The sequence below is a fragment of the Cupressus sempervirens genome, chromosome 5 (genome assembly GCF_028749045.1).
Source record: "Cupressus sempervirens isolate cs-2001-9-10 chromosome 5, ASM2874904v1, whole genome shotgun sequence".
Classification (NCBI taxonomy): domain Eukaryota; kingdom Viridiplantae; phylum Streptophyta; class Pinopsida; order Cupressales; family Cupressaceae; genus Cupressus; species Cupressus sempervirens.
In genome coordinates this window covers 900,448,521-900,520,609 of record NC_143122.1, presented here as the reverse complement: position 1 = coordinate 900,520,609, position 72,089 = coordinate 900,448,521, and the positions used below count along the sequence as shown (strand labels likewise).

The 72,089-nt window shown below is 33.6% G+C and overlaps 1 pseudogene; it reads right to left on the bottom strand.

Moving 5' to 3' along the window:
* Positions 1-30,569: 30,569 nt before the first annotated feature.
* LOC149558834 (alpha-dioxygenase PIOX-like) lies at positions 30,570-66,879 on the bottom strand (annotated as a pseudogene).
* Positions 66,880-72,089: the final 5,210 nt, after the last annotated feature.

Below are 72,089 nucleotides of genomic sequence, written 5' to 3'. Positions count from 1 at the left end.
GCTGCCTCCCGCATTTTCTCACCTAATTTGTTTCCTTCATATTCCCCTATTTCTTCTCTTCTAAGGACTTACAAGTCTACAGATTTTTGTTTTCTCATAAAGATTTGAAGGAGCTTAGGTCATGATCAGAGACAATCAATGAAAGACAAGGAAGTTTCTAATGGGAGTGCAAGATTTCTCAATAATTTATGCTCAATTTTATATCCCTAGTACTTATTATTTCTTGATATAAGGGGTATTAATAACACTAATAGATACATTTTGGTCAATATTCTTAGTCAAGATCAAAATTGAAACATTGTGTTTATCCAAGAAACAAAATGTCTATTGAAGATTTTTCTTTTTCTAGTAGGTTAATCTGACCTTTTGTGAAAGTATTTTCCATGGATGTGATGTTGCCTCTTGATGTCTTTTAACTCTTTGGAAACCTAACTTCTTTTTTAGTTCAAGTTGTTGATTGATGGAAGTATAAACAAGATAACAAAATAAATTGTACATGTTTTTTCAATTTCACTTTCCTCTCTTCAAATTTTATGGAAATTTTATCCACGACATTATTCTTGAATCTTCTTGCTGACCAATCCATCAATTTCTCATTTGATTCCATATTACCAACATTTACATGTTCAACAATATTTACAAGTTAGGTAATAATTGGGACTTCCTCATCAAAAATTTGAATATCAAAAGCATAAAAAAAATGTTTTCCACACATAATGTACCTTCTTTTGTTCATTCTCTCTCCTTAACTCTTCTTATCATTTATTTTTCACAAAAATCTTTTGTAACAAAATTGTATGCTCCAAAATGAGATCTGCCAAATCTAATTGTGGCTTCTCAATTATTTCATCTAGATTGAGTTTAATATATTATGAAATTTCCTTTATTGAATTTTCTCTTATACTTGGTGAAGAAGTGTTTCTACTCGACACTTCTTTGGGAGTTGGTGACGGAGTTTCACCACTTGGTTGTCCTGGTGCATCGATGCTTTAGACAACAATGGTCACACTTAGTTTAGCTCTACCTCTTTATTTTCCTTAGTCTGAGGTGCTAAAATAGTCTAACTATTGACACAAGTATTCTCTACCTTGGTTTCTAGGTCTATACCTATGAGCCTTGATTTCTCAGCCTTTGGAGTGTTAGGGGTGTCGGCATATACTAGTGACATGGTACCTTGTAGACTCAACACACCTAAACTTTATTTTCCTCAATGTGAAGTGTTGGAATAGTCTAACTATTGACACTTGTGTTCTTCAATTTGGTTCTTATCTTTGTACTTATCATCCTTGATTTCTTAGCCTTTGGGCTGTCATGGTGGTCAGCATATACTGGTGACATGGTGCCTTGCAGACTCAACATACTTGAACTTTCTCCATTGATGTAATCATCTTCGATGGTTATAGTTCTAGTTTTTTTCTCTGTATTTTCTCACTTGGTTGATAACCCAAAAATGTTTTTCCAAAGAAATTCACCCTACTACAACTTCCATTTTATTCTATAAAATGAAAATATTCTATACTTAGGAACAAATCTACTCTTATACTTTACCAAAAATGTTTCCCCTTGATCCTAAGACACAATAGGCATAACACTGACTAAAGTGTTATTCGTTATCTTTTTCTTTTCTTCTTCTATCTACTACTATCTTCTTTCCAGTCTCTCATATAAGTCTTTGGTTATCTTCATCTCAATTTCACTAGGGGATCACTTATGATTGGCATTCATATCTATCATGGCCTCCTCAATTTTGGTTTTGTCAGTATTATCTAATGTATCATATTTTATAAATCTAAAGTTGGATAATCTTGAAGATTTCCTTAGATAAGAACATACCTCTTCAATAGTATTCAATTTTCCTTTGAGTTGAACAATGGCTAATATTTGTCTCTTTGGTTTAGATCTATAGGGATTAGTGGTCTCTACCACTCTCTATTTTGCAATGTGCTTAGCATTAGTGATTTTCCTAGTTCTTGGATTAGTTGGTGGTGGAGGAGAGAGGGGTGTCACTATTGGCTTCTTTTTAGTTCCTTGAGCCTTTTTACTTGGTGGAGTGAAAAAAAAATAGGTCTTTACCCCTGTCACCTTCTTCTTCTTCCTCTTGCACATCACCACTTTCTTTTTCTTCATCCTTTGCAAGACCTTGTGTTATCTATAATAGTTTCATTCCCTTGGCTAAGGTGCCTAGTTTTGCTTCTAGGTCTTCAATCATTCTTTTCTTTTCATCTCCTTAGAAGCTATTTTGATATTTATAGTTATTGTAACCTTAGCTTCCTTGTATCATCCAAAAGATTCAGCCTTAGTGTCTATTTCTTCTTTCAATAGTGCAACAATGTTTACACTCACTAGATCACTAGATGCTTCTCTTAATTCATAGTCTCCTACTTCTCTGATGTTACACATATAACAACTCCTAATATCATGGGTCATAATAACTTTTGGTAGGATTGATGAGAGCACACCCATTGAATCTCCTTTTATTGCAATTTCTAGTATAGAATGAAACTTTGGTGGAGTACAAGTGTCACTCTTCACCAATTGAATTTTACTAAACTCTTGACTCATTCCTTTGGTAGATAAAGCTATCATTTTCTCTGTTAGAGTTTGTAGTCCTTTCTTTCTCATTTGAGTTACTTGGCATGGTTGAGATCTTTACTTGTTAAGCTTTGTTAGAAGTTGTAATCTTTCCTTGGTGTGTTTATAAACCAAGGTTAGATCTCCTTTCTTTATTGTTATAATACATTAGGATATAAGCCAAGGTATCCTAATATATTTCTTTTTTTGTCCTTTTTTCACTACATCTTATTTTGTCCTCTAGCAGAATATGTGAGGACAAATATATATTGTAATTTGTAATTTAGATTATTCCTCCTTAAGAGGAATCTCACACTTGGCTTCACACACTTATGAATGGTGGCATTCATAGACATGGGAGTTACATTCTAACTCCTCTCTCTCATCTCTATTTAAGAGATGACCCTCTTCTCTCATTTCTCAACGAGGTTTCTTCCTCTTCTCAATTATTGTATGAGCAATTGCTCTCTTACTCTCTCTCTTTCTCTCTTCCTTCTTAGGCTTTTCATGCCTCATTCATAACATCGCAAGGGGTTTTCTTTGCTTTCCCCTTTCCAAATATCTTGTCTCATGCTATTGGAACTTGAAGCTTTCTCTCTCCTATTTTATGGTAATATCTTTTCATGCATTAACTCACTTAGATTCTTTCCTGGTATTGCTGATTTCCATATTTCCTTTTTCCATTTCTAACATGGTATTAGAGCAATTTAATCTTTGTTTTGAGTGTTTTCATGAAGGTACGATTTGAAGGATACTCTTGAGAGAGATTTCACTAATTTTTTTAATCTTCTTAAGTTGGAAGAAATTGAAGTTTTTTTTTTGATTTGGCTGGTTTACCGCCAAACCCATTTAAGTTCTGTTTGCTCTAATTTGTGCAGGTTACTTCTTATTTTCTATTAGTGTTCATCTAACCCCCTTTGGAAGGCTTGCCGCCAAAGGGTTTTCCTTATTAAAAACTCTGTGCTCTTTTAATATCTATCTTGCCTGTTCTCCCTAGTAGAAGCATCATACTAGTTTCCTGCATAAGTTTGGCTCGCACTTGGAATTTTTTGGCCTTAAGTTTTTTTTGTCTCTAGAGCCGGCGGCTCCAAAATTGGAACAGGCAATGCCTCTGTGCTTGCTTCTTTAGGAATTCCAACATCAAAGGTCTGCAAATTGATACAATAGAGAGGTTCTCATTTGCTCCTCCTAGGGAGTAGGTGGTATTGCACCCTTGAATGGAGCCTACCCAGAAGCAAATTCTGGAGGTCCAAATGTTGTGTAGCTTATCCGATGGGCATAGTTGATAATCGCAGACACTTTCAAACCACTAAGACCCACAAGATCTACACTTGACTCTAATTTTTTGGCTCATTTTCCTATCTTGATATAAATGTTTGTTAAAAATTGTGATTAATTTTCCATTTTTTAAAAACAAGTTATCTTAAGGGCTGTGGCTCTGCAAGCAATGGACATTGTAATCAACGTGATGCGTAGGATCGAGTCCCCGCAAGATCTGCCCTCTACCTCTGCCATATGCAAAACATGGCGAACAATAGCGGAGGACCCCTCCTAGTTGCGTTTTTGGGTTCTTGACGACACATCGTCGTGCTCAGCCACGGGCCCCTCGGCAGGGTTGATCTAGTAATGGTACAGAGGCATTTTTTGAAAGTAGGGAAGTGAGTGAGACCTTGACGCCCACGGACTCTCCTTTTGCATCCTTCAAGATGCCCAAAAGTATCATGCATCTTAAAACACTAGAGAGCGGCATGGGGTGAGTGATGATGCGTAAGAAGACATTAGAGGAAAAGATTTTCTCTGTATATATGTTGCAATTTTATCATCGTAGCCTTTTAGAAGGCAGGTTTTTCTGTTTCGATCTCCATGCCAAGGGGAAAGTTAACCAGTTGTTTTACTGTTTGTACTCTCCTCTCCTCTCCTCTGCCCTTTTCTCGTCAACGGCTTCAGCACAGGCGTTAAAAGTGCAATTGGAGAGCGCATTATTTATCATTGTTAACGTGTGGCACTGGCATCACCATTGATTTTTGATGGTTTTTGCTATTTACAAGCCTACCGAATTCAGTGCCAGAACATGCTGCAGCAGCTACTTTATGCATCTTAGTGTGGCCCATCTTTGAATCTCCTCTAAAGTTGAAGGATTTCAACCAACACTAAAAGGAGTTGGAATGGCGCCCTGCAACTGCTACCTGGTATGGCAGTCTAGAAAGAAGGTTGTGGTGCATGTTACAAGGTAAAACAGATGCAAGATTATTTTTCCTTTTTTGAGCTCTTGACAGAGGCATCATTTGCTTTTATCATTGCCTTTTGTCAACCTAATTTTGGAATATTATCATTCATTATTAGACAGCTCTATATGTAATTGCAAACTCAGGTCCATTATTTTACTTCAAATCTCTCTTACTCCTTTACATGGTTTTAAGTAAGAAAAGGGAGAAGTTTAAGGAGGATTTTTTTTTTTGAGAAGTTTTCTTAGAATTAAATATTAAAACTAATCAAAGTTTTATTTTTATTTTTAACATAAAGGGTTAAGATTTTTTAAATATCTCCATTTATAATTCCTTTTTTGAGGATTCTTGTCTTTGATGGTGGGCCCATCCTTTATATCTTCTCACTTGTGTTCACCTTGCATGGAGATTTTAACTGATAACTTATGCTTGTTGCTCTTCCAAATACTTCTTTTTATCACAATTATTCAAGTTTATGAGTATCTTACACTATTACCTTCATTATTTAATGATTTGAGTTAATTGATCTATCTGCACATGGTTGCAGTTTTATGATTTTATAGCATTGTTATATGCCCATGTTGGCACTTTATGGTTTTATACCATTGATATACATGATTTATATGATATTTTGAGTTGCATAGGGAGCCAATTTTTTCAAGGATAACTATGTAGGTCCCCTTAGTATAACTGATACATAGTTTCCTTATCTGGCCCATGGAGTATACCTTCATCCTATATTGGTGTGCACTCATTTTATATGGAGTTTCCCTCCATTTGGTTCTATTGATTCCACTTTGAAAGATTAATATTTACATGGAGTTTCCCTCCATTTGATTCTATATGCTCTACTTTGAAAGGTTGATATTTATGGAGTTTCTCTCCATGTTGTTCCATTTTTGTTCCTCAATGCGAGGATGATATTTTATGGGGATTTCCCATTTCAATCTCTTTATCTCCTTAGTGTATGCTCCTAGTTTTGATTTAATCATGGTATGACTTCCTACACTTTGCTCATTTTTTAGTGTATAGGTGATGAGGCTACCATATCTTGGAGCACTCCTATATTGGACCCATGTTGATCTTTTCCTCATGGAAATGATGTTGCTTGTCCATGATGGATTTCTTATTTGAAGGCAATATGTTGTTACTCCTCATAAACCCTTTCTTTGGTCCACTTCAGCTATAATTCTCGACAAAACTATAACTTGAATTATTTAGTGCTTGAGGCACATGTTCTACTTTTTTATTATTGTCTCTCTTATATTTCTTTGATAAATATACAATGTGATAATGTTCTGCATACTTTATTGCCTAGATCGTGGGTCATGTAGGTGATGGGGTCATGACCCATTCACCTGTAGTGCGATGACTCATTAGTGGACTGTCTATATCCATGTGATTGATGCAATGTTGATGCAGGTTTCATTAGTTGGCCTTGTCTGTGGTCATTTGTGCATTAGTATGTTTCTTTCATGAGAGATTTATTGCATAAATATTGGTCATTTTGACCCATATTATGATCATTTTTGAATTTATGACTTATTTTAGATATCATGTTAACTCCATTGCATGTTGGTGAACATATTCATTTATTCTCATCTCTCTTAGTTCCTCCTTGATTAAATTATTATAACTTCATTTTTTTTTAACTAACTTCTCCATTCAATGTAATTCTACTTGTGGATAGTTGTCTTGTTTTTTGTTCTTTGTGTTTTTTTTCAGGTGATCCATCAAGAAACTTTCTCAATTTTGCACATATGAAGATGTGTCTATGCTTCCACTTGATCACATTCAAAGCACTCATATACTTGTTGAGATAATGGGTGTTGCACACATTGCATAGTATTGTTATTTTATTATTTTATTTTTATTATGTAATGTTGTACCTAGATGGACATGCAACATGTAAAGATTTCCATGGAATATTCTTGATGAGTTGTATTGTAACATTGTGATAATATTTCATGTAATTATTTAATATTGGGGAAAAGAATTAAATGCCCAATATTAAATGTGGCGTCAGTGAGTTAGGTAGCACATGGTTTTAGCACATGGTTTATGTAATACCACTTAGTGGTTTTGTGGGACTTGCTACTATATAAGTATCCACAAGGGTAGTTGTTGTAGAGAGGAAGAGTGACAACAAGAAAAAAGGCAAGAGTCAAGCGGGACAAGGCTTGACAGGTCAGCCAAGGGAGCATTTGTGAAGGTTGAAAGCATGGCATGGGATGTGTGGATTCATGCTTGTTCACATAGTTTGCTCGGTTGTGGCTATGGCCATGAAGGCTTCCATGGTTGTATGGCAATGGTATTTTTGCTGAATAATACATGATGATGGATGCTTTTGGAGGCTAGGTTTTTCCCTCAATGAGGGTTTCTCAGGGTATATCTTGTGTCACATTTGTGGGTATGTTGTGTATTCTCTTGCATGTGGATTTTAATTCCATGTTTATTTTAGATCTATTATGGGTTATGTGGAAACGGTTATATTCTTTATTGCCAAGTTGCTTCCTTACAAGTGATATCAGAGCTATGGTTTTATTATTGTAACCCTAGATTGAATTCATGGGAATGCATGAGAGGATAAAAGAAAAGGGCAAGATATATGAATGATTTATTGCAGATCTAAGGGTTTTGGATTTGCTATTATGATGGGATGTTAAAAGATTTGGGCATGTGAAATTGTTGGAGAAAATAATTTTTTTGGATGTTACATTTAAATGAGGGTTTTGGGGGGTAGCTTGCATAAATGACCTCCTGGGTAAAAAAAAGACCTTACCATTGGATCCGGGTCGACATTTCCATAAAATTTGATATATAATATGCCCTAGTTTGGCCATGTTTAGAGAAAATGAAAGAGTTTTTTAGTTTCAGCCCATGATGGCCGTCAAATTTAATCCTGTCGGAATTTTCGTCACTGAAAAAATAAAAAATGAAAAATCGTTCTGAAAATGGTAAAAAGACTGTCTTAGTAAAACGACCATAACTTTCTCTCAGAATATCGAATTTCAGAGTTCTTATAGGCGTTGGAAAGCTAATTCAGAGCACTATAACATGGTGTAGGTTTGGTTCTATGGTTTTGAAATTTTGTCAGGTTTTAAGAGCCCTAAATTAAAATGTTATTTATTTTGAGCACGAATTAGGGCATAAATTGGGCATACTGAGTCGAATTTTGGACTTCGAGTAGTCAACGAAAAGCTCTTGGAGAGCTCTACACATTGGTTTAGATTTGGTGCAGGTTTGGCATGATTTATTTTTTGATATATTGATCTGAATAGTTTATTGATATATTTTGACTATGGTAACATTGTGAGTTTATGGCATTGGAGATTTAAGATTTGATGTCATTGTATACTCAGTTCATATTGGTCTCATGATGATATGGTTATCAGTGTTTGGTTTGGATATGCATGATGACTTGTTGGGTCTACAAGTTGTGCAGTGTTGTAAGCGATCTATACTTACAGGTTGCATTTATAGCTTGCTTATGGGTTGTCTTTGCCCATTGATCTTTCATTATTGATGCATATTTAAATTGGTGGCTTGGATTTTGGTTGTCTATGCCCTAAGTCACATGATTTTATCTTCATGTAGAAGGGATGAGATGTTGTTACCAGGTACAGTCATGGTCGAGGATTGTGGTTGACTATTTTATGCTGACAGGTTGGACACTTTGAGAGCCAGATGCTCGGTTCATGGATGTGATCATGGTGTTATAGATTTTGGCATGACATGATTGGATATACAGGTACATCTTTGATGTTTATTAGCTTAGATTTTTTGATTTGGTTATGGTGGTATATCTTCTTGGTTGAGGATCATGGTTATTTAATTTCTTTTGAGGAGCTCATGATGTGCACTTTGAGTTCTTTGATGGTTTGATGCCTTTGTTGATTCTCATGGTTAGAAGATGGTTTTTCATCATATGTCATGGATAGCTTGGATACACAATTTAGTGGGAGCTTGTGATATTGATGGGGTGACAGTGCAGGATTCGTTCCTGGTATGGTTTATATCTTCTTGGTTTGGAGAGGATGGATTTTATGATGCCATAGGTGACTTGGTACCACGGTTGAGTGGGAGTTGTTGGCATTGATATATTTATTGAGTGTTTGCAGATGATGGAGGTTTGTCTTAGATCCTGTTGCTGCAGAAGCGTCTTTGGCATTTGCATGGTGCACTTGTTATCTTCATGGTGTTTGAAGATGGTTAGATCTTGAGGACTCATGGAGTTTTTGGTTATCTTCATGGTGTGTGGAGATGGTTCTTCCTGGTATGTGGAGATGGTTTTCTTCATGGTGTGTGGAGAAGGTTGCATCTTGAGGACTTACAGGGTTCTTGGAAAAGGTGTGGTTTATGCTTTTATTTGGCATGTTATCCTTGGTATGAGGATAATTTCATTATTATGTCATGGTATACTCTTGATACACGTTTAGAGTTGTGACATGTTATAGTATGTTCATGTGGAGCATGTTATCTCTTTGGTTGAGATGGTTAGATAATGTTGTCATGTTTATGCTCCTGAGGCCATGGTTGGAACTTTGACATTGATCTTGGTTTAGTTTCTTGGTATTGAGTACACTGATCATAAGATGGATACTTCATGATATTGCTATGTTGCATTTGGAGTTGGCATGGATTGATTGGTTACAGGTGCTCATGGATACTTAGAGACGGTGGTGACGCTGATTTCTCTTGGATTAGAGAAGTATTTGTTGGGACGGTTAATGGTTTCAGCAGGAAGTTCGAGGGGCAGTCACTTGATATGGACTTGAGAGGAGATTGTTCTTAGATGAGTCTTGGTTGGAGACTTGGGTATCTTGATGAGTATTCTCATTCCCCACTCTTGGTCTACTCAGCGGTTTGCTACTTGAGAGGTATAGCCCATTGTTTCTCTCAGTTGCATTATATTTATGCTTGTCTTTCATGGATATGGATCTTGAGTTATGGTACATGAGTTAGTTCTGGGGGGTTCATTTGAGAGATGGTTAAGCATTGGTTATCTCCATGTGCATACGTTGTTATGCTGGTTTAGTTTGGGAGATGGTTTTATATTGGGCATATTCCTTGGTTTAGGAATGGTTTTATTGAGTTTGATCTTCTTGTGAGAGGATTACATCCATGATTAGTTATATGGTATGGTTTGGGTGTTGTTGAGGCTTCTTGTTGGGGTTTTATGGAGGAGATCATACTTGCACAGTTTACATCTAGAGGTGTGTGTAGAAGGACTTGATACAGGTTATGATTTGCATGGTTTCTCTGGTCTTGGTTATCTTCTTGGATGTTTAGTTTTGCCTACATTGGATTTGAGATTGGTTGGAGATTGTGATCATTGTTTATGCTCATGTATGTCATGTGAGAGATGACATGGTTATTCCTTTATCTCTTTCTTTTGTTGGTTGTGGTGAATTTGGGAGACTATTGGAGACTTGTTATGAGAGTTGTTCTTGCAGGATATTAGTTTATGTATTGTGGATGTCCTTGATGCTACATGGATTCACTTCTTTGAGATGTTGTGAGTGGATTGGTTATAGATTTGAAATTATCTTTTGCAGTGGGAGCTTCTTGGTATATATGTGGCAGGTATTGCTCTTGAGGCTTGTGATTGTAGGTTATAGATCGGATATGTCGGTGATATGAGATTCACTTGTTATACCTTTGAGGTATGGATAGTTGGATGAGTTTGGCACTTGATGTGGGTGCTATTTCAGCTATGGATATTTTGACAACTACGGATACATGTGATTACCTTTGGATTAGGTTATTTGTGCTTGGAATTTTAGTTGGTATAGGATTTTATGATCTTCTAATGCAACAGGTTGGGTGGTTTTCTCTTTGGATGGCTTCTATGTATGTCTAGTGGCAGTGGCATAATAGGAGGTGAGATCATTCATCTTCAAGATGCTGGATACTTTGATTTTGTTGCGGGTACCAGGATAGAGCACTTGGTGTATTTTGATCCATGATGGTGGATGTGTTGGGAGGGATTGTTCCCTTGTTCATTTATGTGGCTACGGATTGACCCTATGCAATGTATACAACAAGTGGGAGATTGTTGAGATAATGAGTGTTGCACACATTGCATAATATTGTTATTTTATTATTTTATTTTTATTATGTAATGTTGTACCTAGATGGACATGCAACATGTAAAGATTTCCATGGAATATTCTTGATGAGTTGTATTGTAACATTGTGATAATATTTCATGTAATTATTTAATATTGGAGAAAAGAATTAAATGCCCAATATTAAATGTGGGGTCAGTGAGTTAGGTAACACATGGTTTATGTAATACCACTTAGTGGTTTTGTGGGACTTGCTACTATATAAGCAGCCACAAGGGTAGTTGTTGTAGAGAGGAAGAGTGACAAGAAGAAAAAAGGCAAGAGTCGAGCGGGACAAGGCTTGACAGGTTAGCCAAGGGAGCATTTGTGAAGGTTGAAAGCATGGCATGGGATGTGTGGATTCATGCTTGTTCACATAGTTTGCTCGGTTGTGGCTATGGCCATGAAGGCTTCCATGGTTGTATGGCAATGGTATTTTTGCTGAATAATACATGATGATGGATGCTTTTGGAGGCTAGGTTTTTCCCTCAATGAGGGTTTCTCAGGGTATATCTTGTGTCACATTTGTGGGTATGTTGTCTATTCTCTTGCATGTGGATTTTAATTTTGTGTTTATTTTAGATCTATTATGGGTTATGTGGAAACGGTTATATTCTTTGTTGCCAAGTTATTTCCTTACAATACTTCTTTTGGATATGCATATGTACCATATGGCTTGAAGACAATCAAATTACTTCATATTGAAGATTAAGTTGCAAATTTTTGTAAAAATATGGGTTTAATACCCTTTAATGTAATTACCCCAAGTAACGATTAAAGGGGGTTGTTAGAAGTTGTAATCTTTCCTTGGTGTGTTTATAAACCAAGGTTAGATCTCCTTTCTTTATTGTTATAATACATTAGGATATAAGCCAAGGTATCCTAACATATTTCTTTTTTTGTCCCTTTTTCACTACATCTTATTTTTTCCTCTAGTGGAATATGTGAGGACAAATATATATTGTAATTTGTAATTTAGATTATTCCTCCTTAAGAGGAATCTCACACTTGGCCTCACACACTTATGAATGGTGGCATTCATAGACATGTGAGTTACATTCTAACTCCTCTCTCTCATCTCTATTTAAGAGATGACCCTCTTCTCTCATTTCTCAACGAGGTTTCTTCCTCTTCTCAATTATTGTATGAGCAATTGCTCTCTTGTTCTCTCTCTCTTTCTCTCTTCCTTCTTAGGCTTTTCATGCCTCATTCATAACATCACAAGGGGTCTTCTTTGCTTTCCCCTTTCCAAATATCTTGTTTCATGCTATTGGATCTTGAAGCTTTCTCTCTCCTATTTTATGGTAATATCTTTTCATGCATTAACTCACTTAGATTCTTTCCTGGTATTGCTTATTTCCATATTTCCTTTTTCCATTTCTAACAAGCTTCTCATCCAAATCATTCTTGGAATTTGTTGCAAGTCACTTAAATCAACAAATCACTTTGTCCAGTTGAAATATGTATACAAGGTATGTGATTATGTCTTTAAAATTTTATATATACCTTCTTTTGATCAATTTAGGATATTCATTAATGTTGTGTAGTCAAGTAGGTGGAAGCCAGCCATCTCAGTCAATTTTGGTGCCTTTGAACTAGGTCTTTTATTTACAATTCTATCTCTTCCATATCACTCGATCTCTACCATTTCACTTGGTTTCTACCATTTAACTTGTGAAGTGCTTTGTCCATGTTGCAATGCTCAGTCAATATAGGCATTTTACTAATATTTAGCAACCCTTGATAAATATGTTCTTATGCATCTTTATATAAGAAAATATGAACTTGAGCACATTTCATGTAAGGAACTAATGTATGATATATCAATTGAATATATAGTTCCATACATACCTTTCTTTCTTAGTTTGAGAGGACATGATCACCTTCTCCATTGGATTGGGTGACTTGAGCTCCATGTGCTCCACTATTTCCATCTTCTACTTTCTTTTTCATTTTTGATTCATTTCCTACTTCATTTTCCCAATGTCTAATTTTCCTTTACCTTTCTCTCTTGCTTGATTTGTTGACTATACTTGAGTCTTGCAGTTCTTGTTTATATTTCCAAAATTGTGACATTTGGAACATGCATTGTTAGGTGCATGATTCTATCTTTGATTTGTCCATAATTTAGATAGTTATAGAAATATACTTCAAATGTAGGTGGAGTAGATGCATTCCTCATTCATGACCTACACTCATCTATTTGATGTCCTCGTTTCTTGTTGTAAAAGTAGGAATCAATAAATTTAGGTTTAGAATTTTGCATAACATATTTTCCTCGACAAATGTTTTCAATGTGACCAATTCTTTCACAATGATAGCATGTTCATTTTTTGTTTGACTTTGCATTCCTTAGCTCTCCATTCCTAGATAATTCTCCTTCCTCAATGTATGAATGTTTCGATCCATCAATGCTACTAGATACCTTCATGAGTTCTTCAAAGTATTTAATTTCTTCTTTTGGTTTGTTGAATCTCTCCACGGGTTCTTTCTCATTTTTCAGTTCATTCTTCAATATGTCCTTCTATGATTTGATATTTGAAATTTTCACATCTTTATGATTCAATTCCTAATTTGCAATTATCAATTGATTCATCATGTCTAGTTGAATGTTTGTGAGCTTCTACACATCTAATATCATTTCTTCAAGTCTAGTAGTCATTACCCTTTTGTCTTCTTCAACCATAGTCATGTCTTCTTTAAATTTCTTCTTTTTTCCATTGACTTCACATAATATTACAAATTGATTTCATGATTTCTTTTCATTTCGCTTTTTTATTCATTCAAGAATTTATTCTTTTTAAGTAGATCTATAGATGCTTTATCATTTTGATTGATTTATTGAAATAGTCTTTTAGTCTCAACTTCTTCATAGGAATTTTTTTTGTCCTAGATAGCCAATTCGTTACTTCTTTTTAGAGATTTCTTCATATCTTGGCTTACTTTCTCTAGTTTTTGCAATATGAGTTGGATGTTAGTCACCTGATTACTAATGACCTTGTCCATTTTAAAATCCTACATCTCCAAGATCTAATCTCCAAGAAATTAATCTTATTTTAAAGAACCAATGCTCTGATACCAATTATTGATTGATTGAAGTATAAACATGATAACAAGATACTAAGGGGGGTGGAGGGGAAGTGAATCTGTAACGCCCCACCAAGGGATCCAAAAGAATTAACCTAAAGTTTCACTAAGTTTGCTAAACCTTTTTTTTTTTTTAAGTAAGAAAGTATGACATACACATCAAACAAATAGTAGCGGAAGCAATAACATGTAATCATCGACAAACATACATTGCAAGTTACATTTCTTAAAGATCCCAAGACGTTGAGTCACGTTTAAATTTAATTAATTCTAAGTCTAACAACTAACGCATACATATAAAAGAATAATCAGAAACTCCAATGTCCATAATATACATTTGTTCTGAATGCTCCTTGGCAAATTAATTTGGAATGCTCATTCATCCACTGTACATGTCACAGGGTATGAAAGGCTTAAAAGAATATACATATGTAAAGATCAAGATACAACATCCTCAAATCCATGATACAAAGTACAGTAAAATATATGAAAATTATTCACCATACATGATACATCCATACATCCATAATGATAAAGCATCTATCATAAAATCTAACCATCCATCATACTAATCCAAGAACATAGTGTAGGTAAATGCCAATCACAAAAACTCCAGCCACGGTGACCACGGAACGGATCTCAATGGTAAGAGTAAAAGCACTACCACTCGACCGCGTGGAACCTAAATGGTCCACTCCCACCGCGCTGAGGAGATAGTCTCAAGTCCCAAAATAGGATAACAAAACCTATAATCATAAATACTCTCTAAGTCCAAGAAATCCTATAAGTATGCTAACTCAAGGGTTCCTAAAAAGATCAACATCTATATCCCAGAGGTACCACAAGACACGTAGGAAACCTAATATGCAAGCGGGAAAGTGTCATCGCAAAAGTCATGTAGAAGTTACCCAAGCAATCCCTTAGGAATCTCGGGTCCCTACTGATCCTGTGGCCACTAATATCCTCTCGTACTGACGAGGCATACTATGGAATGCAAGGTCGTAACCAAGCGTCCTCTCTACCCCATCCTAGTCTGTACTAGCACTCATGGCATGGGAGAGAACACACAATTATCTTGTTAGGTTCATTTTCTCTCATTTAGTGTAAATGTTTTCACTTATTAAAAATGACTTACAATGGGTTTCTCAAGGCAGCCTCTTAGGGCTCCGACCCCCATTGCAAGCCACTTCCCGACTCTACACATAAATAACCTACCCTAACTCATGAACTCATAAATCAAAGAATCATAATAAAACCATCTCAGTCCTATGTGAGCAACTGAAAATATCATAAAAAGATAATCCACAAAATATATCAGTTCTTCATGAGCAACAGATAACATCAAATAGTAATCAAGTAAACACGGCAGTTCTCTATCAGCAACTGAAGGCATCAATGATAAGTCACAAAATCCAATGGTTCTCTAATGAGCAACCAGAAAGTAATACAAGTATAACTGATCGAGACTCAGAAATGGTTATCAAATATAACTGATCGAGACTCAAAAATGGTTAAGTTAGGTATTCTCAAATACATACATCTACGCTTCACACAAGGAACTGGAAAGCAATCACAAACAGTAAACACAATCATGTCATAGAGCACTTCATCACATTACCATGGTCAGGTTTAAGAAAGATCGAGACCAAATCATCAAGACATCACATTCACAAACCCCGAGCCTCTGGTAACAACCTGAACTGGTCAACGCTAAACCAACCCCAAAACATTCAAAGTATAAAGACAACATCAAAGTCTCAGAGATTGGATCTGAAAGTATATTATTTAAGTTAAGGTAAGGTTTGTGATTTAGTTTAATGTCGAATTCAAGTAACAAAGTTTTCACAACTACCCTTTTTCGAATAACCCAGTTCTATAATAATTTACATTAAAACAATATCCAAATTTATAATTTAGTCAAATAACATTCATTATTAATTAACTTAATTAAACTAATTTTAATTAAATTAATCAATATTTATTAGATCTAATTATTTATTTTAATCCCACTACTAAATGTTAATTTATTAATATTTAAACAAAATTAAAATCTACAACTATTTTTATACAATTAATATTTATTTATTAAATATTTAAAAAGTTTAATATATTATAAAAATTAAATATATTATAATTTTTATTATTTAAAATTTTTAATTAAATAAAATTCATTTTTTTAATAATTAAAAAAAATTATATAAAAAAAAAAAATTAAAAAAAATGAAATCTTCAAAACGTTTATAGCCCGTCGGCTTTGGCCGCAGACCTGCGGTCGCAGGGCCTGCGGCGGCAGGTACTCTGTACCTGCCATCGCAGTACCTGCGACGTAGGTACTGTCGGCCTGCGCCGACAGTGGGGGCGGGTACGGGGTAATTCCCTCCCCCCCACTAACATTAATATATATACTTTTTTTTTTTTTAAATATATTTTTTTATATATATGATTTTTATTTAATTCTAATAACAATAAAATAAATTTTATTTTAACAAAAATAATTTTGTTAAATTCTTTTTTATTTTTTTTTATTTTTTATAAAGCAATTTCTTCAAAAGGGTAAATATGAAAAATATAAATATATATATATATATATATATATATATATTTATATATATATATATTTATTTATTTATTTATTTATCTAGAACTTTTCAATTTCATTAAAAAAAAACCCTTATCAAATTAGATCTCAATTTCTAAATCAAGAAAACAATGGTTCTAATTAATTCATCCAGTCTCCATGAATACAGAAATTATTGACGAATAATTAATAGCTTCACAATATTGAAAGCTTAAAACTTTTATCACAAAGAATTCAGATCTACAAACCCCAGACACGAAGAAGGCAGGAAGGGGTAATTTGCATATCTAATGGATAAAAAACCACAAGATCCTACCTGATCCTGATGCTATTATGCAATCTTCAGGAACTGTATGCGAAATCGCTCCTCTCAATACCTTCCCCTTCAAGACTTTCTTCGTATCAGCCTTCTGAAATTTGCTTCCAAAAATTGTCTTCCTCCTAATTCCCATCCAAATTCCTCTCTCTCAAAAATGAACCCCCAAAGTTGTGATAAGCAAATTCTCCTCAATTCGGGGCACTAATTGTGCGTTTACCCCAGAAGACTCTTTGCACAACTGAGTTAACTTAAATTAACTTTTATTATCTTTTCTAATTCTTTTGCATTCAACTTTCATGCACATTAAGTTGAATGATTAAATAACTTTATTTAAAATTTCACTTGACTTCAATTCTTAATTAATTTATTACTTTAAATCTTATGTGCACTTTTAAGAAATTAAAATAACATTATTAATTTTTATAATTTAATCTTTTAATTTAATTCTTATATTTAACTCATGTTTAGATCATGCGATCTAGAATTCTTAATAAAATTAATATCTTTCAACTTTTTAATTTATTTTAGAACTTAATTGATAACATATTTAATTAATTTAAATAACAATAATATTTAGCATTTATTTAAAAATGAACTCCAAATATATTATTATTAAATTAAATAAATATTATCCTGTTCTAAATATATCTTAAACTTTAATTTCCAACTTTAATTCTTTTATTTAATTAATTAATTAATTAATTAAATATAAAGATATCATAATAATTCCTTATTAAATTAAATCATTAATTAGTCTTTTTAATTAGACTTAATTAATAGAAAATACACCAAGGACTCAAAAAGCAACATACGAAAACCCATCATAGAAAAATACATACCAAATCAAACAGAAGGGTTATAATCACCAAATTACATCATTTGATGCATTCGGAGGGTACTTAACTCAGATACTTGTCCTAATTATCAATTAGGACAATTGGCTAAAGGGTTTAGGATTTGGACTTAAGAGTTTATCTCCCCTCTCTTACCATTGAGACAGTGCGATAGGGTACGCTCATCCTGACAATTCAGGGAAGTCGATACCCGGTACCTGCAACCTGCATAAAATCCACGCATGTACAAACACAATATTCTAAGCTAAACAGGCAATGGCAGGAAGTGGTGCATCGTGTAGATCCCGACTAGCAAGTGACTACGACTCCCTTCCTTAACCATATCAGAAACACCATACATAAATAAAACAACACGCACACCATACACATGCAGTATGGGGTAAGTATCCATAAGAAACACATGGAATAATGAACCATTTAACTAATTATCATCGATAACTGAAACCATTGAATAATCATCATACATGCACGAAATATAGAGTACCAAGTAATCTCATCATATAATAAACTGAGTGTAAACATCCTCTGATAATCTCTAAAATAATGATACTACTCATCAAACATAAATTGGGCTAAAAGAGTTTGGCAAACATATCATAAATGTAGCTCGAAAAATGTAAACTAGGGGCAAGCATTACATCCACCCCCCCAGACTTAGGCTTACTCCTGGAAGCCTATAAACAAACAGGGATATAAATCCCGTAATCTAGATGCATCCTCCCATGTCGCTGAAGAGTCATCAGTAGGGTCCCATTGGACCCTTACCTGCTCTATGGTTCGACCCCTGAGGGTCAACTCCCGCTGCTCCAGAATACGTATTGGCTCCAAAGCCAGCTGCCCGTCCTCTACCTGTAAAGCATTCCAATCAAGAATATGTACAACATCAGGAATATACTGTCTAAGTACTGATACATGGAAAACATCATGAATGCGAGCAAGGCTGGGCGGTAAAGCAAGACGATAGGCAACTGGACCAATCCTCTCAAGAATATCGAATGGTCCCACAAAGCGAGGTGCTAGCTTCGAGCCCTTTCCATAATGGATCGGACTCTTCCGCGGACGCACTCTCAAGAAAACTTTCTCTCCCATAGCAAACTGCTTATCTGACCTATGAGCATCAGCATACTTCTTCTGCCTATCCTGTGCCGTTGTCAAGTGCTCTCGGATACGCACCACCTGTTGCTCCATGTCACGAAGCATCTCTGGGCCCAACAAGATGCGATCCTCAAGGCTATCCCAACTCAAAGGTGTACGACAAGGGCGTCAATATAAGGCTTGGAAAGGTGCCATGCCAATAGAACTGTGATACCCATTGTTGTAAGCAAACTCCACTAGGTAGAGATAGTCCTCCCAATGAGTCTGCCTATCCATCACGTACATCCTCAACATATCCTCGAGAACCTGATTCACTCTCTTTGTCTGCCCATCTGTCTCTGGGTGATATGCTGAACTGAAGTTCAACTGCGCTCCCAGATCATGCTGTAGTGATGTCCAAAATGCGGAAGTGAAAACATGATCCCTATCCGAAATGATCTTTCGGGGAATACCATGTAGTCTCACAATGTCATGCATGAAGACATTAGCTACTGAAGCTGCAGTGTAGGAAGACCTGATTGGTGCAAAATGTGCCACCTTGGTCAACCGATCAACGGTGACCATGATAGCATCATGACGACGAAGAGTCATAGGTAATCCTACTATGAAATCCATAGAGATGATGTCCCACTTCCATGAAGGAACGAGATTTGGTTGCAAAAGTCCTGCCGGATACTGGTGTTCTGCCTTGACTCTCTGACACTCAAGACATCTAGCCACAAAATCAGCAATGTCGCACTTCATCTCGGACCAATAGAATAAACGTCGCAAATCTGCATGCATCTTCTTGACACCTGGATGTACCGAGTAAGGTGCATGATGGGCCTCTGATAGGATCAATATGCGAAGCTCATCCAGTAGCGGCACATAGATCCTTCCTGAAAGTCTCAAAAGGCCATCTGACTCTAGGACATAGCCTAAAAAATTTCCCTCCAAGGATCTCCCTGAATTGATCTCACTGCACACCTCCAGATACCATGAATCAGTGGGGAGTGCCTGAAGTATCTGACATCTCAAATCGACACTAAGAGTCATAGATGATATCACATGTTTCCTGCGACTCAAAGCATCAGCTACGACATTCTCCTTCCCCTGGATATACTTCACCTCAAAGTCATACTCGCACAAAAACTCCATCCAACACCTTTGCCTAGCATTCAGATTAGGCTGCGTGAATATGTATTGAAGACTACGATGATCGCTATGTAGTTCAAATCTATGTCCCAACAAGAAATGTATCCATCTCACTAAGGCATGAACTACTGCTGCTAACTCAAGGTCATGTGTAGGATAATTCAACTCATGATCCTTGAGTTTGCGTGACTCATATGCAATCACTCGACCATTCTGCATTAGAACTGCTCCAATACCCTCGAGGGAAGCATCTGTACACACCATGAACTCACCTTCTAGATCAGGTACAACTAAGATCGGTGCACTCGTCAGAAGCTCTTTGAGTTTCTGAAATGCTTCTACACACTTTTCTGTCCAAAGAAACTTCTTTCCTTTCCTCTGAAGGGAGGTAATAGGGTGTGCTATTCTGGAGAAGTTTTGAACAAATCTGCAATAATACCCAGCTAGACCCATGAAACTACGAATCTCCGACACAGTAGTGGGTGCAGGCCAATCTACTATTGCCTGGATCTTCGCAGGGTCTACAGAGATACCTTTGCCTGAAATAACGTGTCCCAAATACTGTATCTCTGATTGAAAGAAATCACACTTTGCCGCATTGGCATAAAGTTGATTATCTCTCAAGCACTGCAAAACTAAACTCAAATGTTCCTCATGTTCCTTTTGGGACTTAGAATATATCAGAATATCATCGAGGAACACAAGAACAAATCTATCAAGATAGGAACGGAACACCCCATTCATTAAGCACATGAAAACTGATGGAGCGTTCGTCAGCCCAAAGGGTACCACTGTGAACTCATAATGCCCGTAGCGAGTTTGGAAGGCGGTCTTATGAATATCAGCCTCCTTGATGCGAAGTTGGTGGTATCCTGACTTAAGATCAATCTTAGAGAACACTGTAGCTCCCTTGATCTGATCAAATAAATCATCAATCCTTGGTAAAGGATACCTATTCTTTATTGTCACCTTATTCAGCTGTCTGTAATCGATGCAAAGGTGCAAAGAACCATCCTTCTTCTTCACAAAGAGCACTGGAGCTCCCCATGGTGATACACTAGGTCGAATACTACCCTTGGCCAAAAGTTCCTCTAACTGCAAACGCAACTCACTTAGCTCCTGAGTGGTCATACGGTAAGGAGCTCTAGAAATAGGTTCCGCTCCTGGAGTGAGCTCAATGCTAAAATCAATGTCTCTCTTCGGAGGCATGCCTGGAATCTCACTCGGAAAGACATCAACATACTCCTGTAAAATAGGGTGATCTAGGGTCTTCCTCGTAGATTCTTCCTCATCAAGCTCATTTACCGAAATGGCAAATACCTGACACCCCTTACGAAAGCTTCGCTTAAGTTGCATAGCAGAGATCATTCGTAGGGATATAGGTCTCGGTATCCCCACAATTTCAACATCCTTCCCTTGGTCATCCTGACACATAATGGTCTTCTTTCTACAGTCAATACTAGCCCTATGAGAGCCAAGCCAATCCATACCTAAGACCACATCGTAGGAGCCAAGAGGAATAACTCGAAAATTGACTGAAGTCTCAAACCCTCCTATGCTAAGTCCACACTTGTGAACTACCGAATCTGTGGAAACTTTAGCACCTGAGGCTAGTTCCACTTGCCAACCATGGTCTTGCTTAACCGCCTCCAGCTTACACTTATCAACTAGAGATGGAGAAATGAAAGAAATGGTAGCACCTGAATCAAATAATACAGAGAGAGGTGTACCTCGGATAGCTCCTGTAGTCTCGACTACTGTCCCCTGATGGTCTGCCTGACAGTGATCCACCGCTGCAAATACTCTATGAGATCCACCTGTATTTCTGACTGTAGGCTCAGATGCTGCTGGCCTGGGTCCTGAATACTGAGATGCTCGCTGTGGGCAGTATGCTGCAATATGACCAATCTATCCACACGAATAACATCCTGTGCCTCTGCCATATCCTCTCCCTATAGGTGGTGCATTCGACCGCTGTTGGCTACCCCTGCTAGCAAAAGACTGGTTGCTCTGTGCAGGCCGAGATTGCTGATTCTGCCTATTACGTTGAGCATTGCGATTGATCCTAGAGTTGGATCCACCGCCACCATGCTGTGCCTGAGGGTAAAATCCCTTATGCTGCTGAGGCTGCTGCTGAGAATACTGATTCCTCCTAGGGAAGGGAGGCTTCCTGATTCCACCGGAATTGTGGTTGCCCTTAGATCCTGCTATAGTAGGCGCTCCCACAAATCTCCCTTGTCCAAAGTTGACACTCTACTCTACCAGGATAGCTCGATGTACCGCATCCTAGAGGGTCTTAGGCTCAAATACCTTAACACCCCCAATAAAACGGTTGTTCAAGCCTCGAATGAAATGTTGTGCCAACTGTGCTGGGTTGTCACTGAATCCCGAAAAAGGCATGAGCTCATAGAACTTGCGCTCATACTCTACAACGGTCATAGTGAACTGTCTCAGGTTATGGAACTCATCTGCTCTATGCTGCTTCCATTCCTCTGGTAGGAATCGCTCATGAAAACTCTCCAAGAAAATCTCCCAAGTGACACTACCCATGTCAATGCCCAACTTCTTCTCCTCAATAGTCCACCAGGTGGCTCCAAATAACTCTAGATTGGTAATGGCAAACCTCGCTTTGACATTACTATCAAAGTCCTGCATAGCAAAAATCCTGTCAAGGGCAATAAGCCACTGCTCAGCTACATACCCAGAACCTTGCCCATTAAAGGGCTTGATCTTGGACCTCTGAAGATCCTTCATCTGAGAAGATACTATGAATCTATGTCGATCCTTCTGAGGACTCCTAGATCTACGTCTATGCTCATGTCCAACCTGGTGTGCTCTATCCTGCTCAAGAACAGGAGGTAAGCAATCAATAAGGGTTCGCATCATTTGCCTCAGATCAACCTCCTCAGAGTCGGCATGTCCCTCATCGTGGTTCTCTTCCTGATGCTCACTGACATGCTCTTCCCTATTCTCTTCCTGAATGGGGCTCTCATGGATAGACTCATGAACACTAACATCTTTGCCTCATCCACGACCTCTGCCACGGCCAAGGCTACGGCCCCTAACGGAAGATCTCATCCCAGATACCATCCTACAATAATATCCAAGACACAAGATGCTAAAATAACCATGAAACATACTACTGAAATACATAGATAAAAGACACATGTTTTGCAAACAAGATATTTTCAATTTTCAGTTTACCTATAATTTCAGTTTAAGTATAATTTCAGTTTTGAAGTTTTGAGTGTTGAAGTATGAATAAAATAGGTAACTAATAGTTTATATACAGTTTCAGTTCAACTAGCTTCAAGTTTTAGTTTAAGGTTTGCATTTTTATTCAACTAGTTAACACTAGTGGCGTTCCAATATACCCAGAGCTCCCAATGTAGAAACTTGGGCTCTGATACCAAATGTAACGCCCCGCCAAGGGATCCAAAAGAATTAACCTAAAGTTTCACTAAGTTTGCTAAACTTTTTTTTTTTTTTAAGTAAGAAAGTATGACATACACATCAAAAAAATAGTAGCGGAAGCAATAACATGTAATCATCGACAAACATACATTGCAAGTTACATTTCTTAAAGATCTCAAGACGTTGAGTCACGTTTAAATTTAATTAATTCTAAGTCTAACAACTAACACATACATATAAAAGAATAATCAGAAACTCCAATGTCCATAATATACATTTGTTCCGAATGCTCCTTGGCAAATTAATTCGGAATGCTCATTCATCCACTGTACATGTCACAGGGTATGAAAGGCTTAAAAGAATATACATATGTAAAGATCAAGATACAACATCCTCAAATCCATGATACAAAGTACAGTAAAATATATGAAAATTATTCACCATACATGATACATCCATACATCCATAATGATAAAGCATCTATCATAAAATCTAACCATCCATCATACTAATCCAAGAACATAGTGTAGGTAAATGCCAATCACGAAAACTCCAGCCACGGTGACCACAGAACGGATCTCAATGGTAAGAGTAAAAGCACTACCACCCGACCGCGTGGAACCTAAATGGTCCACTCCCACCGCGCTGAGGAGATAGTCTCAAGTCCCAAAATAGGAAATCAAAACCTATAATCATAAATACTCTCTAAGTCCAGGAAATCCTATAAGTATGCTAGCTCAAGGGTTCCTAAAAAGATCGACATCTATATCCCAGAGGTACCACAAGACACGTAGGAAACCTAATATGCAAGCGAGAAAGTGTCATCGCAAAAGTCATGTAGAAGTTACCCAAGCAATCCCTTAGGAATCTCGGGTCCCTACTGATCCTGCGGCCACTAATATCCTCTCGTACTGACGAGGCATACTATGGAATGCAAGGTCGTAACCAAGCGTCCTCTCTACCCCATCCTAGTCTGTACTAGCACTCATGACATGGGAGAGAACACACAATTATCTTGTTAGGTTCATTTTCTCTCATTTAGTGTAAATGTTTTCACTTATTAAAAATGACTTACAATGGGTTTCTCAAGGCAGCCTCTTAGGGCTCCAACCCCCATTGCAAGCCACTCTCCAACTCTACACATAGATAACCTACCCTAGCTCATGAACTCATAAATCAAAGAATCATAATAAAACCATCTCAGTCCTATGCGAGCAACTAAAAATATCATAAAAAGATAATCCACAAAATATATCAGTTCTTCATGAGCAACAGATAACATCAAATAGTAATCAAGTAATCACGACAGTTCTCTATCAGCAACTGAAGGCATCAATGATAAGTCACAAAATCCAATGGTTCTCTAATGAGCAACCAGAAAGTAATACAAGTATAACTGATCGAGACTCAGAAATGGTTATCAAATATACCTGATCGAGACTCAAAAAAGGTTAAGTTAGGTATTCTCAAATACATACATCTCAGCTTCACACAAGGAACTGGAAAGCAATCACAAACACTAAACACAATCATGTCATAGAACACTTCATTACATTACCATGGTCAGGTTTAAGAAAGATCGAGACCAAATCATCAAGACATCACATTCACAAACCCCGAGCCTCTGGTAACAACCTGAACTGGTCAACGCTAAACCAACTCCAAAACATTCAAAGTATAAAGACAACATCAAAGTCTCAGAGATTGGATCTGAAAGTATATTATTTAAGTTAAGGTAAGGTTTGTGATTTAGTTTAATGTCGAATTCAAGTAACAAAGTTTTCACAACTACCCTTTTTCGAATAACCCAGTTCTATAATAATTTACATTAAATCAATATCCAAATTTATAATTTAGTCAAATAACATTCATTATTAATTAACTTAATTAAACTAATTTTAATTAAATTAATCAATATTTATTAGATCTAATTATTTATTTTAATCCCACTACTAAATGTTAATTTATTAATATTTAAACAAAATTAAAATCTACAACTATTTTTATACAATTAATATTTATTTATTAAATATTTTAAAAGTTTAATATATTATAAAAATTAAATATATTATAATTTTTATTATTTAAAATTTTTAATTAAATAAAATTCATTTTTTTAATAATTAAAAAAAATTATATAAAAAAAAAAAATTAAAAAAAATGAAATCTTCAAAACGTTTATAGCTCGTCGGCTTTGGCCGTAGGCCTGCGGTCGCAGTGCCTGCGGCGGTAGGTACTCTGTACCTGTCGTCGCAGTACCTGCGATGCAGGTACTGTCGGCCTGCGTCGACAGTGGGGGCGAGTACGGGGTAATTCCCTCCCCCCCATTAACATTAATATATATACTTTTTTTTTTAAAAAATATATTTTTTTATATATATGATTTTTATTTAATTCTAATAACAATAAAATAAATTTTATTTTAACAAAAATAATTTTGTTAAATTCTTTTTTTATATTTTTATTTTTTTTTATAAAGCAATTTCTTCAAAAGGGTAAATATGAAAAATATAAATATATATATATATATTTATATATATATATTTATTTTTTTATTTATTTATTTATCTAAAACTTTTCAATTTCATTAAAACAAAACCCTTATCAAATTAGATCTCAATTTCTAAATCAAGAAAACAATGGTTCTAATTAATTCATCCAGTCTCCATTAATACAGAAATTATTGACGAATAATTAATAACTTCACAATATTGAAAGCTTAAAACTTTTATCACAAAGAATTCAGATCTACAAACCCCAGACACGAAGAAGGCAGGAAGGGATAATTTGCATATCTAATGGATAAAAAAACACAAGATCCTACCTGATCCTGATGCTATTATGCAATCTCCAGGAACTGTATGCGAAATCGCTCCACTCAATACCTTCCCCTTCAAGACTTTCTTCGTATCAGCCTTCTGAAATTTGCTTCCAAAAATTGTCTTCCTCCTAATTCCCGTCCAAATTCCTCTCTCTCAAAAATGAACCTCAAAGTTGTGATAAGCAAATTCTCCTCAATTCGGGGCACTAATTGTGCGTTTACCCCAGAAGACTCTTTGCACAACTCAGTTAACTTAAATTAACTTTTATTATCTTTTCTAATTCTTTTGCATTCAACTTTCATGCACATTAAGTTGAATGATTAAATAACTTTATTTAAAATTTCACTTGACTTCAATTCTTAATTAATTTATTACTTTAAATCTTATGTGCACTTTTAATAAATTAAAATAAAATTATTAATTTTTATAATTTAATCTTTTAATTTAATTCTTATATTTAACTCATGTTTAGATCATGCGATCTAGAATTCTTAATAAAATTAATATCTTTCAACTTTTTAATTTATTTTAGAACTTAATTGATAACATATTTAATTAATTTAAATAACAATAATATTTAGCATTTATTTAAAAATGAACTCCAAATATATTATTATTAAATTAAATAAATATTATCCTGTTCTAAATATATCTTAAACTTTAATTTCCAACTTTAATTCTTTTATTTAATTAATTAATTAATTAATTAAATATAAAGATATCATAATAATTCCTTATTAAATTAAATCATTAATTAGTCTTTTTAATTAGACTTAATTAATAGAAAATACACCAAGGACTCAAAAAGCAACATACGAAAACCCATCATAGAAAAATACATACCAAATCAAACAGAAGGGTTATAATCACCAAATTACATCATTTGATGCATTCGGAGGGTACTTAACTCAGATACTTGTCCTAATTATCAATTAGGACAATTGGCTAAAGGGTTTAGGATTTGGACTTAAGAGTTTATCTCCCCTCTCTTACCATTGAGACAGTGCGATAGGGTACGCTCATCCTGACAATTCAGGGAAGTCGATACCCGGTACCTGCAACCTGCATAAAATCCACGCATGTACAAACACAATATTCTAAGCTAAACAGGCAATGGCAGGAAGTGGTGCATCGTGTAGATCCCGACTAGCAAGTGACTACGACTCCCTTCCTTAACCATATCAGAAACACCATACATAAATAAAACAACACGCACACCATACACATGCAGTATGGGGTAAGTATCCATAAGAAACACATGGAATAATGAACCATTTAACTAATTATCATCGATAACTGAAACCATTGAATAATCATCATACATGCACGAAATATAGAGTACCAAGTAATCTCATCATATAATAAACTGAGTGTAAACATCCTCTGATAATCTCTAAAATAATGATACTACTCATCAAACATAAATTGGGCTAAAAGAGTTTGGCAAACATATCATAAATGTAGCTCGAAAAATGTAAACTAGGGGCAGGCACTACAGAATCAAAATATTAAGAAATCTTACATTACACTAATTCAATAACATATTCATTAGTTGTTTTCTGTGTGTAAAACTTGTAATAATAAAGTTGTTGTAACATATCAATATGATTTATCACATGCATGAAAATAAACAAATAACACAATATTTCATACACAAAAACCCTCCAAGGTGAAGGTAAAAATAGCATGGGGATGACACCCAAAAGTCTTCACTACTGCAGTAATAAAGTTAACTTGTTAGGGTTACAATGTTTAATCATAATATATGATCTACCTTGTGAGGGGCTTCCCCTGTTAAAAATGTTTGAGAGTGCTAGGTCTCACCTTGTTAGTGGATTTAACACTTCCAATAAATTAAGGACTCTACTAGGAGATTTACAAATATCAGTTAAGACCACTCTGTTAAGAGATTTATCCCGATTCAATTTGGTTAGAACTAATTTAGTACTTGAGTCTTAGAATACCCTTGTAAGCTAATTTGGAATCTTCACCTTACTAACTGATCCTCTCCTCTAGTCTAATAATACTTTTCTTCCCCTTCACTACTTTGAATAGCTCACTTTCTCTATTAAGAGATAACAAAACACTTCCACTGACTTCCAATCTAATCTCTATCTTTCAATTCACTATTTTCATATTAGTCCTTGTTTGCATAAACACTCTTCTCCTCTCATCTTATCGCCACATGATCTAGGTTAATGTCTTCTCTAAATAAAGAGTTTTGTAAAGATTTTTTTAGATGCTTCCGTAATTAGCCTCTTCATCTTTGCCATTAATCACAAAAGATAGCGATTTGTGATCCACGTCATTAAGGAATAAAACTCTATGTAAAAACCTCTACAAATATTAAATGTTCCTTCCATGTTGGCTTGAAAATCATTTACCTAAAAATATGTACCATTCTTGATTGTTATGTAAACTTTAGATTGCTTAGCACTTACAGATTTCGGATACTCAACATTGTAGTTTCTTAGTCTATATTGTGCTCTTCACATTCTATGTAATTCCACACTTGTATGCTTGAAACTGATTGGTCGATGTTGAGCTCAACTTGTATATAAAATAACTGGTGACCATATACTTACTTGGCTCCTATGGAGCTAGGTACATACATACTTATGTACATGACTCGGCCTATATAGAGTAGCTTGGTCATAATGATGATTGTTTGACTCTTCCTTGTAAATTACTAAGTGTTTGAAACTAATAAAAAAAAATAGTTAGAGATACCAACACAAGTATTATTTAAGGTCATAATTGTCAAAAAATTTCCTTCTCACATTCTTAGTTTTTGTTTTGGTCAAAATGGATTCCAAATAATCTTTATTCTCTAAATTCTTCTATTGCTAGGAAAATTTTCTGGTTTGAGCATACTGAGGCTATGTGTCTATACCTAAATGATAATTAGATGATCGTGTGGGATTTTAACATGCATCTTTGTACCTTCAAGAAACAAGGTGGTAATAGGTTCATTTGCTAGACTTTCCATATTTTCTTATTCATGGTATCTTAATTGATGTGGAGTTACAAGGTGGCTCATTCACTAGGTCAAACATACATAATATAGAGCATCTTATTCATGTTAAATTGGACAGATTTTTACTTTACAATTACTCACATATCTTGAATGATTGTTTTATCTCCTAAAATAGACATTGTGTAAACTATGAAAAGGGTGTAAATCTAAGTGATGGTTTAAAAGGTGAACTTTATATACAAAAAAACAAGAAGCTTGTAAAAGCTAGTTCAAAATATATAATAAAGATTGAGAAATTCAATGTATGTACTTCAAAATTCTCCTTAAGAATTGAAAAATAAAGTATATTAATAATTTATTAATGTAGGATTTCAAGGAAAGAATCTTACATGTAATAAAGAAGGATTAAAATTGAGCTCTAACTAGTTTAAAAATAAAGTGGAGGAAAGGTGATATGGATAACTTGTTAGCAATATATTGTACCCCACCATATTTCAATGATATATTGTACATTCAATTTTCACTATAATAAAATTAGCATTATCTTAAAATAATACTAAAATATAATTAAGGTACATGATTTTAAACTCAATATGAACGTAAAGGAGAACTTATAGTAGTAGAGTATTCAAATTCTAGTTATAAAACATTGTAACAATTATCCATACATTATGTATATTGATAAACACAAAGAACATAAGATCGTACAAGTATTATATATTGGTAAAAGTCAAAACACTAACAAGATAGAAAATTTGACTTGTCATACTAGCTCAAAACATATTGAAATAAGTAATAAATATATTTTTGATATAATTAAAATAACCTTTTTAAACATTCTTTGTCTAATTTTTTGAAAACATTGATAAACTATTTTATAAATGATAATAGCACAACTATTAAATCAGAAAATAATAATAAAAATCACTCTACTAAGTGGAGTACAATATCAAGACAGATGTACCTAACCATTTCATTAATGAGACTTGACATTTTATACCTCAAAAAAGTTTTTTTACTTATGATGTCATAATTATATTAAACATCTTATTTAAATAAACATTATGGCAAAGTGTTGACAAAATAAATTTATTCCATCTAGTAAATTCTAGGGGCATGGGGCATTCTTCTACTAGAGTCTTATATTATCTATATTATCATTTATTATAGATATTTAAATGAAATATATTCTTCTCTAGATATTGCATCTTTAATTTTTTTCTTATCTACATTCTTCTACTAAAGTCTTCAATTATCTATATTATCATTTATTATAGATATTTATATGAAATATATTCTTCTCTAGATATTATATCTTTTATTTGTTTCATAAACCTAATGATTACAATGATCACCTATATGGAAAATCAAGATACATTTTCTTCATGCTAGAACATATATCCTTGGTTTGAAAATATTAGGGAACTCGCAGATATAAGGGCACATAGTTTTTGGGCTTTGTATTTGTACTTCAAAGTTTTTGGGCTTTGGATTTTTACTTAAAATAGAGCAAGTACTAGATGAGTTCATCCATTTTTCTACCATTTCTAGGAATTGGCGATTAAGAACATCTTTCGAGCTCTCTATATTGTTTACCCTTCCTAAACCTTCCTTCATGTATAATTCCTCATTAAAATCATTGCCAAAGAAATTGTTAGCCTCTAGCCACCTACATTGAAGTAAATATATTAGAACCAAATAATACTAAAAGATATAGAGAAAAGAGATTAATGAATGGTAAAGGGAAGAGACAAATATCAACCTTGTTTCCATTAGTAAAAAGACAAAGAAAGTTGTTTCATTGATTGCATGATCTGCAATTTTTTTTTCCACTAGTCCAACCACCAAGTCTAGATTTTCAAGATCATTATGATAAATATCTTAGAGAGATTGAATTACTTCTTTATAATCAGTAATATCCCCCCACTTTGTAATTGGAATCATAAGAATATTTCTTCTAATTTTTTTGTATCTTGGCACACTACTCTCCCTATCCTAATAGACTAAGACATATGAATGGAGGATGCAATATATAGAAATGTTAGTGGTAAATTTTTGAGAATCCTCCTAAAAAAATACATAAAGAAGATAGTGGACATAAATTCCTTTCTTTCAAGTGTAGCCAGATCTATGTAATTAGTTATATCCTAACCATCTGGTTCTTGAACAATAAGATCTATCATCCATGTGGGATAGTTCCAAATTTGAAGGCCATAATAGGCTTGATGCCCCATACATACCATCATTCTCTCATTTCCAACTTTTTATAGTGTTTCTTCTCCATGGCTCCCAATTAGCTCCCTTAGATCCACCCTATAATTAACCACTCAATAGCTTCTGTATTTCTAATACTGCTAAAGAGTAAGGCCTTAGATCGACCCTATAATTAACCAGTCAATAGCTTTAGTATTTCTAATACCACTAAAGAGTAAGGCCTTTCAAAAATATTTGAAAAATTTTGTATTGTAAAAGAGTTTTCCTAAAGGAGAAACTGTTGGAATAATCTGTAACTTAGAATGGAAATTATTCTCATAGGATTTGAAGGAAAGTATGTTAACATTCTAAAATTCTCATCCCATAGAAATTGAAAGATGGAATTAAAATAAATCTAAAAAATTACTTAAAAACTAAAAAATGGAAAGTACATATTAGAGATGCAGGAGTAGATTGAATTAAATAGAGTTGTTATAATTTAAATAAATATAGGCCTAGCAAAAGGCCTATATTAATTGTAATTTTATTTATTTATGATTGGTCTTCACATGACTTAGATCTAATTTTGGTGGTTATCATTGTCATACCCCTTTATTCATCTTACATTGCATACACCCTACTTCTAGATTTCATGTTGGTAAATAATTAATGGAGATTTTTAACAAGACCATCAAAAGCTGATATAAACTTACTCTTAAAGCACTAGAGGGGTTTTCTTCTTTGTGGATGCTCCATGAATGTTTTAAAAAGGAATCTTGTCTGGCATTAAACTATACATTCGATATACAATCACGAATTCCTGTGTGAAAGAATATGGAACTCCATGGTTTATAGGCTTAGATATCCCAATAGAACCACTTAGAATTGAACTACCAGTGTGAATGAACTTTTCCTTGAATCTCTTACCTAATAATCCATACCTACTTGCAATCAAATTGTCAATATAAGTTCTCAGGTGCTCCTATTATCCACAACCATTAGATTAAATGTTGTTCAAAAGTTAAACTAAAAGGTTTGTGCACTTAATCTTATTTTTGTAGATTTTACATAAGAATTATGAAAAGATATCTTTATTGTAGCCATTTATAAAAAGATTATAGAGGCTTCAAAACAAAAAATTAGCCTTAGAAAAACACTCAAAAACAACTAGATAGGCATATACAATTAGTCATGTTTTATATGCTAAGGAATGGAAACAAAAAACAAATTAACCTAATTGTAGATATATGCAAAGTTATGTACATTCTTTAATTGAATAAAAACTAAAGTCTTATTTAAGAAAAAACTTAGTTTTTTTAGTAGTATAAGTTATAGAGACACTCCACTTTTATGTTGAGTGGACACACAATATGATCTATTGATCTCAAAGTACAATGTTTCATCACTGGAGTCTTATAGACTCACATATTAATTCTAATAGAACTCAAAAAACTAGTTATCAAATTTTCTATGGAAGATCACAAGGCTTAGCCTTCCCCTCCTTTTTCTAATATAGAAAAGACTCATTAAACTTTTAGTAATAAAACACTAAAAACAAATAAAACTAAACCCTAAATATATGCATATTTCAACACATTCTTTAATTGCATAAAAAAAATCTAGAAAAAGTCTTCTTAAGAAAAAAAAAACTTTTTCCAACATTGATTATCCACAATTTTCTTCCTTTGATGATATACCAAGCCTTTAATACCAAACATTCATCTAAATTCTTGTATCAGAGGTCCTCTCCAAAATCTACTTTTGACAACATAAAAAATTCCTATCTCTTCCTATGTAGAGGATAATAAAACTAATTTATTGCAATTATATTCACTTGATAATATTTAAATACTAGTTCAAACACATTCCAACAAGGAGCATACCTGTTTTAAGCAGCTCCACAATCTAGTCAATTATGTGGATCTTAGCAATAATGGTAGAAGTTACTAGCCATGGAAGGTGGTACAATCTACCATAATAAAAGTAATGTTGATGCTCCTCCACTTGTCATATTTCAAATACTTTCATTTACTAATAGGGTCATCTTATTCCATTTCGAATATTGAAATTCAGTAAGATACTCTATATTTCTAAAAAGGAATTCATTACCAGTACCCAATTTAGAAGATTAATTTTGTATATGAGAGTCAATGTGAATGCCACCACTCATCTACTCTAGAGATGTATGTTTTAATGTGTTGTGATGAAGCAGCAAAATTATTTTTAATTAAGTTATCACCAAAAGACTAGCATGGAGCATAAATTCCAATGAATGCACATGGCATAGTACTTACTATAGGTTGGCTCAATTAGAGCTATATGTTATTGGTAAGCATAGTGAAGTAGGATTGGAGACCATCACCCTATGAAAAGATACTAGGGGTTGGATCTATGGAGCTCATAGGCATATCTAGACTAGTGTATAGACAAAGAGATAGAATATGGGTAGAAGTTGTTAAGTGTTGGATGTGTGCACAAAGTTGGTGTTCAAAAAAGAAGACACCCCATCAAAAAAAAATTAATTCAATAATTTGATTGGATTTCAAAAAATTCAAAGGTCAGCCAAGCCTGGTATCCATGCTTGTCCATATTAATATAAAAATAACTTGATCGGGTTTTATAAAATTTGATTGGGTTTTTTAAATTCATATTTATTAAAAATTGGATCAACCTTTTTAAATATGTATTTCTTAATACTCAATCAAGTTTTTAGAAATATAAACAGTTACTCTTGCCTACATTTGAGAGTGTTTTTATACCCTTAAATGATGACAATAAAGAATTTTGGTGACAGTGGGAGGTAGAAACTCGATCGGGTTTATAAAGAAAGTTTTTTTTTTTCCTCCATGATACCACACAAACAAGTTATATATTCATTTTCTTTGTCATTTATTTATTTATTTCATCATAGTTTGTAATTTTCTTTTTAATTTGTAGGATTTTTATTTTTTTCCACAATTTATAAGATTCTTAATTATTTTTAAAAAAAATATAATATAAGATGTATCAATGACTTTACAAAAATGAAATAGACTTAAAATACTACCTCCAACACAAATAACAGAATAAAACCCTCCACCCATAGTGATGCAATCACAAAACCCTAAAACCATTGTGACACAAACACGGAAGCCTCCACCCACTACAAAATAGACACAAAACCTTCTGCTCAATGTTCTCATTCAACAACCACCACCGCCTATAAATCATCTAGGCATACCATTACATCATGTAAATACTATTAAAGAAGACCTCATAAACTACCTTACACAAAATACCACTCACATTACCCAAATGGTCAATAGATTGCAATATTATTCTCTTTTCCACCACTCAAACCTATTGAATACACTTGAACAAATGGCCCAAAATGGCAATAAGGTGTCTAGGGAGGTTACAAAATGAAGTTCATAGAGGGATATGTGTCATGCCTTTTATGCTAATGGATTATGATATCAACAAACTATAGTTTATGTTTTCTTTTCACTAATCCAATATCTACAAAATCCTTATCATGCACAAACAAAAAATTTCCTATTCATTGGTGTACTCATGCTAGTATGAAATCATTTTTTTGAAATATGTGATATATAGCATTTCACCTACCACCATGTAATGATTATGAGGAACCTCAATATTATTTGAGAGATTTATACTGTGAGTTCATCCATGTAGAGAAGCCAAATTACTTTGACATCCATGATTTCTAGGGTAGAGAGAGAGGCTTTCTGCACGATTGACCTCAGGGTCATAGAAAAAGCACCTAGATGAAAGGTGGAGTTATAAAGAGGAAATTACAAATGTACACTTGATTACTTGGACTTTGAAAAGATAAAGTGATTATTTAAAACATGTTACATGTGGAGAAGACAAATGTTCTAAAGCCTTGAAGAAGTGATTAATAATAGAGAAAATGCACAAGCTAGACTATGAAATAGAGTAGAAGATTAAGGAACTTGAACAATATGCCAAGTGACGATAGTGTTGACCAAGCCATATTATAACCTAAGAAGAAATGTTATATGTTCCAAACAAAAAATTTAGCAGCGATTGAGTAACCTAGTGATGACCAAGTATTAGAACATAGTATTGGCTAAGAAAAATCATTTTGAAAATTTATGAGAAATCATTAATTCCATCTAATAGGGTTGATTTCTTAGAATATGGAAAGCGTATTAAAGATAAGGATGAATGAGCTAGAATAATTAAATCAAGAGAAATTGTGTTTGCACGTTTCTATGTAAGGAATCATCAAGAAGTTTCTAGAAAGGAAAAGGATGAACAAGAAGGTATCTAGTCAATATGAATGAATAAGGAACCAACCACCTATGAAATGGGGAAACCAAACTTGAGCAGTAGGTACAGAGGCACAAAAATATCCAATACCCAAACACAACACAATGTTTGGAAACTTAACATACCTAGAGAAAGGCTCGAATGAGATTCCTAATAAATAAGATCCCCAATCAGAGATTTCCCCACCAAATGTGCAAGGGAAATAAAAAACCCTAAAACTATGTACTCGTGAAACACATGACCACCAAGCAGCACCTGCTTCCACAACTAGAGGTTGTCCCAAGGATAATAGCCTAGTAAAACACCCACCGTAGCGAGGGGTGAGTGAAATCTCCTGCCAAACCATTGCTCATAGAAAACCATAATAAACCCAAAAAATAGTAAAACTCCCAACAAAAGGAGAGGAAAATATAGGATCCTTCATGCTTAATCAAAGAATCAAGAAAAGACTAGGTGAACCAACCAAACAAAGAGCCATGCATCAAGCACATGAAAATGCCAATAATTCCTCAATTACCCATTCTGGAAGTGAAAATAGTGAAATCTGGGAAAAACCCATCAATAATATCACCTTCAAATTGACCAAAAGAGGAAACAAGACTCTATTCATTGCCAATCCTTCATTTGTTATGGTGTCCATGACCAGCATGGTACCCACACAAATGGGGAAATCCCCAAACCAAGTTGTACCTCACCATCCCATGAAAATGAAGCCATATGACCCATGTATCCATTTCAAAAGACATAGAGAAAGAGGACTCAACAATCACTAGATCCAAAGGAGATAGGTCCCCAAACTCCCCACAAAGAGTCCAAGTACCTCAGCCAAAGAAATCTGATCAAGGTCCAAGTAGAAAAAAGCCAAATATACACAAGAGAGAACCCATACAATAGAAAAATGACCTCCCCTATAGTCGGTTGCATCCTCATTAATGTCTTCTTCATTTTGCTCTTCCTTACCAAGTCGTAGCACCCCTGCAATGCCCCTAGTGCTGCCAAAAACACTAGGTTTCAAATAGGAAGTCTGCCTCCTTTCCATCTCCCTCTCTTGCTCATTGATTTTTTAATATATGTATTATGACTTTGGCTTATTAATTGACTAGTGGAACTACAATAAAAACCATATCAAGGATCTTCAAAAGTAGTTTACTAAACTTGGTATTAAGCAACGTGATGCATTTTCTATGTGTCAAAATATCTTTGAAATTATCTTATCTTCACTATATTTTGCGTGCATATATTGTTCTCAATTTTTTTTTGTTAATCCAATTAGCACTAATAATTACAAATTATATTTCTTTTAAAATTCATCTCTTATCTCACCTACAAGACAAGGACTCTATCTCTAATAGAGCTCCTGTTATAAATAGTACTAATTTTTGTCACTTCACATTAAAAATCAAGTTTACATATACTTTTCCTAAATTATTTTGTCTCTATTTTGTAAGGTCATATTAAATGAGTTATCTATTCAACATAATTGAACACATTGTCCTAAAAAAAAAAATTTCTTGTATTACAATAAGACTTTACTAGTACTACTTCCTTATTGAAAAGAACTCCCTACAAAATAATTAAATATTTAGTAACAAAAATGAATTACTTATTATATTACAATCATTTACTACTCATTTACAAATCATTTAATCGATAAAATATAATACATTATGTTAATGTTCATTTCTTTAATGTTGATATATATGTTTATTAAAATAATTTTAGTAATAATTTTAAAAATATTTAATCTTATATTATGCTTTTTTTTCTTATACCATTGAGTATATTTGTTAAATGTTAAAATTGACAAATAATTTTCAAAATGACTTAGGACCATTCTATTATAAAATATTAAAACATTAAATAAAATAAATAAATTTCCATATATTTCATAAATGTATAATATGCTTCAATACAATTCTAATATAAAATATTGACCTATTCAATACAATAATGGTGCCTATCTTTAACATTATCTTTATCAAGAAGTGAAAAATAAATCTTTCAATAGAACCATAGAATTCTATTTATACAATATGCTATTTTATAACATCCTTTCGTCCCGTATCTTTGTATTTATACAATATGCTATCTTATAAAATCCTTCCTTCCTATATCTTTGGTATGTTTGCTACACAGTAAACACGATTAAAATGTTCAAAAATACTAAAATACTACCTTACTTTAAAACATTAAAGCATTCTAGGTAGCTTTTGAATATGAGTATCTTTAATAAATATAAAATAGACATCTCCAATGGGAAAGGCTAAAGCATTGACCAACAATGTTTATACATAGTCATTAACGTGCTTTAGTTGTGGTAGTGAATTCACAGAATATTCATAATGATTAGGAAGCACACTAATTTTTATTTACTCCACCTACCCCAAACTCTAAAACACGCATTGGAAATGTACAATCATGTTAACTTTGTGTATTTCCTTGTGGAAATATTCATTTCCCTTGGCTTACTTTTAAAAGATTCGTTCTTTTCATTTGTTTATTACGATATCCGCTTGCTTGGAATTCACAGCACGACGCTAACATAATGATTAAATAAATCACAGAATATTGACACTGATTATGAGACATAATAATTTCTATTACTCCACGAACTCCATACTCTAAAACAAGCATTGGAAATACTGGTCTTATCTCGAACTCTAAATCACACATCGAAAATGTGCAATCATGTTGAGCCGGTCGTCCTCTAAAACCCCATGTTCCCTCTGGCAATGTTTATTTCCCTCACCCGGAATCCTCAACATGATGTTTGCATGATGTAAGATTGTCAACAGAACAAATTATAAATAGAGGAATGCTACAATTGAGGAGACATAGAAAGTTTAAGGATCTCTCATTTGAGTGAAGTGCCTACCATAATCTTAGAAAACACAGAAAGTTTAAGGATCCCTCAGAGTCATCTTAATAGATATCATGATCAAATCTGGATCAAAGCTGGCCCTGGAGAATGTAATCGGCATGAAAGGTGGAGATGGAGATTCTAGCTATGCTGAAAGCTCTTCAATGTAGGTATAGGACACTAACACACCTTCCTTATCTTAATCTTCTCACTCTTCACTATTGTGAGAAATATATTAAAATTTTATTTAATAATCACAACTTTAAACCTAAAATTTTACTCAGCACTTAAAAGTTGCTTGGCACATAAAGACACCAAGTGCCAAGTGTTACTCGACACTTGATGGTGTGGAGTGGCAGGTTGCTCGACACTTGGTGGTGCCGAGTGATAGGCAAGAGCTGCTGAGTTAGCTCGACACTCAAAGAAATAATACTCGGCAACAATGGATGCTGATTAAGCTCAGCTCCAAAGGAAATGCTTGGCAAGACTAGATGCCGAGTGAGTTTGGCTCCAACTGAGAAAGAAGATGCCGAGTGTTTTGTTCAACTAAAAAATTATAACTTAAGAAATTTCAACATGAATGCTTTCACCATTAAAACCAGAGAGTCAAAGCTTTAAGATTTCAAACAAATTACTCAAATGCAATATACAAGGGAAGGGCAATGGATTCAAGTATGCCTGCTTGCCTTCTATTCAATCTTTGAGTTAAACTATTACAAAATCTGGGAGCATTCGGCTTCAACCAAAAAATCCTAAAACAACCCTAAACTGGTAAAACTTCAAACTTCAATAAACTTTAAACCTACAACTCTAATGGCTACATACAATGGTTCCTGGAGCAATCATTGCTTCAATAGGAAAAATCCAAACAACAACTTACAGAGAGAACAGGGGAAAGACGTGCAACTGTAGGCATAAACTTCTTTACTTCTTCCTTCTTCTACTCTCCTCTGCAACTTATGATCTACTTGAACTCTGAATGAATGAATAAACATTCATTTTTGTCACATTTCATTTTCTCCCTCTTTTTTGATTTCAAAAAATGTCACCCACCATATTTATGTTTTTCTCTATTCTGGGCGTCAGAGGTGGTAGGTCAGCATTTGGCTCAAGGGGCAAACATACGCTTCATTTAATATTCCAACACTCTCCCTTTGTCCTGAGCCAAACAAACAAAGATCAATGCTGATCCAAATCAATTACACCAAGACACTCTCTTAGGTGTACAAAAGTTCTTATGCCTAATGGCTTTGTGAAAATGTCTGCTAGCTGCCACTCAGACTAGCAAAATTTTATCTTGATATCCCATTCTCCACCTAGTCTCTGATGAAGTGATATCTGATGTGTTTGCTTCTCCCATGGAAGACTGGATTCTTAGACAATGCAATTGATGAGATGTTGTCACAATAAATTGTGGTTCCAACCTCTTGTCTTTCATTCAAATATGTCAAGATCCTCCTTAGCTAAATTGCTTGACATGCTGCTGCATTTGTTTTTATGTATTTAGCCTCTACTGTAGATTGAGTAACAATAGGTTGCTTCTTGGTTGCCCATGAAATTGCATCCGATCCCATATGAAACATGTATCTGGAAGTGCTCTTCTTATCATCTATACTTCTAGCCCAAGCACTATCAGTGTAACCAACCAACTTGAAACCATCATTTGCAGTATACAAAATTCCAAATCCCTTGGTACCTTTCACATACCTTAGGATCCTCTTTTCCGCTTGCTAGTGGGAATCTTTTGGTATTTCCATAAATCTGGAAATCAGACTTAATGCATGCATTAGGTTTGGCCAAGTTGCAGTCAAATACATTAAACCTCCAACCATACTCTTGTATAATGTTGGATCTACTCTTTTGCTGATGTCTTCTTTGCTCAACTTCAGACCTACTGATGTTGGTGTGGGGGCTGCCTTACTATTCTGCATTTTGAATCTCTCCAAGATCTGCCCTACATATTTTTCTTGAAAGATGCAAATGTGTTTTACTTCTATGCCTAGAAAGTATTTTAAGAGACCTAAGTCAGTCATTTCAAATTCACTTTTCATGGCCTCTTTAAACTCACCAATTAGAGCCTTGTCATTTTCAGTAAAAATTAAGTCATCTACATACAAGATAACAATCAATACATTACCATCTACTACCTTGATGTAGAGAGTGGGCTCACCATTGCTTTTGCTAAAGCCATTGCTCATCAAATATGAGTCAATCCTACTGTACCATGCCCGCGGAGCTTGCTTGAGCCCATAAAAAGCTCTTTTCAATCTATATACTTTATTCTCTTCACCTGCAACATCATAACCAAGTGGCTGCTCCACATACACTTCTTTCAATATACCATTTAGGAAGGCGGACTTCACATCCATTTGAAATACTTTCCACTTGTGCTAGGTTGCAATTGCTATGACAGCATGCATGGTTTCACTTCTTGCAATAGGGGCATATGTCTCATCATAGTCTCTTCCATACTACTTTTTATGGCCCTTGACTACCAACCTTGCCTTATGCCTATCAATCTTGCCTTCAACATTGCATTTGGTCTTGTAAACCCATTTTACTCCAATCACATGCTTCTTCGGAGGAAAATTAGTTAGCTCCCATGTCTCATTTCTTTCTATGGCATCTATTTCCTTATCCATGGCCTTACACTATTTCTTCTCTTTAATAGCTTCTTCAAAATATATTGGATCACTATGAGAAAATAATGCAAAATTAACACTTATCATAATTTTCATACCTTTCATCTTAGTATAACTCCCTAAGACTCTTGATCTTTCTTGGTAATAGGGAGGAGAGTGTAGGATTAGAATCTTCACTGTTGCCACATTACCGACTAGCTCGATCTTCATTGATACTCGGCACTGACACTCGGTCATGCCTAGAGGAGCTTGATAATGTCTAAATCTACTTGCCTTTTCTTCTACTTACTCCTTCTTGCTATTCATCAGCATATTCTTCACTCATAATTGACACTTTACTAGAAGTGCTTGGTGACTCATTAATTGAATCATACCAAGACTGATTTTCAAAAAATTTCACATCTCTTGAAAGAGTCATCTTGTTGTTGAATGGGTCATACAATCTGTATGCCTTTGATTTTGAGCTATACCCTATGAAGATGCACTTCAAACCTTTGTCATCCAATTTTTGTCTTTTCTCTTTAGGCACATGTGCATATGCAACACATCCAAACACCCTTAGGTGTTCAACTATCCATCTTCCTCACGACCATGCTTCCATTAGAATTTTGTCACAGATTACCTTTGTAGGACACCTATTAATTAGGTAAACTGTTGTTGCCATAGCTTCTTCCCAAATTTTAGTTGGGAGACTTTTCTCTTTCATCATGCTTCTTTCCATTTCAACAATGGTCATGTTCTTTCTTTCAGCTACTTCATTCTATTGTGGTGTGTAGCTAGTTGTAAGCTCTTTCTTTATGCCATGTTTTCTGCAAAAATTTACAAAAGAATTGGAGGTATACTCCCCTCCTCTCTCTGATCTTAGGACCTTGATATACTATCCCCATTCTCTTTCAACCTAGGCTTTAAATTTTACAAATTTATCAAATGCTTCAGATTTATTCTTTAAGAAATACACCCATGTCCTACGACTAAAATCATCAATGAATGTCATGAAATAAGTACTCCCCCCAATGGAAGTAATTTGCATAGGACCGATTAGGTCGGTATGCACTAACTTTAATGGATATCTAGCCCTCCTAGAATTTTCAGAATTAAAGGGAAGCTTATGTTGCTTACCCAAAATACAAGCCTCACACTTGTCAAAAGAATTTCCTACATGTGGAAAACCATCTACCATTCTTTTATTTGACAATAAATTTAAACCAGCATAGCCAAGATGACCATACTTGAGATGCCACAACCGTGAAGGGTCTTCAATCACACTCCTTAGAGCTAATTGTGTGGGAGGTTTAACACCAACCTGAGATGAGAAACATGTCTCTATCTTCAAGGGAAATATTTTGTTTTGTGTCATTTGAACTGCTGCAAGTAAGTTCTTGCTTCCATCCTTTTCATGAATGACACACCTGTCATTTTCTATCAGCACTTTGTATCTATTTTGAATGAGCTAACCAATGCTCATCAAATTGTGCTTCATACCAGGGGCGAAATACACATTTTTTATTTCCTTCTTCTCACCTTTCTTGTTGTGGACCATAATAGATCCTTTGCCCACAATTGGTAGGGTTACATTGTTACCCATCTTAATTTCTAATTTGAAACACTTGTCAATGAATGAAAACAAAGTTTCATTGACACTCATGTGGTTGCTACATCCACTGTCGAGGTACCAAACCTCAGGGTTTCCTTCTTCACCAACATTACACATGATGAAGGCAATGGCATTATTTCCACTTCCCATATTCACATCAGCCACATTTTCTTGTCTTGACTGATCATTTTGCCTTTTCTAGCATTCATTTGCATAATGCTCATATTTATGATAGTAGTAGCATTCTACACTACTCTTATTTGAGTTGTAGTTTTTCTTACCTCCTCTTGAGGTATTTTGTGAGCTACTTGCTCCATCTACTCTTCCTGAGTTTTTTGTTGCAACATTTCTTTGTCTTCCATTTCCTCGGCCTCTACATCTGGAGTTTCTACCTGAGCCATTTCTTCCTCTCTCCCTTCCTCTTGGATTTGTCTAAGCCTTGAATGCTTGCTCTTGGGAAGATGAAGAAGTAGATCTGTTGATCCTATGTGCATTGGTTTGAAGTGTACCCATCAACTCATCCATTGTCAAAACAGTGAGGTCTTTTGCCTCTTCTATGGTCATGACCAGATTGTTATATTTATGAGGTAAACTCCTCAATATCTTTTCCACTATCCTCTGCTCTTGATAGTCTTTTCCATTTGATTTCAGTTGGTTAATCACATTGGAGGTCCTTGAATTGAAGTCTACAACTGATTCATTTTCTTTCATATGAAAGTTCTCAAACTCTCTCCTTATGTTCTGTAGCTTTACTATACGAACTTTATCAATCCCCTTGAAGTTCGTCTCAAGGATATCCCATGCTTCCTTTACACAATTTTGCTACTGCAATCTTTGAAAATACTGTCTCTGTCATTGCTACTTCAATAAGACTTAATGCCTTAGCATCCTTCCTCCTTGACTCTTTCAAATGAGTCTTTTATGCATTTGTGAGGGCAACATACTGAGTTGGATCAGTCACATTATTGAATCCATTAACTACAAACTTTGACAAATCATTTACAACCATAATAGTTTTCATCTTTTTTGCCCATGTATCATAATTTTGCCCATTGAAGGGTGGTGGTTGCTGCCATATCTTTCCTGCACCTCCTACCATGTCAAATATTTCAAGAAAAACAAATGCCCTAACTCACTGTGGATGTGGGGCCTCAAAGCTCCGATACCATGTGAGAAATATATTAAAATTTAATTTAGTAATCACAACCCTAAACCTAAAATTTTACTCAGCACTTAAAAGTTGCTCGGCACATGAAGGTGCCGAGTGCCAATTTTACTCGGCACTTGATGGTGCCGAGTGGCAGGTTGCTTGGCACTTGACGGTGCCGAGTGACAAGCAACAAGTGTCAAGTTAGCTTGGCACTCAAAGAAATAATACTCGACAACAATGGATGCCGAGTAAGTTCGACTCCAAAGGAAATGCTCAGCAACAATAGATGCCGAGTGAGCTCGACTCCAACTGAAAAAGAAGATGACAAGTGTTTTGTTCAACTGAAAAATTATAACTTAAGAAATTTCAACGTGAATGCTTTCACCATTAAAACTAGAAAGCCAAAGCTTTAAGCTTTCAAACAAATTACTCAAATGCAACATACAAAGGAAGAGCAATGGATTCAAGTATGGCTATTTGCCTTCTATTCAATCTTTGATTTAAACTATTACAAAATCGGGGAGCATTTGGCTTCAACCAGAAAACCTTAAAACAACCCTAAATTGGTAAAACTTCAAACTTCAATAAACTTTAAACCTACAACTCTAATGGCTGCATACAATGGTGCTTATAGCAGTCACTGCTTCAACGTGACAAATCCAAACAACAACTTACAGAGAGAACATGAGAAACATGTGCAACTGCAGGCACAAACTTCTTTTCTTCTTCCTTCTTCTGCTCTGCTCTCCTCTGCAACTTCTGATCTGCTTGATCTACTTGAACTCTGAATGAATGAATAAACATTCATTTTTGTTACATTTCATTTTCTCCCTCTTTTTCGATTTCAAAAAATCTCACCTACCATATTTATGTTTCTATCTGTTCTGAGCGTCATAGGTGGTAGGTGAGCGTTTGGCTCAAAGGGCAAACGTATGCTTCATTTAGTATTACAACAACTATGAAAACTAACCGAAAAACCTAACTTAATTTGGAAATCTGCTTTGTGCAGTTAAATACGCTTCAATCTATGAGGCTTATTCTAGAGCGCGGCATATGTGAGAATATAAGACATTCTATGTCTAATATGGAGGGCATATTTAGGATAGCAGATTTCGGGTGTGGTACCGGAAAAAATACTCTTCTTGTGGCAGACAGCGTTGTGAGTGCTGTGCAACGCTGGCTTCATGAAGAAGAAGAGGAGATGCCAGAATTTGAGGTTTATTTCATCGACCTCCCTTCCAATGATTTCAATTCACTCTTTTGAATATTGTCCCCACACAGAGAAGAAGGCTCGGCCCCGTGTGGATCGCATTTCAGACGCCTAGACCCACGGGAAAGCCTCCATTTCTCTCGTTCTTCTGCTAGCCTCCATTGGCTTTCACAGGTCGGTAAAAAGCCCTAACTTGACTTTTCAATACAAGATATTAGTAAGATGATGATGTTGTCTCATGATTTCAAGTGATTGTGGGGAGGGTGTAGCCGCTGCGTATCCGCAACAGTTTGATGCAGATTTGATAGCGTTTTTAGAGGCCCGGGCAGCGAAGATGGTTGATGGGGGATGCATGGTCATATCCATGTATGGTCGTAATGCAGGCACCCAAATAAAGGAAGCAGGAGATAGTCAATGAGGTGCATTTAATGCTGAAGCCTCTCTTGTCTCGTCTTTCTCGCTTCCGTTTCCCTCTATTATGTTCTACTTTTTCAACGATCCAACATAAGTTTTCAACAACTTCCTAGTTTAGAACTCAATATGCTATCACATGAATGATTCGCTTAAATCCGTAGGATACGTGTGTTAGCATGCACTAAAAGTAATAACTTTACTTCCATAAATGGTTATCAATTATTAAGTATTTCCAACTCGTTTGGTGAGTTTCTTGGCACAAATGTCAACATATATAATCAGTCATAGTTCATCTATGTTGAATTATGTCTTTTGGTGGTTTTAAGAACTATTCTTCCTATGGCGCTAGTGCTCAAATCGAAGTTGGGTTTTTTGCTTATGTTTAAGGAGTATGAAAATGCTATTATTTTCTATGAAAATTGTTCATCTTCTTGTCACTTTGCAATTTTAGAGTACCCTAAAGGATGCAATTATTGTCCTCCAAGTTTAAGGTCAATTTATGGGAAAGATGTGCTAGGTTCGGGCACTATGTCTACCCTTGTTCCCACGATCCTCACAACTTCTCTAGATGCTAGTTTAGAACTAGCCTTATTTATCGATTCTCCTCCCCCTACCCCTAGTGTTCAAGTGATTGTGTCTAGAGTCTATATTCTCCTATTCCTTTTCATGGTTTCCTTATTTTCTTCTAGCTCATGTGGTGTCCCCTTTTCCTTCATCCCTTTGACCTCTTCTCCTTCCTTCTCCTTCTAAATTCTTTTCTCCCCTTTCCCCTCTTTCTTGTATCCTCTTGCTTAATTTTTTGTTCCTATTTTACTCATGGTGGCCTACCTATTATTTTGTCCCCCATTTTTCTCCCCATGACTTCTGTCCTTCATATTCTTTGGATTTATTCTCTTCTAAGTACTTATAATTATACAAATTTGTGTATTCTTGTATAGCTTTGAAAGAGCTTAGATCATGATCAAAGAGAAATGATGAAAGCTAAGGGAGTTTCTAATGGTAGCACATGCTTTCTCGAGAAGTTATTGTGAATTTTATATCCAGATACTTAGTATTGTGTGATATTAAGGGGTATTAGTAACTCTCATAGATACATTCTGGTTAATAATATTAATCAAGATTAGAATCATAACATTGTGCTTATCCAAGAAACAAAAATGTCTATTGAAGATTTCTCTTTTTTCTAGTACATTAATCTTGCCTTTTGCAAAAGTATTTTCCATGGATGATGATGGTGCCTTGGAGATCTTTTGACTTTTTGGAAAACTAACATCTTTTTTAGCTCATGTATCAGTTAGGGTTATAATTGTTAATGCATTTCATTCTCACATGCTTACTTTTGGTTGAAATGGATCCTCAATAATATTTATTCTCTAAGTTCTCCTATTTTCCTAAATTATAATTGGATGATCATTGAGGATTTTAACATGCATTTTTATACCTTTTAGAAATAAGGTGGTAATAGCTGCTTCTTTTAGACTTCCATTATTTTGTTATTGGTAGTATCTTAAATGACGTGGAGTTATATGGTGGCTCATTCACTTGGTCTAATATACATACTAAAGATTGACTTATTCGTGTTAAATTGGATAGATTTTTACTTTACAATTAATGGGATATCTTTAATGATTAGTTTGTCTCTTAAAATAAAGGTAATGCAAAATATGAAAAGGGTGTAATTTCAAATGATGGTTTAATGGAGGAACTTTACATACAAAAACCAAGAAACTTATAAAATCTAGTTTAGAATATATAATAAAGATTAAGAAATTCAACATATGAACTTCAAAACTCTTCAGAAGAAAGGAAAAATAAAATATATTAATAATTTATTAGCATATGATTTCAAGGAAGCAAAGCTAATCTATATGTGTACATTCAAATAATATCAATAGTCAAATTGTTCTTATTACATACTATATGTAGATGATCTCATTATTATTTTAAATTGAAGTGCAATAGAAATGTCAACAAACATCTGAAATATGGTCTTCAAATAATTGATTTTTGGATGATTTATTTTTCTAGGTGTAGAAAGAGTAGAAGATAAAAGATGGATCATGGTTTCATAGGAAAAAGATAATCTCTACATATTAGAAAATTTTTGCAAGACCATCTATAAACTATCTAGTACCCAAATTAAAGAAGGATTAAAATTGAGCTCCAACTACTCTAAAAATAAAGTGGACAAAAAGCTATATGGATAACTTGTTAGAAATATTTTGTGCCCCACCATAGTTAAATGATATATTCTACATACAATTTGCATTATATGCAAATTGATGGCATTATCTTGAAAGAATACTAAATAAAATCAAGGTATATAATTTTATACTCAATACCAACAAGGAGGAGAACTTATAGTTGTAGAGTATTCAAATTCTAGTTATATAACATTTTAACAATCATCCATACATCGTGTAGATTAATAAATGAACTCTTAAAAAGAATTGACATTTTGATGAACATAACAAAAACATCGTAAGATTGTACAACTACTATTTCTTGGTAAATGTGAAAACACTAACAAGGTAGAAAAAACTTACCATGTCATACTAGCTCAAAACATATTGAAGTAATAAATTATTTTTTGATATGATTGAAATAACATTCAATATTTAAGTTTTCTTCTAGACTTGACAACAATTCAACTTTAGAATCATAACCTTTCTAAACTTTCTTTGCTTATATTTTTTTAAACATATATAATATTTTTTATAAATGATAATACCACAACTACTAATTTACAAAATAATAATAAAACTCACTCTTCGAAGTGGAGTACAATATCAAGACAAATGTACCTTACCATTTCCATTAGTGAAACTTGACATTTTATACCTCAAAAAAGTTGTTTTACTCTTGATATCTTATTTTTTACTAAATATCTTATTTAAGTAAACATTATGAGAGAGTGTTGACAAAATATATTTATTACATCTAGAAAATTCTAGGGGCATGTGGGTTCACTTTGTTTCTTATCTACATTCTTCCATTGGAGTCTTCCATTATCTATATTATCATATATTATAGATATTTATATGAAATATATTCTTGTCTAGATAATGTATCTTTTCTTTCTTTCATAACCCTAAAGATTTCAATGAACACTTACATGTGAAATCTAGATACATTTTCTTCATGCTGGAACAAATAACCCTGGCTAAAAAATATTAGGGAACTTGTAGGTATAATGGCATGTGATTTTTGGGCTATGTATCTACACTCCACACAAAGAAAGTGCTACATGAGTTCATCCATTTTTATACCATTTGTGGGAAGTGGTGATTAAGAACATCTTTCAAGCTCTCTATATTATTTACCCTTCCCAATCCTTCCTTTGTGTATACATCCTCATTAAAATCACTGGTGAAGAAATAGTCTGCCTCTAGCCACCTGCAATGATGTGAATATATCAAACACAAATAATATTATAATCTAAAGAGAAAAGAGATTAATGAAAGGTAAAGAGAAGAGACAAATATTAACCTTTAATTTTATTTTCTGCCATCAGTACAAGCAACAAGTCTAGATTTGTGACATCATTATCATAAACTTTGTAAGAAGATTTAATGAATTCTTTGGCATTGGCAAGATCCTCCCACTTTGTAATTGGAATAATGGCACACTCATCTCCTGATCCCAATAGACTAATCTATACAAATGGAGGATACAATATATGGAAATGTTAGTGCTAAATTTTTTAGAAGCCCCTTAAAAAATGCCATAAAGAAGATAGTGGACATAAATTCCTTACTTTCAAGTGTAGCTAGATATATGTGATTAATTCTATCATGACCATTTGGGTCTTGAACAATAAGATCTCTCATCCATGTTGGATAGTTCTAAAGTTGAAGGGCACAACAAGCTTGATGCCCCATAGATACCATCATTCTCTCATTTCTCACTTTTAATAATATTTCTTCTCCATCAGTTCTTCTAAGCTCCCTTAGATCCACCCTATAATTAACCACTCAAAAGCTTTAGAATTTTTTAATTGTAGAAGAGTTCTCCTAAAGGGTAAAATGTTGGAACAAGTAGTAACTTAGAACGTACCTTTTGAAAGAAACTACAAGAATGATTTGAACTCACATCCCTTAGTTGTAAGTAAATTGAATTAACTAGATTTTTTATAATTTAAATAAATATAAATCAATCAAAAGGTATACAATAAATGTGATATTAATAGTTGGTGTTCCCATGACATAGATGTATATTTTGGTGGCTATCATTGTTATACTCTTTTCTTCTTTTGACATTGGGTACGCCCTTCTTTTAGATTTTAGTTGGAGGTAAATACTTTATTGAGATTTTTAATAAGACCTTTAAGAGCTGATATAGACTTACTCTTGAAGCATTGGAGGGGTTTTCTTCTATGTAGATGCTCCATGAATGTTTCTAATGAAAATCTTGTCTTGCATTAAACTATCCATTCATTATACATTTAAAAATTCCTTTATAAAAGAGTATGTGATGTAGGAGCATCCTAGCTATAAGGGCAATCTTGCATCACCCAAAAATATTTTCTTTTTTTTTTCTTTCTATTTTAATAAGGACTAGCAGATAGAGTGGTTACTATTTCTTGGAGCTTACTATTTTTAGTAAGTTTGTCACATAATATCAGAATGTTCTCATTTTTTACATGAAGGTTTATTTAAGAATTATAAGCCTACCATAAAACTCTCATTGCTCCAGCTTAAGTATTAAAGAAGTTATTCTAGATTTTTTGTGGAAAAGTTAGGAGAAAAATCTTTAGGCTCATAGTTTTGCACCATTTTGAGCCTATAGATCAACAGTTGTCTTTTCCAAAAAGTGGTTATAATAACCAATTGGAGCAATGGTTTGAGTATTATGGCCTCTCAAAGTTGGGCTACCCAAAATTTCTAAAATTATTTGCCAAAGATGTATTTTGGTGTTTCTATATGTATTGTTAGGGTCAGTCAGCCATAGGTATTAGGTTTGATCATCTAGAACCTTCCTGGGGTGGCATAAAATTGCCTATTTAAGAAAGGATTGAACATTGTCTAGAACAATTCTAGGTGATAAATCGTAGCTTTTCTTGTAGATTACTATATTGAAGGTGCCCATGTGGGTTAGCATATTGTAACGGTGAATTCTATAATTCCCCATTTGCAAAAATAATAAGAAGTCCATATTTCATTCTCCAATTTGTGTTGTTTCTTTATTTTTGTTACGAGTTTATGGTATTAAGGGGAGCACCCTTCATCAATATGGAATTCCATGGTTTTCGGGCTTAGTCATCCTAGAATAGCCACTCAAAATTTAACTACCTACTAGTCCATATCTTCTTACAATCAAATTACCAATTTTAGTTCTCAAGTGCTCCCATTATCTAGAACAATTAGATAAAATATTGCTTAAAATATTAAACTAAAATCTCTGTTATGAGTTTATGGTATTAAGGGTAGCACCCTTCATCATGTTGTATTAGAGCTAGAGTTCTTGAGTTTATCTATAGATAGACGACTATGAGATAGTTCGCACTAGGACCATGGTTTGTGTTAAGGATGTAGATAGATTGTCGATTGTGAGGTAGTTTGCACTAGGGTTTCAACAAAAGCATAAAAATGACTCCATGAAGAGAGCATGGTGGAAGAGTTGTAGGTGTTATACCTAAGGTTTTGAGAGCCTTGCAAAGAAAAATGAAAGAATTGGAACAAAAAATGCATAGAGGAATAAATATTTTTGTAAGAGATGAAAGAAAGGATGAGGACAAAGTAAGAGAAAATGTCAAAGCAGAGGCAATTTAAACCTAGAGGAAGAGAGGCTTTTTAAGGCCATCTCAAAGATTGGAAAATAACCTATGTTTGAAGTTCCCACATTTTTAAGGAAATCTTAACCCAAAGGAGCTAATCAATTGGATCAATGAATTGGAGGAGTACTTTGAGTATTAAGATATTGAGGATCTTGATAGGATCAAGTTTGTGAAGGTGAAACTAAAGGGACATCCAAAGATCTGGTGGCAAGAGGTTTTGTTGGAGTGAAATAGAAAGGGAAAGGAAAAAATTACCAGATGGGATCGAATGATAGCTAAGATGAATTGATAATTCATTCCCATGGATTACAAGCTTGGTCTATTGAAGAAGATGTAGGGGTTGAAGAAAGTGTGAAAATCTATTTAAGAGTATACCAAAGAGTTCTACCACATTCTAATTAGAACTAGCCATGCAAAAGCTGATAAAGAGAAAGTGGCCCATTACCTTAGTGGGTTAAGGCCAAGTATTCAGGATGAGTTGAGTCTAGTTTGAATGAAGTGTATTGGGGAGGCATACTAGTTTTCCCTAAGAGTTGAGGAAAAACTAAGCAAGAAGTTTGACGACAAGAATAGTGGAAGAAGTTGAAATGGAAGATCTAGTGGAAAATTATATAGAGGTTGTAATGATGATTAGAAGAATAAGGATGAGGCTAGAAGTAGAAGTCAGAACTAGAAGGGAAACAATTCTAATCATTTTCATGATTAGAACAATAGAGATCATAGAGAAAGAGAAAGAGGACAAGGATTTAGAAGAGGAGGCTTCTGTATAATTTTTTTCACTATGGAGAAGAAGGGACTAGAGAATTTGAATGTTCCCAACACTAAGGAAGGACTAATCAAAGAACAAAAGGCTAGGCTAGATTTGAACATGTTGATGAAGATGCTAGATTATCACATTCTAAACATGTTGAAAGAGGAGAAGTTTTTGTTAACAAAAGAGTATTGATGAGTGGTGAGAATGAAACTGATCAAAGGAGTTTGTTTTGCACAAGGTGCAAATGTGAAGATAAGTGTTGTGATATGATCATTGATGGTGGAAGTACTGACAATCAGATGTTAGAAATGATGATCACAAAGTTGAAATTGAAGAGATAGAAACACTTGTGTCCATACTATATTTCTTAGGTGCAAGATGATCACAAGGTCATGGTCAATGAGTTGTGCTTAGTGAAGTTCAAGATTGGAAGTTATCTAGATGAGGTACTTTGTGATATCCTACCCATGGACATATTTCATATGTTGGTGGGTAGGCTGTAGTAGTTTGACATGCATGTTGTACACGATGGGCAAGCAAAATACCTACACCCTAACCAAGGATTGAGTGAAACATAAGTTGAAGTTGTTGAATGATAAAGTGGAAAAGGTATGTAGTGTTGCTAGATTATGTTTCGTTGATGGAAAAGAGTTTCTTAAAGGTATGAAGTATGAGCATATGTATTTTCCTATAATTTCAAAATATAGTAAAGAAGAAGTAAAGGAGGTACCTGCAAAAGTTGAAGATATGTTATGAGAGTTTTTTGATATTGTATCAATTAATGTACCTCATGGATTGTCCCCAATGAGAAAGATTAATCACCAGATTGATTTGGTTCCAAAAGCCCATTTTCTAGACAAGGAAGCACACATAATGACACTAGAAAAATGTGAAGTGTTGAATAGATAAATTCACGAGCTATTGCAGAAGGGGTTGATTTGAGAGAGTTTGAGTCCATGTGTTGTACCAGTAGTGTTAGCACTAAAGAAGATTGAAGAATGTAAGATGTGCACAAATTCTCACACTATCAACCAGATCACAATCAAGTATATATTTCCATTGCTAAGGATGGATGATATTATAGAATATTTGAGTGGGGTTGAGTATTTCACAAAGATAGATATGGAGAGTGGGTACCCTCAGATTTGTATCAAAGAAGGTGATGAGTAGAAGACTACTTTCAAGACAAAGGAAGGACTATACAAGTTGTTAGTCATGCCTTTTGGGCTAACCAATGCACCAAGCACTTTCATGTGGCTCATGATTGAGGTATTGAAGGATTTTCTAGGTAATCATTTACCTAGATGATATTTTGATCTTTAGTAAGACATTGGATAAGCATTTGAACCATATTCATAATGTGTTTGATAAGTAGAGGGAAGAAAAAATTGCTAATAAGCCTTAAGAAGTGTAGTTTTGTAAAGAAGGACTTGGTGTACCTAGGATTTGTAGTCATAGTAGAAGGTATGACAATGGACCCAAAGAAAGTGAAGGCTATCCTTGAATGGCCTACTCCAAAGAGTGAAATAGAAGTAAGATATTTTCATAGACTAGGTAGGTTTTACATAAATTTCATAAGAGGTTTTAGTAGTATTTGTGAACCCTTCACTGAAACAATGAGAGGGGATAGGAAAGAATATAAGTGGACTGTAGGAGCAGACAAGAGTTTTAATTTGTCGAAACATAAAGTTATTGAGTAGCCTATTTAGCACTTCCTAATTTGAACAAGGTGGTTTAATTAGACTGTGATACTAGTGGTATCACAATAGGAGCTATTTTGAGCCAAGAAGGTAGACCCATTGCTTAGTTTAGTGGGAAGTTGAATGATGCAAAAAGAAAATATTGTTTTTATGCTTAGGAATTTTATGCTATAGTTCAAGCATTGAAGAAGTAGAGACATTATCTTCTTCCTAAGGAGCTTTTTTGGTATATGAATCATCAAGCTTTGTAGTACTTAAATAGCCAAGGAAAATTGAACCAAAGGAATTTGAAGTGGGTTAATTTTTTGTAGAGTTATACATTTTTTTTGAAACACAAGAGTGGGAAGTCCAACAAGGTTGCAGGTGCTCTTAGTAGAAGACAATTTTTTCTAACAAAAATATAGAGAGAGTTGGTTGGGTTCAAGGAACTCAATACTTTGTATCCAGATAATCTTTATTTTGGTGAAGCATGGAAGGATTGTAGAAAAACTATTACTCTTGATAGGAAAAAGTGGTTGGATTTCATGATCCTTGATAGTATGTTATTCAAAGAAAGCCAGTTGTGCATTCCCAGAAGTTTAATGAGAGAGAATCTTATCAAGAAGAAGCATAATAGAGGATTGGTTGGACATTTTGGCAAAGATAAAACCATTTTTGTCATTGTTGAGAATTACTACTAGAAATAGTTGTAGAAAGATTTGAAGAATTATGTACAAATTTTCAGAGTATGTTAAATGGTGAAAGAAGCAAAGTAGAATATAGGGTTGTCTATGCCATTACCTATACCAGAGAAGTTGTGGGTGGATGTCAGCATCGATTTTGTTCTTGGATTACTGAGGACATAGAAAGGCCATGATTTTATTTTTTTGGTGGCTTATAGGTTTTCAAAGATGGTACATTTCATTGCTCACAAGAAGACTAGTGATATTGTTCATGTGGTAGCATTATTTTCTAGAGAAGTAGTTAGACTACATGGTCTACCAAAGAGTGTAGTTTTAGATCAAAATACCAAAATTTTTAGGTATTAATGGTGTAAATTGTGGAAGAATTTGAAGACATATTTGATGTTCATTTCATTAAATCATCCAAAAACTGAGGACAAACAAAATTTGTGAATCAGAGTTTCTGAAACTTGTTGAGATGTTTAGTTGGAGACAAGACAAAAGAATGAGATCTAATTTTACCACAGGTGGAATTTTCATATAATAATTCTTTCAACATGAGTACTAGTAAATAAAAATTTCAAATTTTATATAGGAGAAGTCCTAGAAATGCTTCTAAATTGAGGTAGTTAGATAAAGGAGAGATAAGTAGTGCTAAAGCAAAAGATTTTTTTGAATATTTGAAGAGCAACCATGAGGAGGTCAGAAAGCACATCATAAAGATGAATACATAGTATAAGTTGAAGGAAGATGTGAAAAGGAGGTATAAGAAATTTTGGATTAGAGATGAAGTCATGGTTCATTTAGGAAAGGAGTGTTTTCTAGTAGGTACATATAATAAGCTGAAGATGAAGAAGGTTGGGATGTGCAAGATAATGAAAAGTCATTATTTTGGAAATGATTATGAGGTGGAGTTGCCTACTAAATTTATTTTTCATTGGTATTTAACATTTCAAATTTGATAGAGTATTATGAAGGAGCTGATGGAGATGAAGTTGTAAAAGTGTAGTGGAGTATTCCAGCAACTAGTTTAGCTACAAAGGAGATTGAGGAGATACTAGACAATCATGTTGGAAAAAGTATAAGGAACAAAACTTATGAAGAATACCTAGTCAAATGGAAAGGGAGGCTAGTAGAGGATTCATCATGGCTAGCAAGGGAGGAGTTTAACCATCTTGGTTTTCCTTTTAACACCTTAGACATGATAGAGTCACTTCTCAAATTATCCTGGGTGTTTAATGTAGAAGCATCCTAGGTGTAAGAGAAATATTGCATCACCCAAAAGTATTTTCTTTTCAGTCTTTTCTATTTTAATAAGGACTAGTAGACAGGGTGGTTAGTATTTCTAGGAGCTTACTATTTTTTTAGTAAGTTTGTCATATGAGCTTAGAATGTTCTCATTTTGTACATGAAGGCTCATTTTAGAATTATAAGCCTAACATAAAAATCTCATTCCTCCAACTTAAGTATCAGAGAAGTTATTGCATATTTTTGGTGGAAAATTTAGGAGAAAAATATTTAGGCTCATAGTTGGTGTCCTTAGAGTGCCCGAATGAGCTCTAAAAACTCAATAGAAGGGCACATTTTCCCTTTCATGCCTGTAGATTAGGAGATGGGGTTTTTGAAAACTGGTTATAATAGCTAATCAGAGCAACGATTTGAGAGTTATGGCCTTCCAAAGTTGGGCTACCTAAAATTTCTAAAATAATTTGTGTAAGATATATTTAGCTAACTCTATATGTATTGTTAGGGTCTTTTGGCCCTAGGTATTAATTAAGTTTGAGCATTGAGAGCCTTCTTAGGTGGCATAAAATTGCCTATTTAAGAAAGGCCCAAACATTGTCTAGAACAACTTTCGGTGATAGTTTGCAGCTTGTCTTGTAGATTATTGTAATGAAGGCACCCATGTGGGTTAGTATATTATAACTATAAATTCTAAAATTTCACATTTTTGGTGATAATAAGAAGTCCATATTTTATTCTCCCATTTGTTGTTATTCCTTTGTTTCTATTATGAGTTTATGGTATTAAGGGGAGCACCCATCATCAGTATGGAACTCCATGGTTTTTGGGCTTATTCATCCCAACAAAGTCACTCATAATTGAACAACCAACATGACCAAACTTGTCCTTGAAACTCTTTTGTACTAGTTCATACATTCTTACAATAAAATTACCAAATTAAGTTCTTAGGTGCTGCCATTATCTAGAACAATTAGATAAAATGTTGCTTAAAAAATTAAACTAAAAAAATTGTATCCTTAATCTTATTTTTGTGGATTTTATACAAGAATAGAATTCTAAAATTATATCTTTATTGCAACCCTTTAGGAAAAAGATTACAAATGGTTGAAAATAAAGAATTCAGTACCTTAGAAAAACTAAGAAAAATACTAGATACACATGTACCTATGAGTTTTATTTGGTAAGAAATAAGAACAATAAATAATAAAGCTAAATCTTAAATATATGTTTTTTTTTTATAAAAAAATCAAAAAGTGACATAGCACTTATATAATATATTTATTAATAAACTAGTTCAAGGGCTCATTAGAGAAAGAACTAGCAAGAAAACTCTGAATCATTTCCAAAATACAAAAGTGTTAAAAGCTAATATGTCATACTAGGCATACCTACATAAAAATATAATTTCTTTGCACTAAGCAAGAGTACCCAAAATATGATATATATCAATACTCAACAATGATCAGGGTCCAATTATGCCAGTAAACCTCTCCTTTTGAAAGATTTAACTAAAATCAAGAGAACTTTGGACCTCCAATCTAATTGGAACATTTGTGAATCATGCATAAAGAATGTGCAAGCTAATCTATTAAGCTTCATTCATATGCTTTCTGTCCCAAATATGGCACTCTTCTAAGCAAGGGAATTTTGAAAAAATAACATCTAAATGGCAAGATTCAATCAGGAGCCTTCACAACCAAGATTAGCTAGATAATCAACTAATTTATTGCCCTCCCTCAGAGTGTGAGAGAAACAAGTAGCTTGAAAAGAATCAATTAAATCCCATCATTGTTGAAAGATATAGGCTAGTTTCCAGGTATGTGAAGATTGTGATAAGCAAGAATTCATAATTACCTGAGAATCACCTTCAATATGGATGGTGGAAACATTACATCTCTTTTCCAAAATTAGACTTGCCAATAGAGCTTGGGCTTCTGCAAGGTTGCTAGTACCAACGGGTAAAACATCTGCTTTGATTGCAACTACTTGACCTTGCCAATTTCTAATACAAGCACCCAATCCTGACTTACCAGGGTTCCCACAAGAGAAACCATCAAAATTTAACTTTAGAAAATTTCTAGAGGGGGGAGACCATTTTACATGAAGTCGATTAGATAGATGATTAGAATTCTAGTTTGCAGAGAAACTTGGAGGTAACTTAATTTGTTTCAAAAAATTTAGAAGAAGATAATCCGAAGAAGAAAATGAAATATTATTCATACAATTGAACATATTTGCATTTACTCTTTCTGAAATTGCATTCTCAATCCCATCTAGAACAAATTCTAGATTTGATTTTTCATTGTGAAAAATGATCTTGTTACGTTCCCACCAGATGCCCCACACCACAGTAGTTGGGATGCACTTCCAAATACTAGCAAATAGAGATCTTGAGAATAGAATTGGCCAAGATTGAAATAGGTACCAAAGACTATTTGGTAGAGGTAAAGACATTTGAAGCTTGTTCAACACAAAAACCCAAAACTGATAAGCAAAGGGACACTGGAGAAGAAGATGATCTGTAGATTCTAGCTCCTTGTTGCATAATTTACAAATAAAAGATTCAGCAATACCTAGCTTGGACAATCGTTCATTGGTGAGTATTCTTTTTCTAAGGGCTAGCCAAGAAAAACATCCAGCCTTAGGCAAAACAGTGGAATTCCAACAAAAGGAAAAAGCTGTACACTTCCTGCTTGAATTATATGCTTCTCAAAGACCATAATAACCTTCCTTGATTGAGTAATCACCACCTTTAGCCAGGGCCCATATAGCTATATCTTCCCTATTAGAAAGAAAAACAATTATTTCAACAAGAGAGTCCCTCAAGGAAAGGAGACTTGGCTGACTAAGAAGATGTGTTGGAGGTTCTTTCCAGAGAACCCTTCTTGAATGAATTTCAATAGCCAAAACATAGTCCCAAAAAGAGGATCCCCACTCAACTTTTAGGAAGTGGCGTGCTTCATCCAACTTTTCTTGTCTGCATAGAGGGGGAAATCCATTCCATGAGTCTTCCCAAAACATTACTTTCTCTCCACTATGAATTTCCCAAGTAACATAATTACAAACAATATCCTTTGAAGACATCATAAAATTCCATATGGCTAAACCTAAAGGAGGATTAGATGCAGTAAAAATTCTGGAAGGACTTGAGGAATCTAAATATTTTTCTTGCATGATTGAACACCATTTTGCATGAGATTTTGTATACATTTTCCACACAATCTTGTCCCCAAAAGCATTATTTCTTGTAGCAATATCATGCAACCCCACACCCTCAGATGCCTTATCATGAGACATTTCAAGAAGAGAAACAAGAGGAAGCTTCTTATTATCTAACAAATTTCCTTTCCATATAAAGTCTCTAATAATCTTTTGAATTTGCAAGATTATAGAAGAGGGAGCATTGAGAATTGACGAATAATAGTTTGGGATAGCTGTTAGGACAACTTTAACTAACAAAATATGGCCTAACAAAGATAACCATCTAGCTTTCCAAGTAGAGATCCTAGCCCTAATTCTGTCAATGATAGGAAGCCAAAAAGTTGTCTTGTTTGCTCCCATAAAAAAATGAATTTCAAGATAAATGGATGGGAGGTGATCTATTGGGAAACCCAAAGTTGAAGAAATCCTCTGAGCCACTACATCATTAGTGTTGAAAATGAAAATTTTGGACTTGTTGGCATTGATTCTTTGACCAGAAACTTCTGAAAAAATGAAATCTATAATTGAAATTTATTTAAGAAAAAAATATGTTCTATCAGCAGCATCAATTATCCATATACTCCCTCTTGATCCTAACTAGTCTCACAATCTAATCTATTCATCTCAAGTGCAACTTTTCATCACTAGAATCTTATCGATTCATATATTACTTCTAATGGAAGTTAAAAAATTGTATATCAAATTTTTAAGTAGACTATGAGACTTTCACTAATAAACCTAAAAATAAATAAAACTAAATTCCAAATATATACATGCTTTAACACATTCATTAATTGAATAAAAACTAAAAATCTAACTAAAATATTCTTAAGAAAAACTCCATTTTTCAGCAGCATCAATTATCCACAATTTTTATCCTCCAATGACTGACCAAGATTTTGATAGTAGGCATTAATCTGAATTCTTGTCTTAGAGGTTCTCTCCAAAATCTACTTTTGACAACATAAAACAATCCTCTCTCTTAGTATATAGAGGATGGCAAAATTAATTTATTGCAATGCTTTTCACTTGATAACATTTAAATATGAGTTTCAACACATTCCAACAAGGAGACAATCCATTTTATGTAGCTAGAAAGTCTAGTCAATTGTGTGGATCTTAGCAATAATGGTAGAAGTTACTAGCCTTGCAACATGGTACAATCTACCATCATCAAAATCATGGTGAATGCTCTCACACTTTTAATATTTCAAATAATTTCATTTAGAAACAAGGTCATCTTATTCCATAATTGACAGGGATAATAAAGTGAATGAATGTTCTCAAATGTGATTTGCAATCTCCAAACAAAAATTTAAGAAATAAAAGAGTTAAATTATTCCTTGAGCATGTCGTGATGGCATTATGTTCCTTGAAAAATAAGGCTTGGAGAACTAACAACCCTACTCATGAATTCATTACATCTCTCAAAAAACAATCCCATCAGTCTTGTGATGGAGAAACCCATCCTTTCCTAGTTTCAACTTACCATATTTGTATGTTCTCAAAAATTTTGATTGTTTAATATTGTTTCCATAAAATATACTTCCATCCCTGCACATATGTTATATACCTAATTTTAATATTGTTTTACAAAGAGAATGTATATAAGAAAGAAATGATTGTGAAATACATAAGATACTAAGAATATATTATACATACCATGAAATAGTCCCCCTATTAAGCTATCTATTTTTTAGATCATACAAACTAGTAGGAATTACTTTTATTTCAAAAAAGATGAAGGCATTGAGTGGGTATTGCTGAGCTACTTCTTTTGGGGTAGTTCATTTTACATGAAAAACTTCCTTTATCAGAGAATAGATGATCATATATTTATAAGAAGAAGAAGAAATATGGTAAACTATGGGCATCTTACTTGCTTGATGTCTTCCACATGATCGATCTAGTCATCAATCATGAACTGAATCTAAGAGGCCCCAAGAATGTTAAATTGATTTTTTCCAACGTCAACCATTTTTCTTCATGCAAGTAGTTTGGTTGCAACTATCATGGGGTTTGGCACCAATATCTTCTGAAAAATTGATGTTTGTGAGAGTAAAATATCAAACATTTCTATAAATCCACTCAAATTTTATATATCCATAAAACTTCTTCACAATTAAACTCACTAGAATGATTATAAACCATTTCAAAATTTACTATGCTATTATAGAAACATTAACTCTCCACCTGGAGTAACTTTCCAAGTATAACATAAGATTAAAAAAAAACTCATGTTTTGGCTTTCTATATCCTTCTTGTAGGTATTCAGGTTTTCATCTGGGTTTACTAATTAAAAGGTCATTCCATTTAAGTGATCACTAAAGCCATTATAATATAGTCAGTCAGCAAGCATTGAATTTAACCTCTTTTCCATTATTTTTGATTTGGGGAATTCATTAATAATTACCACATCCTTCTATGAAGAAGGCAACACGTTCCTTCCAATGAAGGTGCCTTCACTTCCTGCAATTGGATTTAATGGGTCAATGAATTTTCTGTCATCTATTATGTAACTACAATATATTGGATTATATATCCAACCCATTGGACTCAGTCCCATAGTTATTAGATTATAATGTTGATGCAGAACTCTCCTTATCTCAAGACTATTAGGATTAACCTCAAACATAAATAACAGTTACATGTAAATATAACCAATATCAAAAAATAATAGACCACATAGAAGAGAACACAAGACACAAATATTTAACGTGGTCTGCCCAATCCCTACGGTACATCCATGAATAGAAATTCCAATATTATTATAATCTAGTGATTACAATCCGCAATCCCTTATTGATCAATACCACAAAAAGAAGCTACAATATCACCATTACGTTATGGAATCCCTAACTCTAAGCCATTTTCTACAAGATTTTGTCACTTACAAAATTAGGGCTAGAAAAAGTCATCCAATATAATAATAGAAGGCAATGACTTTTATAATATAAGGGTAGTTGTCTCGCATGGGTGCTACCCCTTGACCCCATCTTGGGAGTGTTTGCCCCAAACCCTCATAGAAATAATTTGGAGAGAAATGGCACATAATAAACCTCAAAGTTTGATTACGATCCACATCACAACAATCTCCCACTTGGAGACTAATCATAGTACTACTAAACCTATAGCTCCCACTAGAATATCAAACCACTATAGACTCTATTTTTCTTTTATCCTATTTAGTCTAGAAGACCAAATGAAGCTGAAGAGAATTTCAACTTCTCATTTGTTACCACCCTGGTAAACATATCTTCTAGATTATCATCTATATGTATCTTCTCTAACTTTGATTGTCAATCATTCAAAACTGGCTGAATGAACTAGTACAACAACTATATGTGTTTTCTCTTTGAATGTAGAGAAGAATTCTTGGCATGATGAATGACACATTAGCTATCTATAAATGAATAATTATCCCTCTATAGGTGTCCTATTTATTCCATGAAGAACTGAAGCCATATCATCTCCTTGGTTGTCTCTATAGCAACAATATACTCTTCATCTATAGTGGATAAAGCATTGACCTTCTACAACCGAGAAATCCAACTCATTATTATCCCATTGATAGTAAATAAGTTGTAGTACTCTATCTCATATCAATAACCCCTACCAAATCTGAATCAATATAACCTTGTAAAATAGTAATAGAGCCCCCAAAATATAAACACTTACTAGATGTTCCTCTTAAATTTCCTAGAATCCATTTGAGTGGATTCCAATGCTCAATTCCAGGGTGACTCATATACATCCTAATGACTCCCATTGCATTTGTAATACCTGACATCATACATATGATGACATACATAAAGCTTACTATAGCTGAAGCATAGGGTATGTTGGACATCTTATCCTCCTCTTCTTGTGCCTTTGGACACATCCACTCAGTCAACATCAAATGACTAGGTAAATGTGTATTGATAGGTTTAGCATTCTCCATAGAGAAATATTACAACACCTTCTCAATATAATCAACTTGAGATAATATCAATTTTCAATGCTTCATATCTTCGTAAATTTTTGTGCCAAAGATTTATTTTTTTGCCCCCAAATCCCTTCATATAAAATTAATGTGCTAACTATTCCTTTAGCCCCTTAATGTGATCCATGTTATACCTAGCTACATGCATATCATCAACATAGAGACATAAAATCTTGTATTTGTCATCATACAACCTCTTAAAATAAATACAATGATCTAAACACCACCTACTATAGCCATGCTCATACATAAAACTATCAAATTTCATATACCATTGCCAATGTGCTTCCAATGTGCTTTCTTCAAGTCATATAAAATTTTCTTCATTCTAGACACTAAGTTCTCCTTATCTTTGACCTCAAATCCCTATGGTTGTGCCATATATATCTCCTCATCCAAATCACCATGAAGAAAGGTTGTTTTAAGATCAAGCTCCTCTAAATAAAAATCTTTAGTAGCCACAATACTTAAAATAGTGTAAATAGAAGTTATTTTTATAATAGGAGAGAATATCTCATCAAAATTAATTCCCTTTTTCTATGCAAATCCTTTTACCACTAGTCGGGATTTAAATATTTTCTTACCTCCATCCTCTTCTTTCAACCTATAAACTCATTTATTGTATAAAGCCCTTTTAGCTTTAAGTAACTTGCATAAATCCCATGTTTTATTTTTCAATAAACAGTCCATTACTTCTTTCATTGCAAAATTCCACTTAATCTTTGTATCCACCTACAAAAATTCATCATCATTTTCATATTCACTAGCATAAATTAGTAAAATAGAGTACAAAGAGGGAAAAAAATATTTCTCAAGGTCTACTTATCCTTGTTGAATATCTAAAATTCATTGGGGTGTGTGGTATTTGTTTTTGTGGTTGTTGCAAATCATGAGGAACTCCTAGAACATCATTTTTTGGAGTCTCATCAAGCACTAAATAATCATTTTCTCTCTTCTCATGTTGCTGCAATGGATCTTTGTACAATACTTTCTCATTGAATATGACATCCGTAGTTGTTACAATTTTATGATTATCAAAATCCCAAAGCCTATAACCAAATTCATCAATGTCATATCTAAAAAATACACATTTCTTTGACTTAGCTTTCAACTTGGTTCTAGTTTTAGAATCAATATGTGCAAATACTTCATAACCAAAGGTTTTGAGAAAAGAATAACCAACCTTCTTACCTTCCATGCTTCCACTAGAATACCATAGTCCAAAGGATTAGAGAGACCTCTATTAATCAAATATACAATAGTATTGACAATATCCACCCACATATTTAAGAGCAGCCCAACATGAAACCTCATTCTCCTTGCATGCTCCACTATTGTCCTATTCATGAATTCAACCACTCCATTTTCCTATGGAGTTCTTGGAACATTTTTTGTCTATGAATACCATTAAGAGAGAAATAATATTCAAAATATTTTCTACAATACTCACCACCATTATTAGATCTGAGACATTTTAGCATTTTACCAGTCTCAGTGTTAACCAGGCATTTTCATTTCTTAAAAAATTGAAATACATCATATTTTTGTCTAAGGAAATTATAAACCCCATACTTTTCTAGTTTCATAATCAATGAATGTAACATAATAATGAGAGTCACCAAGGTAGGATACTTGAGCTAGCCCCCTTACATTTGTATGCACAAGCTCTAATTTATCAATTTTCTTTTCCTTCCCACTATTCACAAAACTCACTTTCTTTTATTTTTCATGTACACAACTTTCACAAAAATCCATATTGACACATTTTAGATATAGTAAAACTTTCTTTTAATGAAGTAATTTCCTACCTTTCTCACTCATGTTCTAAAGTTTGTTGTGCCATAGCATTATATCAGGATCTACAATAATTTTTTATTCTCCTTTCTCAACTACAACAACTATTCCTGAACATTAATTTTTCTCTCAAACAATTGAACTAGAAGGAACAATATGACTTGTACAATGATATAAGGTGCCTATTTTCACACATTTTTCTACTACAAGTGAACCTTTTGAAACCATCCAATTTTTATCACTAAAAGTAACTATGCAACCCTCATCACCGAGTTGCCATGCTGAGATTACATTTCTACTCAACCTTGGAACATGTCTTACCTAATGTAGTAGTCAATGATTCTCTTCTACAACTTAATCATACATTCTCTCTTTCCAAAAATATTACATCGTTCATTATCTACCAAATAAACAAGCCCAAAATCCCATTAGACATAATCAATAAAATAACCTCTATGGGGTGTAGCATGAAATGAGGCCCCAAAATCTAAAACCCAAGAGTAATCAAAACTTTCTAGGGGAAGAAGCAAAACATCCTCTTTGCATTTGTTACTTAGCATATTTTTCTCCTTGTTTTGATCTTTTTTTGTCTCCTTGATTATTATTTTGACTCCAACAATCTTTCTTCTTATGCCCTAGTTTTCCATAGTACTAGAAATCTCTTGGTCCTCTAGATTGAGACCTCTTCCACTTTGATTTTCCTCTTGATTTCCCATGATTTCTAAATTTATTTCCTCTCTTAGTCATTCTGCCTCTGCTTTGTATGTTCAAAGAAATTCTTGATGTAGATCCTCCTGAGATTTACCTACAAGTTTTTCGCTTAGAATAACACCAATCACATCATCAAATTTTAGGGTATTCAATTTAGAAATAGAATTACTCACAACCATTACCAAGCCATTCCAACTTTGACACAAGGAACACAAAATCAATAGAGTGCTAATTTCTTCATAAAAAATAACATTCTTAGAAGATAGCTAACTAGTAACAATTTTAAACACATTATCTACAACAAATCCACCTTCTACCATCCTCATATTAAATAAATGCTTACTGAGAAATACCTTGTTTGAAGCAGAGGGTTTTTCATATAGTTTTACTAGGGTTTGCATCAATTCTTATGCTTTCTTCTCTTTGTAATGTTAAATGCCATAGATGGTGCCAAGAATAATTGAATACTTCCAAGTTCCTTTTTGTCTAAAATCTCCCAGCCCTCATATGTCATAGTTCCATGTTTATTTGTTTTTCCTTCCAAAGGATTCCATAAATCCTTTTGATAAAGATAGTCCTTCATTTGCATCTTCCATAACTAAAATTTCCACCCATTAAACTTCTCAACCTTAAGCTTGTCCTTGTCTACCATCACTCCCACTCAACCATGAGACCTTTATGCAAAGGATAGCTAATTTTTTTTTAAAAAAAATTGACGACAACCTAGCTAAAAAAATTGACGATTGTATGCCTTTAATACCACTTGTTAGGATTAACCTCAAATAGAAATAACACTTACATGCAAATATAACTAATATTAGAAAATAATAGATCATACAAAACTGAACACAAGACACAAATACTTAATGTGGTTTACCCAATCCCTTAGCTATGTCCAACAACAACAAGTCCAATATTATTATTATTATCTAGTGATTACAATCTGCAATCCCTTATAACTCAATACCACTGCAAGAAGCTACAATATCACCATTACATTATGAAATCCCTAACCATAAGCCCTCAAAAGCCCCCACAGGGACATTTCCCATTGACCCAACCTTGTACTACAACAAGAAGCACGCTTAGGGGATTTTCCTAGGACCCCATCTTGGGGTGCTACCTCGAAACCCCCAAAGAAATAATCTAGGGAGAAAAGCTGTTGAATAAACCTCTGACTTTGATTAGGCTCCACATCACAACAATCTCCCACTTGGAGATTGATAAGACTCCACAACAATAAGAAAGATACAATAGTGCAAGGAAAATGGGCAATTTATGCCATGCATAGATTTTGTCTATAAAGTATATGAACTGAACAAGAAAAAGGGAATCATTACAAGTCAGTTCTACAAGCTGTTAATTTATAAACTGATTAAAGATTTGCACGCTTACTAGGAAGAAGATCTTATCTATGAGAAACATACCTAGAAAAATAAGGGAAACATCCGCGTTAACCACTTTTAAAATAGAACATATAGCCTTGAAGGAAGTAGTGATAACCATTGTTTAGACTGATTGATCTAAATCCAAAAATACAATTACATGGAACCCCATATAAATATCTAGTTTAAGTCACTAGTATTGGTTATATTAGAGAAGGAACAAAATTGGTTGCTGATTGCTTGAGAGAAGTGAATCTCAATGCAATCAATGCCAATAGACTTCAAGCAGTTCTTAATTTGGAGTATTCACCTCATTTATTTTTAACACCTTATATTTACTATAATATCCTTGGCAAATAGTTATTGTTAATGGAATTCCCATTAAGTTAATTTTTAAGTAGAAAAAAAAATATTATAGATATAACAATAGATCCCATCTACCCACTTGCCAATACAATTAAATATTATCATTAAATTATAAATTTAGATTTTATTTTAATTTAATTTAATTTATGAATGATTTCACTTTATGAATATAAGGATAGGGTCTATGTGTCTAATTAATCAATAAAAATAATATTATCAATATATTTCAAATTGGTACATTTAATTATATTTTAATAGAAAAATTATTTGTAATTTTGATAAAAAAAATTTAATTTTAAGTTTACTATATTTTATAAATAATTAAAAAATATATGTCTTGTTATTATTTAATCTAATATATTCAAAAATTATATATTGTATTGTTGTTCCTAGTTAAGTTCTAATTTTTGATGGGTCATTAGAATGGTCCAATTTGAATTTCAACTTTGTAGAAAGATCAACAATACTATTTAAGCAAAACACTAAGTGATGAACCCCTTTATATCATTCTTTTTTTAAAATAGCTTTATAATTATTTTTTATGATTTGTTTCATTAAAAATATTTCAATCAACTATTTTTAGGAATATTCTTCTCCAACCTCCATTATAAAGTGAATCTTATAATAATATTACAAGTAATATAAATTAATATTCAAATATTTGTATTATATCTAGAGACATTCAAAATTTTATTAATATAAATTATTAATATATATAAAATAAGATTATTTAAGAATGATTCTAAATTCAAAAATACATTTTCTTTAACAACATTTTTTTAAAATAGAGACTAAAATGACAATTAAAGAGATTTTGTTGATTAAACTTAAATTTTAAAAAATTAATAATAATATAATATTTAAAATAGACTTCTATGTCTTAATAACAATTATGCTAAAATAATCTTATTATATAGGTTTATATTAATTGTCTCCTTAGAATATAATATAAATTTTCTTTAAACAAATAGAGAATACATGAAGTATTATTTACTTGTCATAGGCTAGCATTCACTTTGCAAGATTACTCAATTAGTTTAACATCAATCCACCTATCACAAACAATGATTTTTTAATTATTAAAATATTTCTAAAGCTTTTATTTTATTAATTCATAAATTTTATATTTTATAATTTTTTTAATGATTGGTTGAATAGATTTTTTGTTATAGGAGCCTTTCTTAGGTTGTCCATATTGCAACATTTTCGGCTAAAATTTATGACAGAGAACATGGTTAATATAAATTGTGAAGTTATTTTGCACAAAATCAAATAGTATATTGAATTGATATGATTATTAGTTTTTCTCCACATATATTCAATATTTTTTACTAAATAGTAATACTACACTTTACTTCTTTTAACACACTCATCCTAAATTCTAAAACACCTATTACTCTAATTATATTTAAAAATTCAAAATATTCAAATAACGAAATCAAACGAAATCAAATGCAAGACCTCATTTTGTCTATGACTTATTTATTTATATTATTATATTATTATTTTAATTAGTGTAGTATTATAAAACAAAACCAAAATTATATTATAATTTATTTATTATAAATAATTTTTTTACTATAATTTTAATTAATGGCAAGTACATGCCACTATGCCACCCTTGTTTTAATATATTATTATTATGATTATTATTATTTACATTAAAAATATTATTTATACACTGTCCTTTATATCATTTGTGAAACAAAAATTATAATATTCATTATATAAATTTGTTTTAATAAATTTATCTATTTCTATAATAAATTTTTACATGCTCAACACTTTTATGCAAGTCATGAAAAATCTTAATTTTCTTCTAAAAAACATAATCTACATAATCTACATAGGTTTACAAACACTAATGACAAGATGAAAAGTAGGTGCTTATTTTTTTTAGAAACCTCATTTTAGATGAAACATTATGCGGAAGAGTGGAAGCATGATGTAAAGCTTTGTTTGAGATCTACACTTAAGAAAAAAGTGTAAAGTTTATTTGTGAAGATCAAAACTAGTTATGGTCATCTAAAAAGTGAAACTAGTACATAAAATATGCCTAAAAAAGAATGGGAAAAGAATATGATATTTATATGAGCATGATCTTGGCGGAAACAAAATGACATTTAATTATTTATATGAGCATGATCTCTAGATCGAAAGGCTTTTATCCTAGCTAACCTTGGTTGCACAGTCACACCATAAAATCATTATTACAATATGCAAGCCTCCTTAGATACATCCATGTGTGAAGATCTTTTAAGTGTCAAAAGGAGTAAGACTAAGTGATAACCTCATTTCACATGGTCACTACTTCACTTCAAACATCATTCTCAACTATGTGACTATGTGACTGCTAATTCCTTAACAATTTCTCTCATTCACTATGCAAAATGTCCCTTTGTAGCTAACCATTGTGCAAAATGATATTTAATTATAGCGCATTATTTATGAAAGAAAAATTACACCAAATTTGAAACTGACTAAAACCTATCTAAAATTAATATTATAAATTTTAGAAAATGAGTTAATTTGATACATCTTGATCCTGTAAGCGAAAAGGCTGATAAATGTCATTAAAATTAAAGAAAAGTTAATAACCTTATTAATAATAGAAAAGAGTTTTCCAAATTCTAAATATACATGTACATTTATTTAGTGTGAACAAATGTCTATGGATAGAGTTAGTAGGCTCCTTTATTAAGGTTGATTATGAGTGAGAAGAAAAAATGTAAATTTTTTGGTGGTAGGTGATTTTCATAGAAGCATGAAACTTTTTCTTTTGCCACGAGAAGAGGAATTCAAAGCTTGATAAATTTGAACCTCCCATTTGCATCCTTTCAATATATAGTGCATTTAATGACTCTATTAGCTTCATGACTATTTCAAAAACAAAATTCTCAAACATTTGGTAAGAATTCAATGAACTAATTTTAATGCTAACATTCTCAGCTTAGTGTCAAATGCTGACACTGTTCATAAACTAGTAAGATATTCCTAATCTTTAAGGTTATTGACATATTTGTGATTTTACTGAAGAGGCAAATATAATGTGTCATATCACCAATCAAATTATAATTAGAAAGTAATGGCTATTTTAACATTTGACAATTCATTATCACAATAATAAAATCTTATATTTTTAAACAACTACTTATCCAAGTTATTCCTTATACCAAAGATGTTGTAGACATTATTGATAGATAATACTTTGTGATTCTAAGAGCGACTAATAAAGGAAGGCACCTTATAGGGTTTTATGGTTGCATTAGTTTTTTATTGGTTGAGATGAGTTGGCACTCCCATCAGCCAACAATAAATTAGTTACTAAATCAGTGGCTCCTAGAAATATTACTTGTGTTGTAGTAAGTGTTACAAATGCATGGAAAAAGAGATTGGGTTAGTGATGAATTATTTTTCATTTGTATAAGTAGAAATGCATTTTTCATTTAATTTGAAGATTTCTCTATCTATTTAACTAGTTGAAATCATTATTATTGACCTAAAATAAATATGCTAAAAATAAAATAAAAATGAATGGCACTCGTACTATTACACAATAGAGTAAAGTGTAATTACTTATGCTCCAAATCTCCAAACAAACATTTTAACCATATTAACTCTTTTGCATCCTTAGTGAGAGTAGTATATTCAACCTCGATAGAGGAAAGGGAAACAACATGTTGCTTACAAGAAGTCCAACTAATCCTTTCCCTAACAAAAGTGAACACATGGCCTATAGCATTCGTGTAGAGCACCTAGGGATTTCCTAGGAAATATAAGGTTTCATGTTTTTTTGTATGGGTGTGAGCCTTAGAGAATTTTGGATGTATTGGATATAAGGTCATGTTGATTGTAGTAGAATTAGAATAGATTTTTTTTTCATAGAGTCTTATAGCGTTTTACTAGGTTCAATGAGGGGCCAACAAGTTGTAAAGCCCTTTGATTAGCCTAAAGCTTGATGATGAAATCATCCTGAGGTCAATGGGGTCTAGAAATGGTTAGGATTTGGTTTTAACGTTAGTTAAGGATCTTGGTTGAGATTGAGAGGAAATGGAGGTCATTGGCTTAAGTTCAAAATTAGTTGCATAAAGATGTAAAAGTTGCATTGAGCAACTTTGCAACTTTGAAAAGTTGCTTGAGCAACATTCAGAAGAAAGTTACAATTCAATGTGGATGAGTAATACAAGGAAAATAATAACCCAACCACTCTATATAAGGCATACCAAGACCTATGAACAAGGTCAGAAACACATTTTACAGACTTTGTATTTTGATAATCAATAATTTTGAAGCAATTTGTATGTAATTTCTTTGTTATTGATGATAATAAGTGGTTAGAAGCTTAAGATTCATATTTTAACTTATGTACTCCTTGATATACATTTTTTCTTTATTGTGTCTATTGATAGATAAAGGTTTTGATCATTTTGTTTACCTTTTGTGAAATTTATTTGGTTTTACACTATCACTAGTTTTGCCCGGGCAGTTGTTGAAGATGGAGTCCTAACTCATTGTCCCACTATCCAAACTATAATCCCACTTGGAAATAGTGAGTAAACTCCATCTAAATAATGTATACATAATGAAGGGGCCTCAAATGTAGAGAAAGTACTTTGGAGGTCTTTCCCTAAGCAAGCCTATAGTAAGTCTGGCTAGGGAAGACCATAAAGAAATCAACATTACTTGTAGATGATTAAAGCTAGAGTCCAAATTCATTTTGGAAATGGAAGAAGGAATTATTAGAAACATTTCATGAAGTCAAGAGCATCATACCAATCTGAGAACAATCCCAACACAATCTTGATTGTTGGAGAATCTTGTGAAGACTAACACTCTAATTTTCACTTAATTTGGGTTAGGGTAATGGATGGGAGGTTGTGACCTTAACACCCCAAAAATATTTAAGGGGATGAATAATGAATGAAGAAACCTATAAAATATCATAGGTTTCTCGTGGAAGCAATA